We start from the raw sequence: 72,089 nt of genomic DNA, 5'->3' as shown, positions 1-72,089 counted from the left end.
CATTGGTTGTAAAAAAACATTTGGGCTACTGCTTCTTTGTAAGCAGTTGCAGAGATTATTCTCCAGTCAGGCATGTGTGAAAGGTGCACAAGTCACTTTTTTTGTTTTACATGCACCATTCAGTATTCTAGTGCATTTTTCTTCATAATGGATGGACTGGGCACATCTCAATATGTTTCCATGAGCTATACAACTACAGTCACAGTGGTTTATGTGGGTGACATTGACAATTGTCAAACCATGTTTTGGCCCCAGATGTTCTAAGCTTCATTTAGACTTGGAGAAACTGCGACTGCATGGGGAGCTTAGTGATCCTGCAGTTGGGCTCCCAACCGGTCCAATGACCAAAATCAGGTTTTCAAATACACATACTTTTGGTTGTCTCTTCATGTTTCTGGGCTGTACTGTGTACAGCTTATACCTTAAATTTGTTTTGAGTTACTGTAAGCAATGTAGAAACCACAGTTTCAAAACAACCAATACAGATGTTTAATTGGGGATGTGCATGAACACTGTACATGTATATGAGACGTCCCCTGCTTCTTCCATAAGAGGGGAGTTGGCACCTATAGGCATTGATAGAATTTGGGTTGTTGGTTGACTGGGTTATGAGTCCTGGTCAAGCAGTAACCACAATCCTAGTCAGGGTAAGAGGCAGGCAAACCCTAAATTAACTTGTGCTCACCCAATGGTAGCTTGGCACAGAGAAGTCAGGCTCAACTTAGAGGCAGTATGTAAAGTATTTGTGCAACGCTTCAAACAGTAAAATAGAGAAGCACAACATAAAATAATTCCACACCAGTTTAGAAAAATAGATCTGATTGCAATAAATAAGACAAGACCAAAAAACAAAAATCCAATTAGTCAAATTGGAGATATTGAATACCGCAAAGAAGCAAAAAGTTCTATTAGGGATATCTGGTTGCACCGGACGAGGCAAAGTCTCAAGTTCACTCTGACTGTGATGGAGTGTGGGCTAGCTCTAGGGACCCAATTAGGCCAGCTGAACAAAGTAACTTAAATCCCGGTCGCAGGGCGCTGTGTGGATCAGCTTCAAAGATGCATCACACAGTAGAGGCGATGCATCAACTCTGTCATGCGATGTGGCTGCAGTGTGAGGTCCTGCTGATGCATTGACATTGAGGATCCTGTTGACGAGGCTTGCAATGTGAAGTCCAGTGTCGAGGATGCGAGGCTCAGCAGAGGTGGTGCGTCAAATCCAATGATCAGTGAAGCTGGGATGTGGAGTTTCAGCGTCATTGTTGAGACTACAATCGTTAAGCGATGCAAGGAAATTGCACCAGGTAAAGCATCAAGCAACGACAATTCTGAAGGTGATCCGTTGGCCCCAAGATGTAGGACGCAGCAGCTATGTGAGTGTTTTGTGACGGGTCCAATCCATGCTGCAGCCAAAATGCATCGGTTCAGATTGGGGATACGCCGCTTAGCCAAGAAGAAGCATCGGTTCTGCTCAGGGATGCATTTCTCAGCAGAGAAGATATGTCAGTTATACTGGCAAGCACCTTTGGTTCACTCACCTCCAAGTGTCCAGGACAGGGTGACACCACTTGGTAGGGTAGACTCACAGATAGCAGAGTCTATGTGCAGGGTTTGGAAGCCTATGTCCCTGAGACTCCCGGTCAGGAGGCCAGCCAGCTAGCCCTTGGAGTCACTCTGGGTTCTGGGGTCAAGTGATGCAGGTCCAGTCCTCCTCGCCCAGGGCACGAGGGCAGCAGGCAGAAGATCAGCACAGTAAATCAGGAGTCCAGCAGAGAGGCAATCCTTCGGTAGCACAGCAGTCCTTCCTCCTGGCAGAGTATCCAATGGTCCAGTACTTATATCCAGTGGTGTCTTTTAAGTGAGGGTGACTTCAAGGAAATGTGTTTGAAGTGTACAGAGGTCATCCCTTCCTGCCCTGGCTCCAGATTCCCTCTGGGGGCTATGCAACCCTTTGTGTGTGCACAGGACTCAGCCCATTCTGGTGTATGTGAGGCTGTGCCCAGAAACGTCCTCCCATCCTGCCAGGATGGCCTTTCAAGCCACACCTAAGCTTCTATTGAGTATAGGTGCTGCACACATGGCCTCTTTGAAGGTATCAAAGGCTTTCTGACAGACCTCTTTCCAGATCACCAATCTAGACTTCTTCTTCGAAGTCAGCTCTGTTAAGGGGGCAACAATGGTGCTATATCCATTAACAAACCTCCTGTAGTATCCTGTGATGCCCAGGAAGGCTCTTACCTCAGTATGAGTTTTAGCTGGTTGTCAGGGCATGATAGTCTCAATATTGGCCTAAGGAGCTGCACCTTTCCCCTGCCCACCAGGTGGCCCAGATACCGCATAGAAACCTGCCCTATCTGGCATTTACTGTCCTTGATAGTCAGGCCTTTATGCTGTAGGGCCTGAAGCACCTCCTGGAGGTGGTGCGGGTGTTCCTCTTAGTTGGAGATGTAGACAGCAAAGTAATCCAGATAGGCGATACAGAAGGCTCCTTTCCAGCAAAGGACCCTGTTAACTAATCTCCAGAAGGTAGCAGGGATGTGCTTCAGCCTAAAAGATATCACCCTCTCTTTTGTCAAAGCGATCTACCAGTATCCTAATTTCAAATCAAAAGTACTGAGGAACCTGGCAGCGCCCAGCCTGTCAATGCACTCGTCAGCTCAGGGGATGGGGTGTGCGTCCACTTTCGTAAAGGAATTGAGACCTCTGTATTCCACTCAGAACCTGAGTTATGGAGTGGTGACTGGTGGGGCAGCCTTTGGTACCAACACCACAGTGCTGGACCAGGGACTGCTAGAGGTTTCAATGACCTCAATGTCAGCAACTTGGAGGCTGCCTCCTTGATACTTGCACTCACCTTATTTGGCAACCTGTAAATGTTGTTCTTCACAGGCGGACTGTCTCCAGTATCTATGTCATGGACACACAGGTGTGTGAATCCAGGGGTGAGGAAGAACAGAGAGGCAAAGTACCCCAGTAACTGGTAACAGTCTCTCTGCTGCTGTGGAATCAGGGTAGGAGAAAAGTTGACACCTTCCATTGACCCATCATGTTCCTGGAAAGATAGGAGGTCGGGGAGAGGATTCTCACTTCAGACCACTCGAAGTGGGGTTTGAGGCAATTCACATAGAGTACCTTTAAGGGATTCCTAGGGGTCTGGAGATCCACCTGGTAGGTAGTCTGCTCCGTAGAGTCCTTTACTTAATATGGGCCTGTCCAGCAATCCTGGAGAGCTCTAAAGGCTCCATGACCCCTACTTTCTGGCCAGGTTGACACTCCACCAGAGTGCCCTACTGGTCATACTAGAGTTTCAAAACCTTTTAACCGGCCTCAAGGTTACTTTTGTCTTTTTACAGAAGTGGTGCATTTGGTTGTTGAGGGCCAGCATATAGCTGACCACATCCTGGGGGGGTCCTGGGAACTTGCTCCCACCCGTCTCTCGCAAGGCTCAGAGGTCCCCTAACAGGATGGCCTAAGAGGAGTTCAAAGGGGTACTCCTTTCTGTGGCTCCTCCCTGTAGGCAAAAATAAGGCATGGAAGGATGATGTCCCACTTACACCTCATGGGCTCATGCAGGTCTATTATCATGCCTTTCAAGGTCTTGATAAATCTCTCTACAAGACCCTTGGTTTGTGGGTGATAGGGTATGTTGGACATGTAGGTTACACCACACTCATCCCACCTGGACTTAATGTATGCTGACAAGAAGTTTGTGCCTCGGTCAGACACCACCTTCCTGGGTAACCACACACAGGTTAAAATGCCCATCAGAGCTCTGGCCATCACAGGTGCAGTCACTGATTTCATAGGGATGGCCTCTGGGTAGCAGGTGGCATGGTCCACCATGACCAGGACAAATCTCTTGCCTAAGATTGTCTTGGGGCCCAATGATGTTAATGCCAACCCTTTCAAAGTGAGTGCCAATGACAGGCAATGGGGTAAGGGGAGCTTTGTGGTTTCCTCGTGATTTCCCACTGACCTGGAAGGTGGAACAGGGCTTACAGAAACGCATCTGAGGTCATCTTCATCCGGGGCCAATAAAAAAGTGCAACAAGCATGGCAAAGGCCTTGTCTTGCCCTAGATGTCATGCCAGGGGTATATAATGTGCCACACCCAGTAGAAAGATCCTATAACACTTGGGGTCCACCAAAAAATGGGCTGCGCCAGAACCAGGAGCCTTAGGCTCACCATATAGGAGGTTATTCTCCCAATAGATCAGGCGATTCCCAGCAGTGTCAACTGCTGCCTTGGCTGCAGCTTGCTGCCACAAGCCCTCTAGGGTGGGGCACTCTTTCTGCATCCTGCAGAATTGTTTCCTGGTGGGCCCACCCGCAGCTTGCCAACCAGCAGACTCATGCAGGTCACAAAAGGTGGCAATGTCCTCCCTGGTTGGCTTGAGGCACTCAGGGGCCCTGTCAACCTTGACTGAGGGAACTTCAGGGGCTGGTTTTCCACACCCCTTGCCCCTCTCTTTCTTGGCAGTTGTCTGAGCCATCATCCCAGGCTCCAGATGCCCTTGACACCCTTTACGGGCAGCCATGTACTGTGTGGTAATAAAGACCCACTCAGGCAATCCCAACATCTCCAAGTGAGGCCAGAGCTCTACCCCCTCCAGGTAGTGTGCTCCAAGTTGGTGCCTGACAGACAACCTAAAGGCATGGCAGGGCTCACAGCTACTTTCGGAAAACCTGGGACCCCCCCCCACTCAAAGGGAACCAGAGCAACTGGTAGATGGCTCTCACGATTGCCAGCGGCTATTACTTGGTGGTATGAGTCCGGGAGAACCTGCCCTGAGGACACCAGCTGACTCTTCACAGAAGTGAAACTTTGTACTGTGTCTCTCAGAGCCTCCACCCGTTACCCATTGACGGTGACCCACTGCCTGTACTTGGAAGTATTGGCAGGCATATGGTCTTTTTGCTCCATCTCTTTGTCCCCCAGGGACACTAGGGTTACCTCTGTCTGCTCACCAAAGCTAACTGGGACTAGCTGCACCCTCTTGATACATTTGTTGTCACCCTTGGAGTGCCCATGCTTGCAGCACTCAGTATATTACAATACAAGCCTCCCTGTCTGCTTATCAAAGAACCCCTTCTTCTTAGGGTTAGACCAGGACTGGTTACCACCACACCCTAGGGAATTATTTTGGGGGTCTTTACAGGAATCCTTATTTTTAAGTTTTTCTCCGCTCTCTTTTTTCTATTTGGAACCGAGCAGACCTCTGTTGGAGTGCCCCTGATACCTTTTTGGACACTCAGGTGCTAGCACAGAGGTCTGCCTCTTCAGCAAGCTTCCTGAGGCCAGTCAGCTTACTGTCAAGTAAATGGTGGTGCAACTCTGCAAAACAAATCCTGAGCATGTGCACTCTCATAATCAGAATGCACAGCCCATTGTAATCATTCACTTTGCCTCACCACACCCAACCATTTAGTGCAGTGGTTCCCAAACCCTGCACGCGGCTCCCTGGGGAGCCGTCAAACCTAGCCAGGGGAGCCGCTCACCAAGCACTTTAATGCATTTAATTTTGAAGGGTCTTTTGGCTTCAGTAAAGCTAATTAGACTTAAACGCATGATGTAGATGATTTGTAAGTGACATGCTTAAAGCCGTAAACATAGTGCCTAATTGATGGCATGTCAAGGGAGATGACCTCCATATTTCACTGGATCACCCTGTTCCAACACTCCCAAAATACACGGAAGATGGCTGATTTATTTTGTTGGACTCGTTAATAGTTTTGTTTTTTTCCAAATGCATTTTACACCAATTCAAGTTATCAAGAAAGTACAGTTGTCCCGTCTATTAAACACATTAAGCATCATTAAGTATTGAAACTTGTACTTGAACCATAGGTACTACAGGCACACATTTCTTTCAGTACACATACATATACAGACAGGACTGCTCTCTCTTTGAGCCACAGGGAAGTAAAACACCATATACAACATTATGTCAACATTTGGAAGCAAGAAAGAGTGATGTTTAAAAAAAATGATCAGAGGAATGTATTTGGAGGCAATTTTAGGGAGTAGACAGCAAAAATAAAGCTATATGTGGTTTAAAAAATCTTGAGTCACCCTGCTGAGACAGGTGTGTTGGCACGTATGACATGGGTAGAAATCGAAGTGCATGCAAATATTCTTCAAGCGCAAAAACACTTTGGCAATGGGGCCTACATGCATAAAGGTGCTATCTAGTACTGTAAGTGGGATAAAAAAAGTTTGAAAACAGTGGGGAGCCACTGTCAATGGACAATGGGTGAAGGGAGTCACAGGGCGAAAAATGTTGGGATTCACTGATTTAGTGCCTAGCTGGAGTAATCCACAAAAGCTTCTAGCTGTCCCCAAACCTTTGGCGATACTTTTTATGGATCATATCAAACTTTGCAATTAAAATAGCTTTCATTGGAGTGTACCTGGTTTGGTCCCTAACCTCTAGTGTGAATTGTGTCTTGCCCCACAGTAGGCATGTGTATCCACAGACCCGTCCCACCCAATGCTCTTCTGGGACCTTGTGAATCCTCAGGGCTACCACGTAGGCAGAAAACCATTTGTCTATTTCATCTCCCACCACATAACCGGGTACCAGATCCTTGGGTATGGAAACTCTTTTGTATCTCCCAGACACTGCAGGTATGCTCCCACCATCACTGCTGAAATCTGCCAGTCTGGCTTTGATGCACAGCTCCTTTAGACTCAGTTCATGAGCCTGTAACATTTTTTTTCTTCCAAGACCCTTTCAGCCTTCTTTACCTTTGCCTCCAACTTTTGCATGCCCATTTGCTTGAATTCCTGTGTCTCCTTCCTCTCCACCAGCTTTTCTGGAAGACAGAACATGGGAGCGGATGCTGCTCATTGCCCTGGAAGGGAGTTCCATTCTAGGGGTCAAATCCTCCCCTACTGTTGCAGGTGGTTGCTCCACCTCCTCATCCTCTCCTGTGGTCTCACCCGGAATGGAGTGATCTTCTGCCCAGGCCCTCAGCACCTTTTGCAACTCCACCTTCCCTGATAGTGCTCTTGGCAGGAAGTCCTAGCTCCTTGCAGAAGTCCCTGAGATGGGCTGCAGAGAAAAGCACCATGTAAGCCAGCTCAAATCCAATGTTTGGATGTTTAGTTTCAGATCCAACAGACCGAGACATGATTTAAAAAATTATAAATGGCAATCAGGGAGAATTTAAAATTCAAATTGGTCTTATGTATGGAATGGTAGAGTGCACCAAATCACTGCATGTCACTGCACAAACACAAGTCCCAATCTCACTGCTGATCACCAATGTTAGAATTGAATTGTTTGTTCAATGAGGTATGAGCTCTGGTCAAGTAGCAACCACAATCCGAATCAGGGTAAGAGGCAGGCAAACCCTAAATGTACCTGTGCTCACCCTGGTAGCTTGGCACAGAGCAGTCTAGCTTAATTTAGAGGCAACGTATAAAATATTTATGCAACACTTCAAACAATACAATAGTGAAAACACCAAACAAAATATTTCCATACCAGTTTAGAAATATAGACCTGAATTTTATAAATAAACAATACCAAAGCGACTAGGATCTAATAAGTAGACCTCGAGATAATGAATTTTAAAGTTTTAAGTAAAATTACACCAAGAAGCAAAAACACTATTGGGATCACTGATTGCACCGGAACAACACAAAGTCACATGTTTAGGCCGACAGTGATGGTGCGTGGGCCAGCTACAGGGACCCAGTTAGGCCCATTGAACAAAGTACCTTAAATCCTGGTTGCATAGCATAGCATGGATCTGTGTCTTAGATGAGTCATGCAGCAGAGGCAATGCATCACTTCCAAGATGCGACAAGGCTGTGGTGTGAGTTCCTGATGTGTCAAGCTTAAGTATGCGAGGTGCAGCAAAGTCGATGCATCTATTCTGATGAGCAGCGAAGCGGCGATGTGGAGTTTCAGCATTGTCATCGAGTCTGCCGTCGATGAGGGATGTGAGGAGCTTGCGCCAAGTAAAGCATTGTGCTGCAGCAGTTCTAAAGGCGATGCATCAGTCTCAAGACACAGGATGTGGCAGGGATGCAAGTCTTTTATGATGGATCTAATCCACGTAGCAGCAGCAATGCATCAGTTCTGCTCGGGAATGCGCCGCCCAGCTGAGGAGATGCATTGGTTCCGCTTGGGGATACGTCGCTCATCAGTGAAGATTCATTGGTTCCGCTGGCAAGCACCTTGGGCCCACTTCCAAGGATTCAGGACATAGGTAGTACCAATGGGCAGGGTAGATTCACAGACTCTTGGTGTATGGGTAGTGTTGGACCCGGCCTCGTAGAATGGCCCTCCGTGCCCCCGCACCACCGAAACCTGGTACCTACAGCCCCCGGCCCAGCCGAACCTCCCCACCAGGACACACGCACCGACCCGGACATCCCCGTCCCTGGCCTCTCCCCTTTCGGCCACCCCGGGCCCGCGTGCCCACTTCATGCACCAAGATGGTCGCCCGGCCCCAGCGCGACCCGGGCCTAGAGGCGCCACTCCGGCTGGAGGACATCACGCTTCCCGGGGATGAGAGAGGGAGGAGCAGTTTCTATCGCACCTCTGAACTCCCCTGGGACGATGGGTTTCGATCGGCCCTCCGGCCTCCCTGAGGGCTGGCTCCACGCCTGCTGGGTGTCTGGGACTCCTCCCGACCCGGCCCTGAAAGGATCAAAAGACTATAGCAGGAAATCCCGACAAGCGACCCCCAGGTGACAAGACCCCTGCCTGCACAGGCTCCGGACATCAAAGAGGGGTCGAACTATAACAAGGGGTGCTCTGGGGCTGTCCGGCAGATTCGACGCTGGAACAACGAGAGCCTGCTGACGTGGTCGCGGCTCCTGGAACTGGAACTCACCTGAGCCCTGCTGAGTGACTCGCGGCTCCCTGAAGATCGTAAGACCTCCGAACTTGTACCTGAGCCCTGCTGAGTGACTCGCGGCTCCCTGAAGATCGTAAGACCTCCGAACTTGTACCTGAGCCCTGCTGAGTGACTCGCGGCTCCCTGAAGATCGTAAGACCTCCGAACTTGTACCTGAGCCCTGCTGAGTGACTCGCGGCTCCCTGAAGATCGTAAGACCTCCGAACTTGTACCTGAGCCCTGCTGAGTGACTCGCGGCTCCCCCAGACTCTCACGGTCCCGCCGGACCCCAACTCCGACCACGTATCCCCCAGCTCGAGGATTGTGAGCTGTGCGCCGGGTACGTCCCTGCTTTGAACCGTTACCAGAGACAGTCCCGCTACCCCCTACCTTTCCGAGACTCGTGAGCCCGTGCTCACCGTGTACATATTTGCAGTGATACCTGTTTGATAAAGCTTGTTCTGAGAATACCCAGTGTGGTCCCTCTGTGTCGTGTGGTACCAGAAGTACGAGCCTGGTTGCGAGAGTCCTCCCCCTGGGGAATCTCCTGCCAGTGCCCGGCTACGATACTTTGAGGGTGGGTCTCAGGGTAGTCAGGACCCCTTTCCGGGCTCCTCTGAGGTCGCCGTCTAACATTGGTGGCAAGCGACGGGATTCGGGCCCATCACCTAGAGAGCGTACAGTAAACGACGGACGCACGACCAACAAAGATGGCAGAAGGAAGTGCCACGAGCTCCGCAGAAACCAACGCCAACAGAGTGTTCCAGGTGGAGCATCTGGAAGAATACACACACAAAGAGCTAAAACAATTTTGCAAAGAACTTAAAATCGCTACCACTGGCCTCAACACTAAGGAAGACTTGCAGAAAGCACTGAAAACTTGGGTGGGGACCGGGGCCTCCCGCCTGGAAGGCACGGGGGAGCGCCCCGACGAAGCCGAACCCCCCCAAAGTGAAAGCAGTAGCAATCAGGTGCGAGGCATCGTACCAGACGGGGGCCTGTCCCCGGAAGAGCTCGCGGACAGAGAGAGAAGCCGCAGTCATGAACTCGAATTAGCCAAACTCAAAATCGAGGGCGAATTGAAGTTAGCGGAGAAGAAGCTAGCAGTAGAGCAAATGCGTGTACAAGGCGAACTGGAAGAAAAGAAGCTCCAACGGGAGCACGAAGGAAGAAAGCTCCAACTGGAGCACGAACGGAGCTTAAAGGAACTCGAGCTCAAGGCCCGGAATGAGGACGGAAGGCCCTCGGGGAACCGAGAGACGGCCCCCCCAGCGGAACAGAAGGTCCACATCCCCAAGGATGTGGTCAAAGAATATTATAAAAACGATGACATTCAGCAATGGTTTCGGGCCTACGAGGTCGCCATGACCTCCCATCGGATTCCACAGAAGGACTGGGGGGCAGGGTTGTGGGGACGGTTTCTGAGCGAAGGAAGGGACACCCTGCTCGACCTACCCCTCTCCCTGCAGACCTCCTACAGCCACATGAAAGAGGCTCTCCTCACAAGATACGGCCTCACCCCAGAAATGTACCGCCAACGGTTCCGGGACTGCAGGAAGATCCCGGGCACCACCTGGGTGGAGTATGTAAACTTTTTTAGTCGGGCCTTCGATGGGTGGGTCAAGGGCAGCAAAGTCACCACCCTTGCCGAACTCACTGACCTCATGTTATGGGAACATCTGGCTGCGAACTGCTTCGTAGAGCTACGTCAACATCTGCTGGATAGCAAGCTCACAGATCCCCGGAAGCTGGCCGTGGAGGCCGACCGCTGCACCAACACCCGGGTCTCCCGGGGCATGGTAGGAGAGTACCCCCGAACCAGTCAGGGACCACCCCGCCAGAGAGGGGGAGGGAACCAGGGAGGGCCGAGGGAGTCCCAGCCTAGCCCCCCGAAGACACCACCTCCACCTTTCCCGGCGCCCCCCCCACCAGTAACAGGGCCCCCTGGGAGACGGGGACACCGGGTGACCGTCACATGTTTCCGCTGCCAGAAACCCGGGCACTACGCCAATGACCCAGAGTGCCCCATGGCCACCCAAGTCACCCCTGCGAGACAGATAGCCAACGTAGCCCTAGGGGAGGAGGTTGAGGAAGCCGAGGAGTGGGAACCCGCCGCGATGGCCCTAGTATCCCTGGGAGATAGGGAAATGATCCCTGGTAGCCTCCTACCGTCCAACACACAGAAATATGGGCAGCTCGTCAAGATCAATGGCCACCAGGTAGAGGCCCTGCGGGACACCGGGGCCAGTATCACCGGTGTCCTCAGGCACCTAGTTCCCGAGGAGCAGATCCTCCCCAATGTCTTTTGCCCCGTAATATCTGCAGACAATAGGGAAAGTATGTGTCAGGTGGCCCTGGTGCCATTTGAGTGGGGAGGGGTGATAGGTAAACTCAAGGTGGCCGTAAGAACCTCCCAGCCGGTCGACTGCCTCTTAGGGAACGACCTGGAGAGTTCTCCCTGGAAGCACGTAGAGCGCAAGGCCCACCTAGGAATGATGGGACTCCCCGAGTGGGTGTGCGCCACCACCCGATCTATGACAGCCCGACTCACTCCCCGGAGAGAAATCGAGAGCACCCCGGTCGAAGTAGCCAGCACCGTCCCCGCCGAGGGTCCTCCCGTTCCCCCATCGGAAGGGTCCGTCGCCAGCGACGAACCCGCACCATCCGACCCCGCCCCGGTCCCCGAGTTGGGGGATCTACCCGAGTTGGCCCATTGGCGCCACGAGGGCGGGCCCACCCGAGAAGAATTTTGCCAGGAGCAAGCCACCTGTCCTTCCCTGGTCGGGCTGCGGCGCCAGGCCGAGGGCCAAGCCGCAGGTGACCAGACCGGAACGCACCGAATCTATTGGGAGAATAACGTCCTGTATAGTGAGCAGAAATCAGTGGAGCTGGGATCCGGACGGGTACTGGTGGTACCTCTCCGCTTCCGGGATTTCCTCCTGGGCTTAGCCCACGATGTCCCCCTCGCCGGTCACCTGGGTCAGGACAAGACCTACAGCCGTCTCGTGACCCATTTTTATTGGCCTAAGATGAAAGCAGTGGTAGAGGCCCACTGCAAGTCCTGCCCCACGTGCCAAGCCAGTGGGAAGAGTGGGGGGAAGCGCAAGGCTCCCCTCCAACCCTTCCCGGTCATCAGTACCCCCTTCGAACGAGTCGGGATCGACATCGTGGGGCCACTGGACCCCCCCACCTCCCAAGGTCACCGTTTCATCTTGGTCCTAGTGGACCACGCCACCCGCTACCCAGAGGCTATTCCCCTACGCACCATTACGGCCCCCGTGGTGGGCCGGGCCCTGATGGGGATCTTCTCCAGGGTGGGTTTCCCCCGCGAGGTCGTGAGCGATCGCGGCACTAATTTTATATCCAGGTATATGACGTCCCTGTGGCAACAATGTGGGGTGTCCTATAAGTTCACCACCCCGTACCATCCCCAAGGGAACGGCCTAGTAGAGAGGTTTAATAGGACTTTGAAAGGGATGATCGCTGGCCTAGAAGAGCCCCTCCGGCGTAAGTGGGACGTCCTGCTCCCCTGCCTCTTGTTCGCTTACCGGGAGGTCCCCCAGAAGTCCTTAGGGTTCAGCCCGTTTGAATTACTCTATGGGCACCCCGTCCGAGGTCCCCTCAGTTTAGTTAAGGAAGGGTGGGAGGCAGCACCCCAGACCACCCCCCGAGATGTGTTCCAATATGTCCTGGCCCTCCGGAACCAGACCAGGAGGTTCCGGGAACTGGCCGAGGCCAACCTGGAGGCGAGTCAAGAAGAAATGAAGCGCTGGTACGACCAGAATGCTACTCTGGTCGAGTTCCAGCCGGGCCAGCAGGTGTGGGTCATGGCCCCCGTAAAGCCTGGCGCTCTCCAGGACCGATGGACTGGGCCCTACAAGGTGGTCGAGAAGAAGAGCCAAGTCACCTACTTGGTGGACGTCCAGTCGCCTCGGGATCCCCTCCGGGTCCTGCACGTGAACCGCCTCAAGCCTCACTTCCAGCGGACAGAACTGAGCCTCCTGCTGGCCACCGATGATGGGGCCGAAGAGGAGTCGGATCCCCTCCCGGACCTCCTGTGTATCAAGGAGCAGGATGGCTCCGTCGAAGGAGTGAACCTCTCCCCAGCCCTCACTGCCCAGCAACAAGCGGACTGCCGCCAGCTCCTAAGACAATTTTCTGACCTCTTCTCCCTGACCCCCCGGGTCACCAACTGGTGTGTTCATGATGTGGACACCGGGGACAGCCCGCCGGTGAGACACCGAGCCTACCGGGTTCCTGACCGGGTCCGGTCCTGCATTCAAGCGGAAGTCTCGAAGATGTTGACCCTGGGGGTGATCGAGCCCTCTGACAGTCCCTGGGCCAGCCCCGTGGTCCTGGTCCCGAAGGCAGCGGCCCCCGGTGTCGCCCCCGAGCTCCGATTCTGCGTGGACTACCGGGGGCTCAATGACGTTACCCGAGCCGATGCCCACCCCATTCCACGAGCCGACGAACTCATTGACCGACTAGGGGCAGCCCGGTTCCTCAGCACCTTCGACCTCACCTGCGGATACTGGCAGATTGCGCTCACCGAAGGGGCCAAAGAGCGGTCCGCTTTCTCCACCCCCGACGGGCACTACCGCTTCCGCGTAATGCCCTTCGGGATGAAAAATGCCCCGGCCACTTTCCAGCGACTGGTGAATAGAGTCCTGGCCGGGCTAGAACAGTTCAGCGCGGCATACCTGGACGACATCGCTGTCTTCAGTTCAGAGTGGAGTGAGCACCTCCAGCACCTCCGAAGGGTGCTAATCGCCCTGCGCCAGGCAGGTCTCACAGTAAAAGCCAGCAAGTGCCAGATCGGGCAAGGATCCGTGGTCTACTTGGGGCACCAGGTCGGGAGTGGCCAGGTCGCCCCGCTACAGCCAAAGATCGACGCCATCCTGGCCTGGGAACCACCCATCACCCAGACGGAGGTCCGAGCCTTTCTGGGACTCACGGGCTACTACCGAAGATTCATTCGGGGGTATGGCAGCCTTGTCGGCCCTCTCACAGAACTCACATCTAAAAAACAGCCAAAGAAAGTGCAGTGGACGGCTGCCTGCCAGGAAGCTTTCGATGCCCTAAAAAGGGCCATGTGTACTGCCCCCGTCCTCCAGGCTCCCGACTACGCCAAGGAGTTCATAGTCCAAACCGATGCCTCCGAGCATGGCATTGGGGCCGTCCTGTCCCAAGTAAATGACCAAGGCCTAGACCAGCCCGTCGCCTTCCTCAGTCGGCGGCTGTTGCCCCGAGAACAAAGATGGAGCACCATAGAGCGCGAAGCCTTTGCCGTGGTCTGGGCACTCAAAAAGCTACGACCCTACCTGTTTGGCACCCATTTCAGAGTCCAAACTGACCATCAGCCCTTACGTTGGCTCATGCAGATGCGAGGAGAAAACCCCAAGCTACTGCGGTGGTCAATCTCCCTCCAGGGGATGGATTTCACCGTGGAACACCGCCCTGGTACGGACCACGCCAATGCTGACGGCCTCTCCCGGTTCTTCCGCCTCAGCGAAGAGAACCCCCCAAGCTGATGGGCAGTTCTCTCCGGCTTTCAGCTGGGGGGGACGCGTGTTGGACCCGGCCTCGTAGAATGGCCCTCCGTGCCCCCGCACCACCGAAACCTGGTACCTACAGCCCAAGCCCCCGGCCCAGCCGAACCTCCCCACCAGGACACACGCACCGACCCGGACATCCCCGTCCCTGGCCTCTCCCCTTTCGGCCACCCCGGGCCCGCGTGCCCACTTCATGCACCAAGATGGCCGCCCGGCCCCAGCGCGACCCGGGCCTAGAGGCGCCACTCCGGCTGGAGGACATCACGCTTCCCGGGGATGAGAGAGGGAGGAGCAGTTTCTATCGCACCTCTGAACTCCCCTGGGACGATGGGTTTCGATCGGCCCTCCGGCCTCCCTGAGGTCTGGCTCCATGCCTGCTGGGTGTCTGGGACTCCTCCCGACCCGGCCCTGAAAGGATAAAAAGACTATAGCAGGAAATCCCGACAAGCGACCCCCAGGTGACAAGACCCCTGCCTGCACAGGCTCCGGACATCAAAGAGGGGTCGAACTATAACAAGGGGTGCTCTGGGGCTGTCCGGCAGATTCGACGCTGGAACAACGAGAGCCTGCTGACGTGGTCGCGGCTCCTGGAACTGGAACTCACCTGAGCCCTGCTGAGTGACTCGCGGCTCCCTGAAGATCGTAAGACCTCCGAACTTGTACCTGAGCCCTGCTGAGTGACTCGCGGCTCCCTGAAGATCGTAAGACCTCCGAACTTGTACCTGAGCCCTGCTGAGTGACTCGCGGCTCCCTGAAGATCGTAAGACCTCCGAACTTGTACCTGAGCCCTGCTGAGTGACTCGCGGCTCCCTGAAGATCGTAAGACCTCCGAACTTGTACCTGAGCCCTGCTGAGTGACTCGCGGCTCCCCCAGACTCTCACGGTCCCGCCGGACCCCAACTCCGACCACGTATCCCCCAGCTCGAGGATTGTGAGCTGTGCGCCGGGTACGTCCCTGCTTTGAACCGTTACCAGAGACAGTCCCGCTACCCCCTACCTTTCCGAGACTCGTGAGCCCGTGCTCACCGTGTACATATTTGCAGTGATACCTGTTTGATAAAGCTTGTTCTGAGAATACCCAGTGTGGTCCCTCTGTGTCGTGTGGTACCAGAAGTACGAGCCTGGTTGCGAGAGTCCTCCCCCTGGGGAATCTCCCGCCAGTGCCCGGCTACGATACTTTGAGGGTGGGTCTCAGGGTAGTCAGGACCCCTTTCCGGGCTCCTCTGAGGTCGCCGTCTAACAGGTAGATTGCCTTGTATGTCCCTGAGGCTTCATATTAAAAGGCTAGCCATCTTTGCCCTTGGAGTCACTCTGGGTTCTGGGGTCAAATGAAGCAGGTCCAGTCCTTCTCACCCAGGCAAGATGGCAACAGGAAGTATATCAGCACAGCAAACCAGAAGTCCAGCAGAGTGCAGTCCAGCAGAGTGGCAGTCCTTCAGCAGCACAGCTGTCCTTCTTCCTGGCAGAGTATTCACAGGTCAAGAAGTGTACTGAAGAGGGGATGTCTGAGGTCCAGTACTTATACTCAATGATGCCTTTGAAATGGGGGAGAATTCAAAGCATACCTTTGAAGTGAACAGAGGTCCTCCCTTCCTGCCCTGGCTACAACACTACGGGGGGTATGCATACCTTTGTGTGTGGATAGCACACACCCTATTCAATCAATCAATCAGTGACACTTATAAAGCGCGCTACATACCCGTAGGGTCTCAAGGCGCTGGGGGGGGGGGGGTGCCGCTACTGCTCGAACAGCCAGGTCTTCAGCTTCTTCCTGAAGGAGAGGTGGTCTTGGGTCAGGCGCAGGTCGGTCGGGAGGGAGTTCCAAGTCTTGGCGGCCAGGTAGGAGAAGGACCTTCCTCCTGTAGTCGCTCTTCGGATGCGGGGGACGGCGGCGAGGGCGTGGTTGGCTGATCGGAGGTGGCGTTTGGGAGCGTAGAAGTTGACTCGGCTGTTGAGGTAGCTCGGGCCTTGGTCGTGTAGGGCTTTGTGTGCGTGGGTGAGGAGGCGGAAGGTGATTCTTTTGTTGACGGGGAGCCAGTGAAGGTCTCTCAGATGTCCGGAGATGTGGCTGGTTCGTGGGATGTCGAGGATGAGTCTGGCTGAGGCGTTCTGGATCCGCTGGAGTCTCTTCTGGAGCTTGGCGGTGGTACCGGCGTAGAGGGCGTTGCCGTAGTCCAGTCGGCTGGTGACGAGGGCCTGGGTGACGGTCTTCCTGGTCTCGGTGGGGATCCACCAGAAGATCTTCCGTAGCATGCGTAGGATGTTGAAGCACGCCGAGGAGACGTTGTTGACTTGACCTATTCAGGTGTAAGAGGGGTGATGCCCAGGTCTTCCCTCCCATCCTGCCAGTGATGGCCCATCCAGTCACACATAATCTTCCATTGTGTGTGGCTGTCTAGAAGGAATACACAAAGCCTAACTGCCAACTCCATCCAGTCATGTGATCAGATACAGGCTACAGGCACCAAATGATTAAAACAAGAAAATGCCAACTTCCTAGAAGTGGCATTTTCAGAATTACAATTTGAAATCCGATTTCACCATAAGTTTGGATTTTAAATTGTGATTCCAGAGACACTTAACTATCAGAAGTTATATCTTTCCACTTGGAAGTTACTCTTATAAAATGTAATAAGGTAATACCAATGTTATCCTATAGGAGATATATGCCTTGGAGTAGTGAAAAACAACCTTGAGAGCTTTTCACTACCAGGACATGTAAAACGTAAAGGTGCATGTCCTGCCTTTTAAATACAGTGTACTCAGTCCTCTAGGTTCTCCAGGGCCTACCTTAGGATGACTTATATATAGAAAAGCAAAGGTTTGAGCTTGGAAAAAGGTTATTTTGCCAGGTCGACATGGCAGTGTGTACTGAACACACAGGCTCCTCAATGGCAGGCCTGAGACATTGTTAAAGGGCTACTAAATTGGGTGCCGCATTCAGTGCTGGAGGCCTACTAGTAGTATTTAATTTTTATTTTACAGGCTCTGAGTACATTGGGTATCCCTTTACTAGGGACTTATAAGTAAATTAAATATGCTAATTGAGGATGAACTAACATTATTATGTTTAGGAGAGAGAGCACAAGCACTTTAGCACTGGTTAGCAGTGATAAAGTGCGCAAAGTCCTAATACCAGCAACAATGAGGTCAGATAAAGTGGAGGAGGAAGGCAAAAAGTTGGGGGGAAGACCACCCTAAGGCTGTCTGTTCTCACAGGCATACCTTTCAGACTTTCAACATGTAAAACACAAAACAGGAGTGTTGGGTGCAACCCTTTTAGGAAAGACATTGATACTGATGACATCCATATGCATACAGCTCTGTGCTGTCAGTATTCTGATACCTTAACTTTCAGAAAGCAAAACATCAGTGAAGGAGTATGACATCATGGTGGTGCCAGTAACCCTGGAACTGAGGCCCTAATTAGAGTTCAGCACTAGCCACTAAACAGAAACATGCAGTGACCACTGTCCAAAGGTATAAGAGGTGGGCTACGCTCCAAAAACAGCAGTGGAAGTAGGTCCTGGTAGTCCATGGACTGTGTGGATGTTCAGAATGACATATTATATGACTTTACCACGACCCAAGGCGGCCTTAGCGGAAGCCACGATTTACTTAGCGGAAGCACCCTTTAAAGAAAAGTGCTTAGATAAAGGGTATGCGTTCATTCTTCTTTGACATCAGAAGGCACAAAAGCAGTAAAAGTGGAGCAAAATCTGATGTTTTCTGATTTCTTTTGAGAAGCAAATATTATGTTCAGGTTTAACTGAAACTCACAAAACATAACTATTGGTCTCTGGCTTTTACTTTGATGCAGGATTTTTAATGAAGGCCTTGGTAGATTTAAATTGTGGTGAGGAAAAAATATTCTTACTCAGAGGAAATGAATAGTCAGTTAGGCCAATAAGTAAATATTACGGGTCTGATTTATAAAACAAAGACACAAATGAATGTTACAAAGATTTGTACAATGCATACGGCAGGAAGTTGTTGTTACTTAGTTCTGTGCATAAGTTTTTTCTTTAAACAATACTCTTGCTGATTGACCACAATGAAGGAAAACCTCAGGTGTAATGTTAAAACACATGCACCTTTGTAAACTGTTTTGCCTCCCTTTTTAGTTTACCTAGAACACATTTCCCACATTTACATTTTCCCCATAAAGTCATGATTTTGTACACCTTGTTAACAAATGTGGGTTTTATTGATAGACTCACACACTCATTACACTTAGGCCCAGATTTACTAACACTTTGTGCTGGGTTTGTGATACATTTGTAAAGCATTGTGGCGCTATTTACTTTTCAATGCAAATAATGGTTTTCATTGGAAAGTTGCCTCAAGCAACTCAACACTTTGTGCAATTTGTGTCAAGAAAGCCTACCTTGGGTGGTACCTGGTTGTTCTCAAGCAACCACCCATTAGTTTTGATGTAAACTCCTTTCTACTAACATTTATAAGGCTCACTGACAGAATATCAGAACCAAAATATCATGTGGACAGAATATTGTGTCAAAAATATTGAAGACCAAAATTTCGAGAAGGTAGATATAGATAAATAAGTATTGATTTACTATTCTTAACTCCACATCTACGTACCTTGAATATATATATATTGTCAGGGTACATACATGTGAACTTATATGTAGTAAAACTTTACTTACCTATAGAATTTTACCTTCAAAATATTTCTATCCTCAATATTCTTAACATATTTTGTCCCACGATAATTTTGATTCTGATGTTCTGTCTAAACACCCATTTGTAAACAGGGAATGTGCACCAAAGATGTATGCCTCCTTGAGCCAGGAATAACAGTGGAGCTAATTTAAAAATACTCCACATTTTTTCAACTTTCCTGTGTCCTGGACTCTACGGCTTGCATACATAGAGGGAGGAGTATTAAAGCATAGGTTTTATACTGGAAGGGCACCCATCCAGTACAAAACCTATGCTTGACAGTATGGTGTATGGGTGTGTGTAGTGGCGCACGCAGCCCAAAGTGTGTCAGAACAGGAAAAGATAAATACAGTTCCATTCTTAGTAGATACGGAAATGGCGGTTTCCTCGCTCCCTTTCATTTTCATGCAACCCACCCCAGTAACTTTGTTTGCTGAGCTGAGTTGCATGACATATTAGTATATCTGCCCCATTGTGTAAGAAAAGAAGTGAAGTAAGTGTATGTCGATAATTGCAATTATCCATGAGGACAAAAAAACAACTTCTTGGATAGTTCATCAAATTTGCAATTCCCTCTCCTGTTTCATTCACTTTATCCAAATTGCAAAAGCAGAGAAAAATATGCCTCACAATGTTTTTCCAAAGTTAAATACAATGCTAAAAAAGTATAGCAAGCCCATCACCAAGTCTTTGTAAATGGGGGCCCGAGTCAGAGCACTGTATTAGCTATCTACAGAAGTCTCAGAACAGCTCATGTTTTTTAGCCTTGACGGACCCTTCACAGCTATGTGATTCATAAAAAAGTGCCATTTGGAGTATTGCATGCATACATGTCCAATTTGCGTAATGTTGTTTAGTGTTTCCAAACACAATTGCAGTTTGTATGTTAATGTGATTCAATCTCAACACCAAATCTAAGTGCGCTCAATGACATTGACAGTTATATTTTTAAAAGAAGGCATGTATGCAAGCAAAGTGTGTCTTACAGCAACATTAGTCCTTTGTCTTCACAGTGAATTACAGAAATATTAAGGAAATCCCATGAGTACATTTCAGTATCCAGGTTCACTCATGGGTTTTAAGACTGTCTTTGATAGTGTAACCATTAAATCAAACATTTTGCTTTATCATCACCATCATCTTCAACAAATCCATTTGGGAATATGTGCAGCAGAAATCACCATGAGGATAATTTAAACATTGTATGATAACACAATCACAGTGTGTCTCAGCACATGTCAAGTACCTATTGGGGTTTCCACTGAGGACCCTTGTGCTGATAGTATTGACATTTGGGACATGCCTTAAGACAAAATCCATAGTGAACTTACAGCCTCTAGCAGTAGCGGCTGCTACTGAACAGGGGTGGTGAGGCGGGGTGGGACAGAGGGAGGGTGGGAAATGATAAACAAAGCACTTACCTATACCGCTGACTGCCAGCCGAAGCCTTTTCTTCCTCGATCCTCCTTCCTCAGGGAGCACACAGCCTCCCAGAATCCCCTGACCAATCACAACGCTGCCTTACAGTAGCATTGTGATTGGTCTGAGCACCTTGGTTCGGCGCTCAGAAAGGGGCAAGCAGGCTGTGCATGTTCTCCATGCAGGCCTGCGTGGAGAACATGCAGAGTGTGCATGACACTGTGGCCGGCCTGAGACGGCCGGCCAAACCATCATGCGCACTTTAGGTGCTGTCAAGCCTCCTCCCCCAGTGATGTGGGGAGCCCAGACCCACACCCCTGGCTTCAGCTGCAAGCTGAAATCCGAAAACAAGATGACAATAACAAACTTTATTATCATTATATTTGTTGTATTCAGCTTGCAGTTCAAGAAGTGGAGACGATGCTCCTCTGCGCAGAGGAGCCGCAACTGGCCTGAAAGACAAAGATATTTTGCATACACAAGGGATCAGATAAATAACATTGGAGCCTTAGCAACTGAAAACTAGCTTTTGAATAGGTATGAAATCGAAACTGTGATACAATAATTCATAAACAAATCGCAAAAAAAGAGTTCCGAGAACATACCAAATCACAAAGTGGAAGAGGCAAGTTTACAGTATCCCTTCCACTTTGCAATTCCTTAATGTATGCATCAATGCTTTGCAATCGAATTGACAGTTATAAACCATTGTGGTTACAGACACCTCATGTGAGGTGTTAAGCCATTCACAATGACAAGCGGACCCCAAGAGACACCTTGCCCTTGGTGAATTATGACAGAAACAATTTCAGTAGTAGGCAGAGGTTCAATGGACCACTGCCTACTGTTAAAAAACGTTTGTGAGGCTTTTCCTTTTTTTAAACACATCCTGTTTTCTTTAACGAAAAGGGCTGCATTTTGTTTAAAAATATTTGTTCAATTTAAAAGCAACTACAGACATGGTGTTCTGCTGATCCCGTATAGGAAATTGTAGTGGGTTGCAATTTGAAAGCTACCTAAATACTATTCATGAGGTAGGTCGAAATGCGACTCACAAGATGCAGTATCTTGTGAACCGACCTATTAGTAAATAGTTTGGTTTGCAAAATACCACTGGTTTTGCTAAAAGTTGGTAAGCAAGTTTCAACCACTTTTATTTAATCCGACGTATATACGTTTGACCCCAAGAGTTAAGATGTCTCCATTAATGTTAATAGGGTGGCTCTATGAATAATCCACCTATACCTGTAGTTCCTTAGTAATGGCATTGTTGATTCAGCAACAAGATGGTTCTAGTGAAATGGCAATGTACAGGATCATACACACAACACAGATTCCAAGGAGCTGATGAGCTCTCCTGACCAAAAGCGCAAACAAGCAGAAGGAGATGTGACAGGTAAGAATGCATGCATTTTTACAAAGCCTGACAGATGAACAATCATGGACCTACTATTGACATTCTAGAACCCAAGAGGTGGACTTTTAAAATAAAAAAACACTGCTACTGTAACACCTAGTTGGAACTCACATATGATGCTGCATGCATGGGAAAAAGCATGATATCACATAACTGTGGACTAAACCTTGAATGGCCCAACATGCTAAAAATATGGCTACTTGTTTCTTTTCAATTTATGATATTGTTTTCAGCATTGGATTATAATATTTGCTGAAATCACGCCAAACTAAGAATTGTTTCCGAATAAGCAGAGGCATTACGGTACTAAAGCCCATTACTTAGTTTTTTTTATGGAAAGCCACAAAAGTGTTTCTGTATTATCAACTTCTGACGTTAGCCATTTGGTGCCTTTGGTCAGCACAAATGAGGTTTTATACACAGTCAAATTTGACAGGCTCACGCCATCTTCTTTTTAGTTAAAATGCGGCTCGGTCTTTGTAATTCTCGATCTTTTGTTGTTGCTTGTAAATTTGCATTAGATTGATTATAATAATACATAGGAATTGGGGCACTCTTTGTGGGATCATGTTAAGAATACCAAATTCGTTTTGACGGATCCAGATGGTCCCCATCAGATAAGGAATTTACGAGAATATTTTTGGGTTATATTTTTGATTTATTACAAGGTGAGATCTGCATTTAGTTTTGGAATGCCCTCGATGTTGTATTTAAATTAGAGCCCTAAATATTTCAACAAACCTGGTTGCCAATTTAGTCCTTTATATCTTTATCTAATATTTGTTACCTAATATGTTGATTAGCAAGCATTCCAAAGTAGTTTTTAAGCGTCTATGTAAAAATGATATGTGAGTCTACGATTTCAAATCCCAGCCACAATTTACATAGTAGCATTGTGATTGGTCTGAGCACCTTGGTTCGGCGCTCAGAAAGGGGCAAGCAGGCTGTGCATGTTCTCCATGCAGGCCTGCGTGGAGAACATGCAGAGTGTGCATGACACTGTGGCCGGCCTGAGACGGCCGGCCAAACCATCATGCGCACTTTAGGTGCTGTCAAGCCTCCTCCCCCAGTGATGTGGGGAGCCCAGACCCACACCCCTGGCTTCAGCTGCAAGCTGAAATCCGAAAACAAGATGACAATAACAAACTTTATTATCATTATATTTGTTGTATTCAGCTTGCAGTTCAAGAAGTGGAGACGATGCTCCTCTGCGCAGAGGAGCCGCAACTGGCCTGAAAGACAAAGATATTTTGCATACACAAGGGATCAGATAAATAACATTGGAGCCTTAGCAACTGAAAACTAGCTTTTGAATAGGTATGAAATCGAAACTGTGATACAATAATTCATAAACAAATCGCAAAAAAAGAGTTCCGAGAACATACCAAATCACAAAGTGGAAGAGGCAAGTTTACAGTATCCCTTCCACTTTGCAATTCCTTAATGTATGCATCAATGATTTGCAATCGAATTGACAGTTGTAAACCATTGTGGTTACAGACACCTCAAGCGAGGTGTTAAGCCATTCACAATGACAAGCGGAACCCAAGAGACACCTTGCCCTTGGTGAATTATGACAGAAACAATTTCAGTAGTAGGCAGAGGTTCAATGGACCACTGCCTACTGTTAAAAAACGTTTGTGAGGCTTTTCCTTTTTTTAAACACATCCTGTTTTCTTTAACGAAAAGGGCTGCATTTTGTTTAAAAATATTTGTTCAATTTAAAAGCAACTACAGACATGGTGTTCTGCTGATCCCGTATAGGAAATTGTAGTGGGTTGCAATTTGAAAGCTACCTAAATACTATTCATGAGGTAGGTCGAAATGCGACTCACAAGATGCAGTATCTTGTGAACCGACCTATTAGTAAATAGTTTGGTTTGCAAAATACCACTGGTTTTGCTAAAAGTTGGTAAGCAAGTTTCAACCACTTTTATTTAATCCGACGTATATACGTTTGACCCCAAGAGTTAAGATGTCTCCATTAATGTTAATAGGGTGGCTCTATGAATAATCCACCTATACCTGTAGTTCCTTAGTAATGGCATTGTTGATTCAGCAACAAGATGGTTCTAGTGAAATGGCAATGTACAGGATCATACACACAACACAGATTCCAAGGAGCTGATGAGCTCTCCTGACCAAAAGCGCAAACAAGCAGAAGGAGATGTGACAGGTAAGAATGCATGCATTTTTACAAAGCCTGACAGATGAACAATCATGGACCTACTATTGACATTCTAGAACCCAAGAGGTGGACTTTTAAAATAAAAAAACACTGCTACTGTAACACCTAGTTGGAACTCACATATGATGCTGCATGCATGGGAAAAAGCATGATATCACATAACTGTGGACTAAACCTTGAATGGCCCAACATGCTAAAAATATGGCTACTTGTTTCTTTTCAATTTATGATATTGTTTTCAGCATTGGATTATAATATTTGCTGAAATCACGCCAAACTAAGAATTGTTTCCGAATAAGCAGAGGCATTACGGTACTAAAGCCCATTACTTAGTTTTTTTTATGGAAAGCCACAAAAGTGTTTCTGTATTATCAACTTCTGACGTTAGCCATTTGGTGCCTTTGGTCAGCACAAATGAGGTTTTATACACAGTCAAATTTGACAGGCTCACGCCATCTTCTTTTTAGTTAAAATGCGGCTCGGTCTTTGTAATTCTCGATCTTTTGTTGTTGCTTGTAAATTTGCATTAGATTGATTATAATAATACATAGGAATTGGGGCACTCTTTGTGGGATCATGTTAAGAATACCAAATTCGTTTTGACGGATCCAGATGGTCCCCATCAGATAAGGAATTTACGAGAATATTTTTGGGTTATATTTTTGATTTATTACAAGGTGAGATCTGCATTTAGTTTTGGAATGCCCTCGATGTTGTATTTAAATTAGAGCCCTAAATATTTCAACAAACCTGGTTGCCAATTTAGTCCTTTATATCTTTATCTAATATTTGTTACCTAATATGTTGATTAGCAAGCATTCCAAAGTAGTTTTTAAGCGTCTATGTAAAAATGATATGTGAGTCTACGATTTCAAATCCCAGCCACAATTTACATATATGTAAAGCATCATATTGGCCAAATATCCCTGTTAGGAAAGATGTTCTCATGGTCAAAATGCCTACATTTAAGCATGATATCTACGAAGACCCAGACTCCTTAACAAATAAGTTTATCTACTGGATAAGGAGTGTGGGCCATTGCTATTCTTTGTCAGACCATTCTTTACTCCGATTTCAAATAAATGAAGTAAGGGTTACTCCCGCTTCCGTTAAAGCCTCATGCAGTTTGTGAAGACAGTGGCATAAAATTACGCCTGACACATTCCCAATTAATACCAATTTGTCACTAGATAATATCAAGGGGCCTGATTCACAGAAGTAACTTAAGACAAAATCCTAAACTTACTACCATTTTGGTATTCACAGAAGGCACTTACTCCTTTTGGTATTCACAGAAGTTAGGAGTCCTAACTTTAGGACTCCTAAATGCCTTCTGTGAATACCGAAAGTCTTAAAGTTAGGATTCCTAACTTTACTACTCCTAAACTGAGAAAAATCCTAACTTTAAGACTTTCAGTATTCACAGAAGGCATTTAGGAGTCCTAAAGTTAGGACTCCTAACTTCTGTGAATACCGAAATGAGTAAGTGCCTTCTGTGAATACCAAAATGAGTAAGTGCCTTCTGTCAATACCAAAATGGTAGCAAGTTTAGGATTTTGTCTTAAGTTAGTTCTGCGAATCGGGCCCACTGATTGTTTGGCCAGCTACAATATAGTAGAAACAGCTGGCCCCATTAAATTCTTACCCTACTAAGACCAGACGAATGCAGGCAACATGGTTCTCCCACGATCTACGGAAGGAAAAAAGCCTATGCCAAAAGCTGAAAAGAAGCTGGTGTGTCTCCCACGATGCAAATGAAAAAGACACTTACAAGAGTTTTCTTGCTCTATAGCATAAGAACCTAAAGAAGGTGCGCAAAATTCACATTGAGTCAGAACTTAATCAGACAGGAAAATCCTCTAAAGAACTCTACCGCATCCTCACCTCTTTCACGAATCACAAGGCCTGCCATAATGAGGTACCTCCTACACAAGAACTCTGTGATAAGTTAGCCAAACATTTTATCCAGAAAATTGAGAGTATTTATGACAATATCACCAAAAATAGGGACCCTCTGAATGACATCTCTACCCTCTATCCCTCATACTCAATCACTACACATTCTTTGGATTGCTTCTCCCAACTCACAACAGACACTGTGGAGGCTCTAATGAAAACAGTCAAATCAGGTTCTCCTCAGGATACTCTACCTGCTAAAGTGTCCTCACTACTTTATAAACAATTTGCTCCCGCTATCTGCTCTGTTCTCAATTCTTCCCTGAGCAAGGGCAAATTTTCCATCCAAATGGAAGGCTGCGGACTTACTCAGGGAACTGGGCTTCATCCCAATTTCATACGCTGATGACACCCAGCTCCTAATGTCATTTGATAAAAATTCTCCCAATACCGAGTCAACTTTCTCCAAAGGCATGATAGCCATCTCGGCTTGGATGAGGAACAATTTCCTACAGCTAAATGCTCGTAAAACAGAGATTATACTATTTGGAGAAACGCCCCTACACTGGTGGCCCACTGATCTGGGTGTTGCCCCGGTCCCGAAAGCAGTAGTAAAAAACTTAGGAGTACACTTGGACCACTGTGGGATCCTGCTTCCACGCATTAAGTCTCTTGAGAAGGGTCTTCCCTTTTCTCCCCATGACAGTCCGTAAAACAATCCTTCAGGCACTAGTAATAAGTCGCCCTGACTATTGTGATGACCAGTTGATCACAGCCAACAAATTCTCTCTTAACAGACTCCAGGTGGTGCAAAACACTGGGGCCCGCCTAGTTTCCAATGCCCCTGCCAGGACTGCCTCTTTGCCGCTACTCCTTGGACTACATTGGTTGCCTATACGGAAGCGGATCTGATTTAAGATCTGCTGCATATTGCACAAAGCAATACATGGCAATGGCCCTAGCTATCTAGCAGATAGACTCATCTGATATGAGCCCTCCAGAACTCTACGGTCGGGCTCCAAATTGCTTTTCTTGGTGCCCGTGTTAAGAAATCCCACATAGGTGGGAACGTTTTTTACCATCTGGCCCCCTCCCATTGGAATCAACTTTCCAGCCACCTTCGGAAATGCACCGACAATCTACGAATCCGTAAGCTCCTTAAAACTGAGCTTTTCTGAATTCATTTTCTTGTCCTACTGTAGCACTCCCGCAGCGCGGCAGTACCCTTCTGGGGGGTGATTTGGCTGCTTTACAAAACAAATAAATAAATAACTACTCTATTATTTGTAGAGATATAGTAGGTGTAAAGCTCTATCCTCATCCAAGCGACACTTTGTACTACATCAAAGTCACCTTATCTGATGCAACCTTAGCAAGGGTACTTGTATCACTAAAGACCGCATCGTAATATGCCAGTCGGATTCCTTTCCAACTGACCCATTATGATGGAGTTTGTCGGAAAGGAATGCGAGCGGTCATTTCGACTGGCTGTCAACAGGATCGGAGAGCCCGTCCACTAGTCCGAATGCAGTCAGTAATTGCAAGGACGGCTTTTTTCCGCCCAAGGGATTATGATGTGGGGTTCACACAGCCTTTCCGACACAGAAAGGGTGTCGGAACTCGACTATGGGGCCCCAAGCAAGCCCCCCTTTGGTGTGCGGCCTCCAGTTGGAAGCCGAGAGGGCACCTATGGTGCCCCTTGTTGATCGCTGCACCTTGAGGTGCCTGTCACGGGGTGCAGGCATGAACTGCACTTTGCATTTTACTATGGGAGAATGCATTCCGGCTGGAATGCATGCTCCCATTGTAAAGTACAGGAGTGTGACTATAAAGTGTTCGCTCGCATCCTAATTAGTCAGTCGGGACCGCTGATCAGATGCTGGTCGGTCCCTTGTCTGATACGATGTCGGGCAGAGGAAAGCTTGCCCGACATCGTAATGAGACCAGAAGTCTTAAATCTGATCTACAATTGGGCTCAGAAAATCAAATCAAACCTGTGACTTCCGTAGATCCCACTCAAGAAGGCTTAATGGGCAGCTACACCTCAAACCAGAAAGGCCAGTTAAAAATCCAAACATTGAATCTATCCATCTGCCACTCAGACCTCAATTACTTTTGACAAGGGGAGCAATGCCGCTGATTATTGAAAGCCTTAATATTTGAATGTAACCTTTGTTTCTACTTCCCCCCTTACAAATACGTCCCCAATTCCCACTACTTACGGCACCTTTATTTCACCCTATCATCATAGTGGCCAAGCAGACTCATCGCTGATTTATTAGCCCAGGACATGAGTGCCAGAAGCTACTCTTAAATGCTTTTTGGCAGTTTCTTGGAACATTGCAGGCAAACTCTCAAACAATGATTTTGGCTTATTTATCAAAGTTTTTGATGTTGCCTTTCTGCAAGACACTTGGGGGACCCTTGTGTTTTCAGGCCTGGCTTTAGAAGTTTTCAGATTGCTACAAGAACATCTTCTACTAGATTGGCTGTGGGGGATAAGGTGGCAGGGGAAAGAGTCGGCGTGGGCGATGGAAAGGGGCGAATTAGGAGCCAAGGGTATGGCAAATGGGTTGTATACCTCTAAACGTGGGAAAGGGGAAGGAGGATGGGTGCGCAGCAGTCATTAAGTTCATAAGGGGCATAGAAAAGCTTTGGGTTTGCTGGTAGCTATTATCCGCTGGATAGATGTGTCAGCTAGGGTCCAGTAATCATGGAATGGGAGTGGGGGTTCTAGGGCCTCCTAACAAGCAGATACAAATGGGTTTGTCCATGTTGCCCTGTGAATGGTTCAGGGGTCTGGTCGGGGTATAGTGTAGGGGTTTGTGGGGTCATGCAGTCTCCAGAGTGCACAAGGGGAGTTTGGATCAGTCCAGTCGGAGGTTACTCAGGGAAGTGCATTAGGAAGGAACCCCAGACCCTCAAGCAGGTTATTGCCTGTGACTGAGGATGCATATTTTCAGTACCACTAATGCTGCGGTTATACATCAGTGTGTATGTGTGTCTCGATCCAGGGCATTCATGGTGTTGTGGAGGATTGCCAGGTAGGCTGAGGGTACCACAGTATGGGGGTAAAGTTGTTGTATATGTGCACATATGGCTATTCAAAATTGTTTGCATATCTTTGCAGGCCCATAGGATAAGCTATAAGTCACACTCCTCTTCTGAGCACCTCAAATAAGAACTGTGTAGCAGTAGTGTCGCCTGATATTGCCTTCTTTGGTTCCAATACCAGCCATGAAGGATCTCGAAATATAGGAATTTAAGGCGGGATTCCCTATGGACTCTGTTGTGGCTCTGGAGGAGTGCCATCCAATCTTTCATTGTACCTTTGCGCAGGGTGTCTGCCATGAGATGCCGGGTGAAGGGTATGTCCCGAATGCACATTCTTGATATGAACACCATAGAGGCCCGAGATACCTCCCTTATAACTGCCCCACAGTCATAGGTATTTTATTAGTGGCGAGGTCAGTAGTTCCACTGGGAGGCGCCCTAATGCTGAGCCAAGGCAGTGTGTCATTTTGCGGTGTCCCCAATTGTCAGTCAGAGGAGAGGAGACCCTTTTCGTTCCATGTCATCCAATGGAATGGTTTGCCGTCTATGCAGTGGGCTGTGTTATGCCACACTGGTGTCGAGCCGTGAAGGTGAGGGTTTATCCTCAAATGTTTTTGGGTCATCCCCATGCCCTGTGCGAAGACTAGTACAGGCTTGTCCCTCCATGGGGTGCAGAGTGGAGATGAGTAGCATGGGAACAACAGGTGCTATATGACCGTTAGTGTCTCCATGATAGGACGTAGATCGGGAGCAAGTTTGGAGAGGTGGAAAGGCAGATTGGAGGAGGCCAGGTAGGGTTGCCAGAGACCTCCAGATTCTGTAGTTGACCAAAGTAGTGCAGCTCCCAGGCACAGGCGGTGCCCACTCCAAATAAGTGAACTGACACCCACCTCTATCCAAGTGGAAGCGCACAGGGTTTCTTAAGGGCAGCATGGTGAAGATGTAGTTATATCTGAGTGCCCCATAATCTTCACCATCTGGACTTTGCCCCAGAGGTAGAGGTTTAAGTGTCACAATTAGAGAAAGTGTAGGTTGGATTGCTCTAGAAGTGGGAGGAGGTGTGCTGCTGTCCACACGAACACTTAGGTATCAGAGCCCTTTCGACACCCATTGCATGTCTCGGCCATGGAGGCGTGCTTTGGTGGTTCCTTTGGACAGTGGGAGGGCCTTGCATTTCACTCAGAAGATACCTGAGAAGCAGTCTATCAAGGAAATTCCCACTGTTAGAGAGGAGTCAGGGTGGGAGATGAGGTGTAAGATATTGTCAGCATACAGCAGCGCTTTAACCGTTGTGTCTCTAATTGTTATCCTCAACACCTCCAGCGCTTGGCGGATTGGCAGGGACAATAGTCAAAAGCTAGCGGGAACAAGACAGGGGAGAGAGGGCAGCCCTGCCGAGTGCATTTGTTGATTCTAAACATGCTCAGGAGGAAGCCCCCACTCTGGACCTCCACTAGAGGCATATAATTGAGGAGTCAGACCTTGGATATGAAGTCATCTCCCATGCTCATGTTGGCCACTTCTTTGCAGAGATAGTTTCATTCCACCCAGTCAAACACTTTTTCCATGTCTTGGGAGAGTGCCAGCTTCTCGTCCAAATCGTCCTTAACATGTCACAGGACGTGAGCAAGAGTGCGCAGGTGGTCATGTGACTTGCGGAGCGAGATGAAGCCAGCTTAAGATCTGTGAATTAGCTGGAGTGGGAATCTCCAAGTCTCTTTGCCTGGATTTTGATAAAGATCTAGAGATCTACATTTATTGGCAAAATTGAACGGTAACTGGTGCTTTCCATCTGGTCCTTACGGATGACCATTATGGTGGCTCTATTGAATATCGGTCCTAGGGTACCCTGTGCTATGGTCTGATTGAAAGCTTAGGTGAGGGATGAAGTCAATTTGGATTGACTCTTTTTTCAGTACTTGCAAGGGGAACCCATCTACACCTGGGGATTTACAGGTTGGCAGCGCCGCGATGGTCTTGAATATTTAGTCCTCTATGATAGCGTCCTTCAGGTATGTGCACCCCTCTGCTGTAAAAAAGCATAGCTGGAGCAGTTCCAGGAGGGCATTGATCTGTGAATGGAGGTGCGGGGTTTTAGAGCAGTGCAGTACTGAATATAATTGTGCAAATTGTTCCACTATGTTGTGAGGGTTAGTCAGCAGGCAGCCCACAGCATCCTGAATATTTGGGAACGTTCTCAGAGTCTCATGTTGCAGTAGCTGCACAGTTAGTAGCCAACCAGCTTTTCACTCTGATCGTATTTACACCATTGCAGTTTGACCGGTGCTCTTTCAACTGCTGCAGTGAAAAAGTCATTAAGGCGTGATTTGACTATCTCCAGGTCTCTGCGGTAAGTGTCCATCAGCTTTGCTGTGTACCAAAGATGAAGGGGCTTCACCTTGTCCTCTGCTACCCTATGGGCTGCCTGAGTCTGATGATTGGCCACTCCTGAGTCTTGCATCAGGGTGCCTGTCAGAGTTGCCTTTCCAGTGGCCCAGTGGGTCCTATGGGATGTTACTGATCCCTCGTTATCTTTAAGGTAGGTGCAAACATGGCTGCCAAGCACCTCTTGTCATTCGGGTAGGGTGTAGGCAAAGGCCCACATCTTCCAATGAGCTGGCAGAGGGGCACTCGGTCCCAGGTCCATATCCAGTTGAGCCATTCCATGGTCTGTTACAGCAGCCTCCCAGATGGAGCAACTCAATACCGAGGGGAGGAGTGGATGTTGAGAAAAGAAGTAGTCTATTCATGATTGGGTGCTAAGGAGTCATGAAAAGAAAGTGTATTCCCATTCGGCAGAGTGCAGGAGTCACCATATGTCTTCTAGGACATAGTCTGAGACTGAGGAGGTCACTCAGTACAGCTCTGTCTGGGTCTCCTTGAGTGTCTGGTCTTCCTGTGTGGTCTAATATTGGGTCTGGGGGCCAGGTTCCAGTCACTGATTAAGAGAAAAGGGGTACAGCGGAAGGCCGAAAACAGTTGTAATATGCTAGCAAAAAATCTGGGGTTGTCTGTGTTGGAATCATAAATGGACCCAAGCACTAAGGACATGTCCAGGAAACACAATTTTGCAAAATCTCACCGGCTATCTGTATCAGTCCGGGTCAAAAGTACTCTACATGGGAGGGTGCGCTGTATGAGTATGGCCACCCCATACTTCTTAAAACCACTTCGGCATAGGGGGAAAAATCCCCTGGACTTTGACAGGTGACTGGTACTAATTATGGTGCCCACCCAGTCCAGTTTAAGTTTCAGTGATTCCTCAGGGGTCAGGTGCATTTCCTGGAGTAAAGCAAGGTCCATGTGGTCCATTTGTAGACAGTGTAGGACCTACTTACATTTGATATGGGGCGACATCCTGTTAATGTTTAACGTGACTATTTTAAATGGAGTTGGCATAGTCCATCAGTAGCTGCAGTTGGCGAGGTGGGAGGGGGTGGGCCATGGCTGGGACTCCTGGGAGGATGCTATGGATGGTCTCAGGGTTGATAGGGTGCATTATGTCAAAGGAGAGGTTGGAGAGGTCCATCGTACCCCTGTGTATGGGGGTGGGGGAGAGAAAGGGAGTTTGTCTGTAGTGTCACAAGCTAAAGCCTGTGCCTAGGAGCACCGAACCCCCACTGGGCGCTCCCTGTCTATGGGGGTGACCATTGCCCACGGAGAAACTCAGAGATTGAGGGGGAAAGGGGAAGTCACCTGGGCTTTTGCATTGGCATACTTTGGGGAGCACATGTGGTAGTCAGGGGCGTGGGCTAGCGGTCTGGCCTGGTACCATAGGACAAGAAGCAGAGAGGGGTCGGAAACTGGCAGATATAGCGGGTAATGCATAGCGGTATGTGGGTAGCTCAACATGAGAGAGGGAGGGAGTAACAGTGGAAAGGTCAGTAGTCCTCGGTGGGCGTAACTCCAGCATCCCAATAACAGTTTAGGGAGAAAGAATGAACATTTTTCAGTAACAGCTGATCATAATAAGCCAATGATATTCAATAGCATTAATCAACATTACATTCTCTTCACCAGGGACAGTTCCTCCTTTGGCCTAGATCCCAAGTCCATCCAGTCCCAGGGGTCAATATCTTTGATGTTGGTATTTTCACGCTGGTAGGAGTTCGGGGCAGGTCATAGGGGACAGATGTCTGGTTCCCTAGATGGGGGTTTGTGGGCTATGAAGTGGGGGACACGGAAAGTGAAGCATGTATAAATCTTTACTTCATCCATCCTGGGGCAGAGACCTGCTTAAGGGATTAGCAGGACTTGTCTTTTTTTCTGTTCAGGGACTACACCACCAGATGAAGGGCTGCTTGATCCGATTCCTGACGTCTTGAAGCTGGGGTAGTTTGATCTCTGATCTTGTCAGCATGGTCTGGGTTGGGACCGGATCGATCCACTTGTGAATCGGATAGTGTGGTTGGCCGGTGAGGCTTCTGTGCCATATAAACAGATTGAAGATTGTTAAGGAAGGAGTCCAGTTCATCAGGGCTGTTGAAGTCTTTGTTCCGCCATTGAAGATGATCTGCATCTCAGCAAGGTCCAGAAGTCCATACTTGAGGTCCAGTTTGCGCATTCTGGAATGGAGGGTGAGAAACTTCTTATGCTTCACGTTGATAGCTAGGGAGTAGTCCGCAGAGATGGAGATATGATGACCTTCGAAAAGTAGCAGTGCGGGTAAAAGATTTGCCACCTGCATGACTGCCCTGGCCTGTTGGTGGAAAGAAAGACAAGTGATAGCCAGGTGGGGTGGTTAGTCAGAGGCTGTGGAGTGGGATTGGGTCCTGTGGGCACACTGGAATTCCAGGGGATAAGGGAAATAGAGTGAGAGCAGCTGAGGTAGGAAGGTTACAAGAATGTGTATCAAGTCCTTTCACTCTGACCCCTCCGGCACTCCAAAGATATGGATGTTGTACCATCATGCCCTATTCTCCAGTTCTGTGACCTTTTGCATAAGGACGTTTATGTCTCTTCCACAGTCTGGAGTGTGTTGTACTGTGCCTCCACTAGTTTCACTGGTTGGTTTAGGGTTTCTAAGCAGGTATGAAAGGTGGCCACCTCTTGGTGTAGGGATTTTACATCCGTCATGAGTTCCACAATTTTGCCACCCGTGTTAGATAGTGATGAGCCAATGTCCGATATGTCCTTCACAAAGTCCTCTATCTCCAATGCTGAAGTCTGCTGTAGCTCAGTGGGTGGTGCAGCTGAGGAATACTGACAAGACACTGGCTCAGAGAAGAGCAGTTGACAGGATGCAAGCTTGTGTTTCAACATTAAGGGGTTGCTGTGCGTGGCTGGTCGTAGTGTGAGGATGGGTGAGCACAATGTCCACAGTGGGTGGAAATAGCACCAAACAGGACCTCTGGCAGGAAGTGAGCAAACTCGAGTGATATATGGGAGAATTGGTGTGAGAGGGAGCTTATCTGAGCTCTGGTAGTTGGCCCATGAGGACTCTAAGAAGTGATGAGCCCTTAAATGGAAGGAGCATAGCCCCAGGTTTGCTTGGGGGCAGTTGCTGGGCTGGAAAGGAAGGCTCTCCCTGTCTCCTTGTAGCAGGTAGCAGGCACCTGAGGTAGCAGTCATGGGTAGCATAAAGGTCTGGGTTTGTGCCAGAGCCTGCGGAAAGAGGGCATATTTCTGTTCTACCGGGGCACAGTGGGCCTAGTCAACCAGTCCCTAAGCACAATTCCCTGTATGATGTGGAGGTCATTCTGGCTTTTGGCCCTGGACAACAGTCCTCCCGAGGCTTCGCTGGCTATCCATGCTGCTGACATCATACACTCGCAGGGGGGTGGCAGTCCATCTGATTCTGGGAAGTGCCACTCAATAGTTTGTGCTCCCCTACACTCCCGGTGTAGGCTCCAAGTCTTCAGCAGGATGCCATGTAATGCTGGTCCCCATTCAGGAGAAAGGGGAGTGGCTTGTTTCCGGTGTTTGTGAGGTTCAGTTGCCCACTCCAGAGGCTGTGACTTGATCACCCTGGGACACAGGTGTGGTCCTGGTCCCTGGCAGTAGGAGGGAGACAACTAAGGGCCTCACCGGTCTTCAGTCCACCCAGTACAGCAGCCTCCAGCAGCCCCCGCAAAAGCCTGCACTTTGTTGCGAGCTCCCCTGAGTGATATGTGGTCAGGACGGATCCTCAGGGGCTCCTGCTGTGCAGAAAGGTCTCGTATGGTCTTTTGGGTAACCTCCAGGCCCCTTATCTGTAATAGGGGTCATGTGGAGGCAGCACTACACAGAGCTTTAACAGGGAGCAGACATCTTGGTCGACACCTAGCTCACCTCCGGTCGCTCAGACTCTGATAGCAAGTTCGCCCCCACTTAGAAAAGATAACCCTAGAGGAGCTATCTAGATCATTTATTCTTCATCCTAAGAATGTAGAGTAAGATGGTTGATTTTCGCGTAGCCCCATGGGAAGGTAGCAAATCTGATTCCATTATTCTCCACATAAGGCCCACTAAAGAACAATTTATTGGTAGGTCTAACTCCAAGGGGCAATGACTTAATCGTTATGAACAACATGAAACATACAAATAGGCAACTATAGGGACCAGCGAGGTAGTACTAAATCAATTTAGGCAAGCATTATTACAGCACTCTTCCACTTTAAAGTGCACAAGAGCTGCCAAAATAGCTTCCTTAGAAATCCATGATGCATTGTTTAAAGAGCCTAGTAGGTTCTTTGTGAAATCTACTGCAGGGTGAGACGGCAGATAATCCATGAATGGTACAATTCCAACTGGTGTCTTGAAAAATCAAATCTTGTTAATAGAATTAAGTATGGTGAAAGAGGCACAATAAGGCCATCTAGGTATTCCTTTGAGAAAGCTATAAGGATGGCCAAATATGCCTTGGAAAATGCAACTATGGAAAAGTTTCTAGAAGCGGTCAAAAATAAAGGCTCAAAGCAGTTTTGATATCTAGAGCCATATTCACAAGGAGCTATCGCCGAATTAACTGCACTTTATCGCAGCCAAAGTTGTGATAAATGTACCTCCCTATTCACAAGCTGGTTCTAACAGCCCACAGCACCAGTTTACCCGCGATAGCAGCCACAAAAAACATCGCCACAGAGGACCCCCGTAACTATCGCTAATGAGATGCAGAGTGGACGTTCCCGTGCCAAAAGCCACGACCACACCACACCTCACCATTCTTAACGACCAGACAGATCGGCGATAAAAACACAAAACAGGCGAGAAGACACAGTAGCACCAGGAAATCTACACCTGCTCTAACCTGGTATTAAATTGGATGGCAGCCAGTACCACAAAAAGGAGCACAGCCCAGGGCCACATCGGAAGTGCAACAGATGTCAAGGAGCCACTCATCATGCGTCCTGGACACCAAAGAGGGCCACAACACCCACTGACACCACCCCAGGGCCCCACCCCACACCCGAAACCCCCCTTCCCGGACAACCACAGAGGCAGCGCAGGCAAAGACAGTGGACCCCCAGGAAATGCACCATCCTCACAGACCCAACATCTGATAATTTCACCGGCCACTACAGGCTGAAAGGGACAACCAACCTACGCATCCTGACCATCATCGCCTAACAGGCCTACGGCACCAACATAGCAGACAACCAACATCCCACCCCACACCAAGCTGCTGGATTGGCTGCACCTGTTGGCCCCTGGCACCCCCCAAACAACACCCGCCAGAGTCAGAGGAGTCTCACAGCCAGCCACATCCAAGTCCCCCACACCTGTCCTGGACATCACCATCACCCTGGTACCCCAGTCCCCATATATCCAACACAATACGCAGGATCAGCTGGAGACCAAGCAAGGACCATATGCCATAGCAGGATGAATGCACGTGTTGGGGGCAATCCACAGCACACATGTCCCACCATGTCCCACCTGTGTCCCCTGGTGACACAGCACACAATCACCGAAACAGGAAGCACACGTCATCAATGTGCAGGCAACATCAGAACACCGTGGAACCTCCAACAATGTTGCCTCCAAAAACACAGCCAGTGTGCATGATTCCTTCGCCCTCCAACAGTCCATCATCAACGAGCCTACCCAGGATGGCAACAATGGAAATGCAGAGCCCCATGGGAAGTTTCAAATGGACACCCTACTCACCTCAACTCCACAACCATGAAACTCACAACTCTGGCAATCACACATCACAAAATCACTACCAACTTGCACAACAACATGACCGCCCACCAGAACAACTCACAATGGTTACCTGGCCAAGCCATGAACATGAGCCATTAACAGCATGGCACCTCAGCCACACAACATCCGAATGTGGGGAGAGGTGGCAACCACGCATGTGTGAAGGATACAGGAGAACCATGATTGGGAAAGTACATAATGCCAAGAGTGGCGGAGATGTGCTGGACAGACCGCAGTATGCAGAACACACCCATATCCATGGCGACACACACCTCTGGTGTATGGAGTCTAGTGGACAGTGGACATAACCATTTAACCCCAGCCAGTGTGGGAAGTTGCGGAAATGTTGCCTGTTACGCCCCCCAAGCATGACCAGAGGGGGAGTGCCCGGCGTATGCCACGCCAGCGTAGGGGTGTGAATAAAAAGCACGTAGCCCTGGGTGTGGTCCTCTTCCGGAAAGCACAACGTCTCTGCCAGGGCGGCGCCTCTCACCCCACCACAAGGCCAAGGCCATCCTCGTGAGTGCCTGCGATGCCGTGCGCCTGCTGGACCCCAGCACGCTGCACCATGAACATGTCAGGCCCGCCCCTGCATAGCCAGGCCACCCTGATCACCTACCGACACCGGCGTGTGTCAAGGAGGGCCCACCACTTGCTGGCGCAAGCTCCAAGCCCAAGGGCCGCAACCTTGGCAGCCTCCTCAGTTCATGACAGCCTCCACGACACAGGCCCGCTTTAGTCCTTTCTTGTTGACGTACTCTATTGCCGCCTTTGGACTACTCTTCGGCCCAGTTGGTCACATGTGCGAAAATGTGTCCAGATTCATGAATGGCAGCGACCCAAATTCGGGGCCAGCGGCCACAGCACCAGACCCACCCCGATCAGTGAGGCATAGTTCCATATAGGCTATTTGCGACACGTGGTGCCACTAACCCTGTTCAACGCCAACCTGTGACATGTGGTGCCACTAACCCTGTTCAACACCAGCCTCCGACACGTGGTGCCACTAACCCTGTTCAACACCAGCCTGCAACACGTGGATGAGGGACCAGGACTACCCTGCGGACAAGTAGGTCCCACATCCAGCATCTTGGCACAAATCATGAATGGCAGAGTCCACACCAGTGGTCGCACACAGAGGAGTAAGAGGAAGATGCGGCTCAGTCCGGACAAAAGCTGGGTCACAGGTACGGAGGTGAGCAAACATGTGGTGTCACTGAACCTGAACTACGCAGGCCGGTGGGGCCATCCAACCTATGCCTGCAACACTCAGTGAATGGCCTGTGCTGACCGCTGCCTCCGGCCTACACTGTGGTCCAGTAAGTCACAAACTATATATTTTGCATTGGCTGAGTTCATATCAGCGTACCGGCATCATCGCAGACTGCATCCCCTCTCAGCCCCTGTGCCACTAAGTCTGTTCCCCGACAATCATTGACACTCTCTGGTCTAACTTTGGTGGCGTCTGAGTCTATGGACCAGGGGGCAGTTTTCATCCTCATGTAGCTGATACGGAATTGGTGGTGGCAACGAGGCTGTCGCATTCCACTCTTCCATTTGCTGCTCCCGGATAAAATCAAACCTTTCGGCGTCATGCCCTGGAGGACACCTTCCACTGTCCCCCGATACCCTCCAAACATACACCTCGGACATTGATGGTGACCCGCTCAGGTCGCATGGCCCATCTGACTGCACCGCAAGTCACTGTCCTGTGGCTGGGTGCCTGTGCCGGCCGCTGTGCATCCGGGGCCAATAACTCTGTACTAGTCAGGTCCGGGACCCCTTCTTCTGAGAAATCGGATGGCCCTGAAGTGTTGGTCTTGGGTTCATCAAAGCCATTTCTCTGTGGCCCTGCGCTGTACACAGCCTCCAGGCCCAAGAGTGTCCCAGCAGGGCTCACACACCAAATCGAGTCCTGACCGGTCCGGACATGGCATCACCACAGGAGGTGCAAGCCACCTCCGCAAGGACCACCTCCAACAGCCATCTGCCACAGTCGACACGGTGGTCCTGACAGACTTGTGGAGTTTCTCAGACCTGTCGTGGATGCCATCATCTGCCTGATACCCTGCTCAGCACTCCAGGTGCCAGTGACTCAGTGCACCGCAAGCCATTGTCCGTTACTGATTGACATTTGTGCTGTGGAGATGTTGCGCAGCAATGTCACCTCATGCAGTGGGGAAGAGCTGGGACTATGATGAGGAAGATGTGTCAAGTGTGCGGACGGGAGATGGCACAGACAATAGGAGGGCAGGAGGCAACATCTCCAAGGCAGAAATGCAGGCTGGAGGTGGTAGTCGAGCCACACACCCGGAACCATTACTGGGTATTGGGCTGTGGACTGCGCATGCAACTGTCACCTCAGACAGTGTGGGAGACCTGGGACATTGATGAGGAAGTTGATGCAGGTGTAACACACCCCACTGCATCTCCATCAGGTCTAACACGAAGGGACACAATCCTAGCATTACCTTCACATGAGCACGTTCATCTCTAGTGCACTGCAACTCACTGAACCTCCTGACTGAATTTTTGGTGAACTCTGTCATTTCTCCGGCTTCCTCCATGTTGCTGTGCAGTTGACTCTGTTATGCATGTGTTTTCTGTTTCCGTTGCACTGGTGTCCAATGTTCAAGTTCTTGCCAGCACCAAGCATTCCGTGTGGGCTGGCTTACACTCACTCCACACACATCCGGCACAGGCATCACTGTACATATGGCCCTGCCAATAAAGGGACTGGGCGCATGTGCCCGTAGCCAGTTCAACATGATATCGGAGTGTGTCCCTGTGGTCTTGTTGTATGCATGAGGGCCCTGAGCCCTACGACATTACATTGTGCTTTGTACATCGGATACAGAAGTGTCGCCGCAGGCACCGGGTTGTAGCTTGGACATGTAGCTTTGTCGTCACCCACTCAATTCGTAAGGGGAGTGTCCAGTGCCATCATACGCAGAGCCAAAATGAGTGTGTGACTTCTATTTGAGCGCCCCTGCTTGTGGTTCTGTACTGTGAATGTGCATCTGCATGTGTCTCTATGGCAGTGTGGGTCTCCTTGGTGGGGTGTTGGTTGCCTCTGAAGGGTGATGGACACCTACATATGTGTCCTGGTTTGCATTCCATGGGTTCGGCCCCCACCCACACCTGTTGGGCCACCTCCTTTTGGCATGCAGGAACATGGCATTGGGGTGCGATGTGTGGGTGGGTGAAGTGTTGTGAGCCAGCTGTGCTTGCAGGTGCTTTCTTCTGTGTGGTCTGTTGCAGGCTCGGTGTTCTCCTCTGAGTAGCTTGACTGTCTGGGTCCTGGTGGGGGGTTGCATGGGATATCCATGTGCTGTTTTAGGGCGTCGGTGTGGACGGTTTGGTGGTCCTCTCCGTCATCACTGATGTGTTGTATTCTGTGCTCTGCTGAATGTGTTGTGTGCACCTCTGCGATGTGAAGGGGAGGTCTGTATTGACTTTGTGTTGACATATGTTGGCACATTGTGCAGGTTTGCATGCAGACTGTATGGCAATGTACATTGTGACTGTTTGGGGGTGCAGGATTCTTCTGCAGGACAGTGTACATTTGGTCTACATGACAGATGTGAGGTCGTACACGTACATTTCCATTTCACAGTTTCCGGCTCCGTCAGATGTAGTAGGCATGTTTCTGTGCATGTGCAGAGCCATTTGTGTCCTCTGTTCTGCAGTGTCGGCTATGCGCGTTGTTCCTCGTTGTCATCAATGTGGGTGTGCTGTTTGTGCTATGTGTGTGTGCTGCAGTGTGCTAAGGGGATCTGGGCCATGGACCTGGGTGATTGTGGGTGTGCAGTGTGGTACATCTCGTTGTGCATGTATGCCATTGTGCCCACGCCCCCCCTTCCCCCCAGTCCCTGTTCGTTGCACTCCCTGTTGATGTTGTGTCAGGTCCTCTCGAGCTGTGTCTGTACTCCCTACTCCTTGCACCGTCTTCACACTGATGACTGTGGCCTGGGTTTCCTTCAGCTCCTCTGCTGGGGCTGGACTGCCACCTCCTGTCGCCATTGCTGCCTTCCTGTTGGTAGCGGGTTTGTGCCTGGTTTAGGTAGTCACATAATGCCGGCGCCTTTTGGCCTCCTGGATTGGCCTCCTCGGCACTCCGCCTTCAATCCAGGTGGTCTGCTTGTGGGTCAGTTGCTGGTAGTGTTCTGTCACCTCCGGGACGTTGATAATATTTTTCTGCGGTCTGCACCCAGTCTTCCTCTCTCTCTTCTCCTTGGCCTTCCCCTGCCCAGTTGTTCCTTGCTGGTAGTCTGTGGGGGTTCTGGGGTTTGGGTTGGCCCCTGCGCTGTTTCAGGGTGCATCCATGTTGCTACGCACTTTGGATTGTTTTTGGTGTATTTTTTCTGTGGTTTTTATAGTGCATTGTTCCGCCAGACGCGTGGGATTTGCAGGCCTGTGGCTGGTTTTCGCTACTTTTTGTACCGCGGTTGGCCTCATCACATGTTTTTTTACATTCGTGTATCCCATTTATACGGCGTGGCGTTGATTTTGACATGGACATTTGGCGCGTTATCTGGTGACTACGCATGCTACCTCCTTGTTGTGAATCCCAAGTTATCACTGGGTTATTTTCCAGTGATAGACTGCGATATTGAAAGTTGCTTTACGGTACTCTTGCGGTAGTTATCACACGTTCTTGTGAATATAACCCCTAGTGTCCCATGGGAGCCAGAGACAACATAATACACTAGAGGCACACATGTTAGCTAGTGAGAGGGTAGCACATTTTGAAGCCCTTTACTCTGCAAATGTCGGTCATGTCCCCTCTGCTTTTACTACACATCCTTTCTCATCCCAAAATGCTCATAGCACTAATTTTCTTTTTACCTTTTACATGGCTGACACAGCAGCGGCACTCAAAGCACAGAATCCAGGCAAGGATCCAGGTCTATATACGATTCCAATTGATGTTTTTTGCTCTGATCCTGATACATGGGCGCAACACATAAATGCTCTATCCAAAGCAGTCTTGGCAGGACCTCCAGTGCCTGACTTGTTGAAGGATGCAGAGATAGTATCCCTATTTTAAAACGGTTCTTGTAACAAACTGCATAATTACCAGCCGATCAGCCAGATTGACAATAGTCAAAAGATATTCTGTAAGCAGATACAACATAAACGTACTGCCTGGTTGACCGAAACCATGTTCAAAGCAAATTCAAGGCAGGTTTTAGACCTAAAATAAGTCAGATTGTTCAGGTCTTTTTATTCTTGCTGATCAGGTGGAAGATTGTGAACATGAGTGGAGGTAGCATATCAGTAGCTTTTGTTGATCCTTGAGCAGTGTTTGACATGGTCCCAAGACACAACCTATTGCAAGTCCTTTTCAGTTGAATATTCCTCCTGACTTTTTAGCTATTATCATGCATCCATATTCTAATACCTTTGCAAAGATTCACTGAGGCTCAACAGCAAACTCTTGGAAACATATTATATTAGAAAAGGAGTCCATCAGGGCTGCATTTTAGCTCCAACAATATTTCTTCTATTTATAAATGACTGTATAGAATATTTGTCTTCCTGTGAGAATGACTTACCCACACTAGCAGGCAAAGGAGTGCCTGCATTGCTCTTTGCCGATGATACTCTATGGATCTCCAAAATGCAAAAAGATCTCCAGATTTTGATGTACTCAAGGTGCCTGCCACAACGTGCAGGGATCAAAAAGGGGGCACCATAGGTGTCACACAGCCTCCAACCGCAAGCCAAAAACAGAAGGGGACCCTGCTCGGGGCCTCAAAGCATGCTTTCTGACAGGCCTTCCATATCGGAAAGGCCAGCATGGAAAGCCTGCCGGAAACCATGCATTGTATTCCGGATGGCGTAAAACATCATCCAATGTGGATGACGGTCCCTTTCTGACTAGCTGACGGGCTTCTTGAGCCCGTTAGAAGCCAGCGGGAATGACTGGCCAACTTCAATTCCGACAGGCTGTATTGCAATCATAAACCTAAGGTCGGAGGCTTTACCAAGCGAGATCGTAATAGGCCCCTCAATGTTTCTTTATTTCAGTCTTGCAAGTTCATTTCTCAACCCTGCTTTCTCCCTTTTCTCAATATTCTTCTAGCTTTCTCTTATTCTTATGTTCTACCATTTTAGCCTTTATTCTCTAACAAAGTCTAATTTTGGAAAATATGTCAGGTCCCCAAAAATGAGTATTGGTGCACACCACCTTCAACCACCTCCACAAATCAATCACTAGCTTCCTCAATATGAGTGACCTGGAGAAAGTCTTAGATTCTCACCACCCTCGGAGTTACCTGGGTTACCGGTACCAGGATTATCAGTAACTCTTGGGGTTCAGCTAATACCACACAAACAATTTATTTTGTCTATAATGGCCTTGTAACAACGCCTGTTGTTCTCCAAAGGATCAATTTGTAAATTCTAGACACATGCTGGACATGTTCTGCACAACATGCTGATCTTAAACATTTACTCTTTGCTTATCCTTATGTTTCGAGGTCGAGGATTTAGAAAATCGCAATAGGAGGAGCAATGTACGCATTTATGGTCTGGCGGAGGGAATGGAAGGTGCGGACCCTATTAACTTCTTCAAATCCTTCCTTCCTAAGTTACTTCATTTACCAGAGGATACACTATTGAACATACAAAGAGCTCATAGACTTGGCCGGATTCCTGTCAGTACAGCCCCTTCACAACGTCCTAGAGGTGTTATTCTCTACTTTCTCGAATACACGGATCTACTGAAGGTATTGGCAGCTTCCAAAGCCATTAAGCAGATTTCTTGGTCAGGTTCTACACTGTTCTTCGCTCAGGATTACTCAAAAGCTACAGCAGCTAGACGCAAGGCCTTCCTAAATATGAGACCTGACTTGCGCTCCATGGGAGCCAGATACGGTTTATATCACCCGTGCTTATTTAAAGTCACTTATAACAACAAAACAACATCATACGAAGATCTTTTACGTCTACAAAGCTTCATTAATTCTCACAGCACATCGCTCATGGACTCCTCAAGACCCTCTCCCTCCCCTATTCCTTGACTTGTTTCTGGCATGAACCTGAAGATTTTTTGCTTCTGCAATCACTAGTTTGATGATGTTATTCTTAGTTGTGGGTTGTTAGCTTCCCTTTACTGATTTTAAGTTGTTTATGATTTACATTATCTTGACTCAGTTATCATATCCTTCCAGTATTGTTTCTCTGTCCAATGTATAATTTGTTGGTTAATCTGTTTTATTTATTATTATTGTTTTTTCTTTTTTTTTCTCTCTTCTCTTCGCTTTTTGCAGTTATAATTAAGTATAACGTGATGTCCCCCCAATGCGGTTCAGCTTCCCTTGGACGTCTCGTCTGCTCCATGTGGTCCTCCCTACCCCCACATATTTGTTCCGTTTTCGTAGGTATGTCTTTTGTATTGTCTTTTGCTCTGTTTTTGCAGCTCTTGAATATCATTCTTCCATCTTGCTGCTCTCTCCTTGTAGGATTATTTTATGTTCTGTCTTATGTTGTGTGTACTGTATTATGTTCTACTACTTTATTTACCTTTTATCTATTCTTTTTACTTGCCTTTTCTCTTATGATCATTCTCTTCTCCTATCTCTATATTCACTTAATTACACTATATATCTCTCTACACTATCTACTCATTCTCCTCTTTCTTTTCCTTCTTACTTCTTTAAGCAAGAAGCAATCCTTTCGTATTGAACTTCATTTCAATATCTTGACTTCAGACTTTTTCTTTCCTAACTCTCTCATCTTTTTTTGCTGCTGCTTAGTTATTCTTTATGTTCCTCAATTTCTTGAATTCGCTTTACCATTTCTATTTTCATCTATCCTTCCCATTGTCCTATTACATCTTTGTAACGAATTGGACTTCTGCATTATAGAATTAGATTGTTCTTTTGGTAGACTTCTTATATTATCAATTTGGATTGTTATTATGTGCTGTTGTTATTACTCTATTTTAATATCTCATGTCACTTAGGTTAGTTTCATGGAACATTAGGGGCCTAAACTCCCATCAAAAGACAAAGAATTTTATCGCACTTAGCTAAGTTAAATGCTGACATTGTTTTCTTACAGGAAACCCACCTTTCTGATACTGAATCCTTGAAATTGAAAAGGGGATGGGTGGGTGAGGCTTACTTTTTCCCGGGAGATGGTAAACGAAATGGTGTGGTGATATTATGTCGTAAATCCCTAACACATACACTGTTATTACAAGATTCAGACGATAAAGGGAGGTGGCTCTTTGTTAAGCTCTCATTAAATGGGGTTTCAGTCTCTCTTCTTAACATTTATGCACCTACAGGCGGAGATACTTCTTTTTGGGCCGCCATGGCCAAGCAAATCTCTCACTGCATTGAAGACAATTTTAATATGGCTGGAGACTGTAATCAAGTGTTTGATCCTTTTCTAGGTAGAAATTCCAAAGTGTCCTTTGTGCCCAGCAAGTCGCATAAATCCTTTACTCATACTATCCACCAACATAAATTGCTCGATGCATGGCGCCTTTGTAACCCAACTGCCAGAGAATACTCCTTCTATTCTTCAACCCATCATACCCAATCAAGAATTGATTATGTTTTTGTATCCCATGACATCTCACAGACCCTTACACATGCAGAAATAGGTCCCATTCTTTTATCAGACCATTGGTTTTGATATACTCCCTAGAAATAATGCTCCCAGAAGATGGCGTTTTAATAATGCACTCCTTTTAGATTCCAAATTTACCACAGCTTTTACTTCCTTCTCCACCGAATTTTTTGAAAGAAATAACACAGACTTTATCTCCCGCAACCATCTGGGATGCCTTTAAGGCATCTGCACGAGATTTCATATTACAATATGTTTCAAAGAAACGGAAAGCTGCGCGTAGAGTCACTAATGGCCTCCTTCAAGATATTAAGACACTAGAACATTTATATCACTCGTCCCATTCAGAAGGTTGTTTAAAGGCTCTCATCAATGCCAAACTGAATTTAATAAGAAATCAACAGAAGATGCCTCCCTCTATTTATTGAAATCTAGTGCAAAGTTCTACGGTGGTAAAAATAAAGCTGGAAAGATTTTAGCCAATTACTTAAAGATTAGTCAAAACAAACTAAATATCGAATCCATCTTTGACGAACACTCGGTTTTAAAATTCAAGGATGTTGAAATTCTAAATGAATTTTCTCTTTTTTATAAACATCTATTCTCATCAGAAACTCACCCCACAGACCACCTATTGTCACAATTCTTCTCGAACATTCAAAAACCCCAACACGCTCCCTTGGATTTATCACTCTTGGAATCGGACCTCTCCCAACTAGAACTCCTGAAGGCTCTCTAAATTCTTAAAAAAGATAAAGCTCCTGGCCCAGATGGCTTCACTGTCAAATTCTACGTCCACTTTTCCAAACTTTTAATACCCAGATTACATTCACTCATCAATTTTTTTTGTGTCTCAAAAAATTCTTCTGGCTCCTTCTCCGAGGCCCATATTTGTCTCATTCCTAAGGAAGGTAAAGATTCTAAACACTGTAAAAATTACAGACCCATCTCTTTGGTCAACATTGATTATAAAATATTTTCCAAAGCCTTAGCCATTCGCCTTGACTCTTATCTACCTAACTTACTAGGAAGGGAACAATCTGGCTTTGTTAAAGGAAGAGTCATTACAGATAATACGCGGCTCTTTTTCGATACCCTTTCCAAATCTTCCCATCTTGATTACCCTTTGGCAGCAATTGCGCTGGATGCCGAAAAGGCTTTTGATAGAGTTGAGTGGAAATATTTGTTTTATACCCTTGATTGGTGTGGATTCGGCCCCAAATTTATAAATTTAATATCTCTTCTCTACTCAAATCCCCGCGTTGCAGTCTGCGCCAATGGTTTAATCTCCTCATTTTTTAAGTTAGGAAGAGGGGTGCACCAAGGCTGCCTTCTTTCTCCTTTCCTTTTCAACTTGGACCTGGAGCCATTCCTATCTAAATTGCGTCAGAACCCAAGCATATATGGATTCCAAACACCGAATATTCACATCAAACTTGCAGCATATGCTGAAGATATTCTGCTTTTTTTGTCTAACCCAGAAGAATCAATCCCGGCTTTTTTGGCGGAGGTGAAATCTTTTTCATTTATTTCCGGATAGAAATTAAATAGTGATAAATGCGAAATCCTACCGCTGACAAAACACACTTTTAGTTCACATTTTCTTGCTTCTCACTTTAAATGGAGTCCGAAACATAATAAATATTTAGGTCTGCACTTTACACCCTCAATTTCAGAAACGATCACGTTATACATGAATAAATGTATCCAAAAAGTCTCGGAGTTGACTTCTAAATGGCATTCCCTTTATTTATCTTGGTGGGGTCGTTTGGACACCATAAAGATGATGTTATCACCCATAGTTTTGTACACTATTTCGACCATCCCAGTCCCCATTGCCTCCCGCTAACTGGCATGGCAATAAGAAAAGTAGCGCTAACCGCGCTTATCGCTACTTTTCTTATGCCTGCTTTTAATCTGACTTGGCCATTATATCCATTGGAAGGTGGATATAATGGTTAAGTCTGCCCTCCCCTATCACCAACGTTTCGCCAATCGTTGTACGATTATCGCTGAATTTCCAGCGATAATCGCACAATATGTAGCTATCGCTGGTATTTCTATCACTTTTGAGATAAGCATCGATGATAGCGCGCTATCTCAGCGATAGAAACCAGCGATAGCCGGCGATAATTATCCTAGAGCTAAGTGCGCTTAGCGATAATTATCACTGGTTGTTGGTGAGATGCCCCCCAGTTTGGTCCGTTCTGTCTGTTGGTTAAACACTTCAGCCAATCACATATATTATGACTTTTTTTGATGTCGCTTAGATGCATGCATTAACTGTTAAAGCCCTATATATTTGGCTATAAATTAGATTGTACTTGGGCTTGGAGTGACTCTTTCTCACCAGCTCAGTGACAAGCTCTCACTCTCCTTGTAGAGGGATAGATACATTTGACAACATACTACAGTACCTCTTCAATGACTCTAGAACCACTCTATATTCATTGGCTAACCCCCAGCATGCAGTGCGAATACATCTTTCCGAAAAATGAACCGCAGCCATACATGTTTGTCTGTGACTCGGCAAACCTTGCTCCTTCACGTCTCTCCCCAGATCAACTGAGAGCCCGATTCACAAAGGTGAATTTACACTTTTGTGTAAGTTTACTCTTTTTTCGGTATTCACAAACAACAATGTAATATTAACTTTACAATTACGGAGACTCCATATTCTCGGTGGAGAACCCTGCCTAAAGGCCTGTCCCATCTTTTTCTGTGTAGTGTTCTCCGCCCTGACTGTGGAGTCTCTGGAGTCGTAAAGTTACTATTAAATCTTTTTTTGTTAATACCGAAAAGGTCTAAACTTACACAAAAGTGTATGTTTACCTGTGTGAATTGGGCCTTGAGTTTTCTTCTGTCAGGCACTGTCCTTACACTCAATGCCCCTTATATCACTTGGAATGCTCAGGAGAGAAGGGAAACAGGGACACATAGTCAGATCTTTCAACTCCTAAACTATTACCAGTGATGGAACAAAGCATTACATATCCAAAGTCTAATAATTTATCAGCTTAAGCTATACTATGAAAAATAAATTCACATATTTCTTTGTTCAGCAAAACTAATTGATTATTAAAATGTATTGTATAACATTTAAATTATTGCTTAGCGAAATTACATTGTAGAAATCTTTTACCTTCCCCCACAGTCTACTCTAGCCAAAGGCTGTCTTATTCCCCCTGCTTGTTTAAATAATCATGATTAATTCACAATATTCAAGAATGCAAAGTCTAGGTGTGCAGTGCACTGGATTTGCAGATGAGGGGTTTTTAGATAAAGGATATAAAAAATGTGTCTTGTCCCCTCTCATGACTTGATTAGAGTCACCTCTGAAATAAATCAAGGTCTGCATCAGAACAGAACCCGATGGGAGGGAGAACTTCTGCATGAGTTATACCTGTAGAAAAGTATAGAAAAATATCTGTGAAACAAACGCATTCTATATATATTCCTGAGCAGCTGCAACAATTGCCTTGGACTCATCCCAGATCTCCATACTTACCTGTGAATACGCTAAGAAGCGCCTATGCTGCCAGTAGTATTTGATATCCACATTTCCTCTTTGCTGTACCAAATCAACAACAAAGGACTGGACTGTCACTTCTCTGCACATGGCCACCATATTTACTTAGCCATTTACTTGCACTCTGCCTCTATTTGAGTGAGAATGTGATGTGGAAGTGCAATAAAACAACATTAAATCAAGGCAAATATAATTTGGTCCTCAAGATAAGGATACTCCTGTCGGTATTTGTGCCCTCCCCGCTGTATGCTGATGATGCAGTACTACTGTCCTGAACGGCCAATGGTTTTACAATGCTTGTTGACCTTTTTGTTAGCTTTAAGGATGAGCTGCAGCTAGATACCAACATTAATCAATCATATTATATGGTATGAGGGAGGAAATCTAAAAAACTAGACCCATTGCCATGAGAGGAGGATGGTTTCTAGGGTGCCTATATTTACCTATCTGCGGGTTACATTTTACCAGCAGAACAACTTGCTTACTTGCCTATCTTACCGTTGCACACACTTTAGCCAAGCTTCTAGTGCTCTGGTTAGGTTTTCAAACCTCGATAGGGCGCAAACCAATTTAGCCCTTACTGTAAATATACAAAATGAAATGCCTTCCTGTACTGCTGTTTGGTGCTGCTATTTTGGGTTGCTGCTATTTTGGGTTACCACAACTGTAAAGCCATCCAGCAAGAAGAGAACCATTTTTGTAGGAAACTTCTGGGTTTGGGTCTAAACTGTCCATCGCTATTTTTCTAAGAAGAGTCTCGCTTATGTGGAGGACCATTTGAAACTGGCCCTATCGTTATTGTGGAATTCAGTGTGTTGTGGTGAGCACACAGCATTCAACAGGGCTGTGATTGAAGACTTCCTGGGGTGTGTACATTGCCATAAAATGCCATCGTTAAACTACATGAAGTTGTGCCCAATCCCTAGGCCTCAGACTTGTTTAATAGACCACACCTCCTTAAAAAGGAGGACAGGAGATTAGTCAGAGAACTACTTTTAAATCACCTAAATGAAAACAGAGCATCCAAGGTACTGAAGAATTCAACCACTAGCTCTCTCCTGCTTCTGAAAACCTTTGCTGGCCCTGAACCATACCTTTCCTTTGTGAGACACCCTTGGGAAAGATCACTTTTAGCCGGATGTATGACGTAACAACGCGAGTTTTTACAACACGTGCAGTTACATCGCGGTTTTTACAACGAACGCGATGTAACCACGTGATGCCATTAAAACGCAAGTCTTTACATCGGCTTGCGCAAGATGGCGTGCTAACATTAGAAAAGCGTAATTTACTATTCCAACTCCAGTCCACTTAACAGTAGGGAACGTGTTGGGATAGTAAACTACACTATTTTTATAATGTTAGCACGCCATCTAGCGCAAGTCGATGTAAAGACTTGCGTTGTAATGGCATCGCGGGGTTACATCGCGTTCGTTGTAACGGTAGTGCGTTGTAAAAGTTTTGTTGTAAAGGTTGTTTACCCTTTTAGACAAATTTTGTTTGGGCTTAATACGTTCACTTATTTGCTTTTCTCCCGGCCAGTTTGACCACAAATCAATTCTGGTATGCCCTTGTGATTGCTGCTCCCTTCAGACCTTGGAGTGCCTGGTATTTATTCTGTAGTCATTTGGGATTTTTACATCAAAGGTATCTGTCTCCACTTCTAAAGTCTCGAGGATTTCCCCAGTTTCTGCCGGCTTTTTCACATTTACAGCTGTTATCTGATCATACTGTGATGTTGACTGTTTCTTCATTTCTGAGAGGTGCCTTACACTGGAACAAAATCATGAATTTGTAAACAGCTTTACTTCCCTTTGATATAAGACCGGCTGATCCTATTTTAGGATGTATTGTTTTTAATTGTTTTTTTCGAGTAATAGTAGTAATTTTTATAATTGGTGTTTTTTCTTTGTATTTTAATTAACATGTGTGGTTTTATATGTTTTTGTCTTTTGTGATTATGCTTTATAATCAGAAAAAGATTCAGTGAAACAAAGGAAGTTATTTCCAGCTTATTTGGAAGACTTTACCTGTAAATGGTGCTTCTAAGAAAATTGGACTGCACCCAGAGAAAATGTTTTCAACATTTGTGTCAAATCATTTTTTTAACCGAAAGTAACATTTAATGTAACATATTTAATTCAAATAATCATTTGAAAATAATCGTAAAATAAAATCCCAATAACAATTATGAAACTAGATTAGGGGGTTCCAATTGAGAAAATTGTTAAAATAAGAGTGATGATAAGCTTTAGGGTGGTGTCAATGAAAGAATAATTTTACTTAGTGATGAGAGAGAAATCAAGGTTAGTGTAAAAGTTATTGTTAGACTAGGGTCTCAGTAAGGGTTAGGGTCATATTTCCACTAAAAGCCTAGGACAAATGAGGGGCAGCAAAAGGATTTGATTATGGTTCGGGTTAGTATTAAAGGTAGGTTCAAGGGTCCAAATGTACAATATATTTGGAGCTGAAAACACAGTGATTCACTACTTTATGAGTTTGCAACTTCTAAAAAGAATTGTACTGTGTTCAAAACCCATTTTATGAGTCAGTAAAGATTTACTTACCCCGAAAAATGTATTTAGAAATGGATTACGAATTGCAACTTGGAAGGGGTTGTGGACATCTCGTCCAAATTGTGACTCCTATTTATATATATATATAAAAATATATATGTCGGTAGTACAACTCTTCCAGTACATAAAATAATTCTTCAGCATAGAAGAGCAATAGTGAACAAAGATCGAAGCTACCCTTAGCAAGACACTTCGAGAAAGAACACTCCAGTAATCCATCAACACTGCAATATAGCTGCATAACACATGTGCCTAAGAGGAGGAGGCACATGTGTTATGTTATGTTATGTTATAGAGTTTGTAAAGCGCATCTGTTACCCGTAGGTGTCCTGGCGCTATGGTAGAAGTCCTCCTTCAGTTGAGTAGGTTATCATTGATACCAATTAATCCGCAAAAAGCCAGGTTTTTAGTGCCTTCCTGAAGCTGAGGTGGTTAGAAATGCCTCTAAGGTCTCATGGTAGCGCGTTCCAGGCCTTAGTAGCCCTGACCAAAAACCTCCGACCACCCCAATTCGTTTTTTTCGCCAGTGCGATTGTGGCCAATTTGGCCTCAGCGGAGCGTAATGCTCTTCTGGGTATATACCAACGAATGTGCTTGGTCAGATATGAGGGTCCCTTACCCTGGAGTGACCTGTGCACTATGCACATGGCTTTAAACAAAATGCGTTTATTTACTGGAAGCCAGTGTGTTTTTTTGGTTTCGGGTGAGATGGCAGCGTACTTTGGAATACCTGAGATCAGTCGAGCGGCTGCATTTTGAAGTAACTGGAGTTTATTCAATAGCCCTTCCCGAATATTTAGGTAAAGGCTATTGCAATAGTCCAGTTTTGAAAGGGCAAGGGCTGATACCACTGTTCTTAAACTCTCTTTGGGAAGTAGGGGCAGAATTTTTTTGCAGGACTTTAAAGTAAATGAGGTGGCCGACACCACCGCATTAACTTGATCTTTGTAGGATGGCTGGTTATCTAGCATTATCCCTAGATTTTTAACTTTCCCGCTAGGTGGCGGAAGTGGTCCCAATGAATCTGGCCACCATTCTGGAGTCCAGAAATTTGGATCATTCCCAAAAAGAATCACCTTGGTTTTGCTGGAATTCAACTTGAGGCAATTTTGAGCCATCCACTTACCAACCTCTGTCATACAGCCATTAAACCCAGAAGTAATGTTCTGCTGCCCTCCCGGGAGCAGAGACACCACAATCTGGGTATCATCGACATAGGAGGTGAGATGGAACCCGAAGGATCCTACCAGAGGGGCTAGCTGCTTTACATAAACATTAAAAAGTGTTGGACTGATGGAAGAGCCCTGCGGGACCCCACAGGGGAAGGAGAAGGATTTGGCAGAGAAGTCTCCCAGAGTAACCGTTTGTACTCTATCTTCCAGCAAGGAATTAATCAGGTTCCAGGCCATGCCTCGAACTCCAATTTCCTCTAATCGGTCCATCAGCAGCCCATGAGGGACCGTATCAAAGGTTGCTGATAGATCCAACATAATCAGTGCCGCTTTTCCTCCTTGGTCAAGGGTGGCTCTGATCTCTTCCGTAGATTTAAGGAGTGCTGTTTCCATGCTGTGTCCCGCTCGAAAGCCGTATTGAGTCGGATCCAGCACCCGACCTGCCTCCAGATAATTGCTAAGTTGGGTGTTCATACTTTTTTCCGCGATTTTGGCGGGAAACGGAAGCCTAGGTATGGGCCTAAAGTTATTAGGATCATTATTATCCAGTTGAGGTTTTTTTAGAAGTGGGAGGATGGATGCTGCTTTCCAGTCTAAAGGGAAGTGGCCTTTTGTAAACATGGCATTATTTATGGATACTAAAAATGTTGTAACTGGTTCGGGTGTAAGTTTCAACACTGATGCGGGACATGGGTCCAACGGAGATCCTGATCTGATTTTAGTCAACACATTCCCTACTTCTGGAGCTGTGATAGGGGCAAAATGGAGTAACTGATCCGATGAGAAATTCGGATTATTCTGATCTGGCGCGCTCAGTTGGGAATTTTTAGATAGTTGTGAGAAGGTGGAAAATATCACATTAACCTTGTCAAAAAGGTGGTTGGCTATCCTGTCGCACATCTCTTGAGAAAGGTTTAAAGGAGGGGGAACAGGATGAGGCAGCAGTATTACTGTTTTAAATAATTCTTTAGACAAATTTTTTGCCTCATTGATTTTAAGAGCAAAAAATTCTTGTTTCGTTTTGAACACCAGATTTTTATATTCCTTAAGACACTCTTTATATAATGTTTTCTCTACTTCATCGTAATTCCTTCTCCAATTTCTTTCATGCATTTTGCAACAGAGATTTTTTTCTCTAAGTTCCGGCGAATACCATGGGGACGTTGGTCATTTCCTAGTGTTCCTGCATTTTTTTAGGGGGGCCAGTTTGTTCCTGGCGGCTTCCACCCAATTATAATAACATCTGGCGGCCTCGTCTAAATTAGTAGGAAGGGTAGGAAGGGTATCATCTAGCAAGTTATTTAAGTCCTGTCCCCTTACCTTACTCCAGGGACGGTATAGCCGATATATAGTCTTACCTTGTATTGGGTCGGGAGAGAGGACAGAGAATATCACTGCGTTATGGTCTGACCAAATAACAGGATGGGTATCAATGAAGTTAAGTTGTTCATTGTTGGAAAAGATTCCATCTAGGGTGTGCCCTGCTTTGTGTGTGGGCCCCGAGACCAACTGTTTCAGATCAATTGAACTAATTAGATCAATTAGTGTACTAGTGTCTGGGTCTCCCTCTTTTTCTAGATGAAAATTTAAATCCCCTAAGATCGTATAAGATCTTGATCAAAGTTCATTTTCGACCCAGCTACTAGCTTGAGTGAAGAACTGAGATTTAGGGCCAGGAGGCCGATAGACCAGTGTCCCTTTGAATGTGTGACGATGGGAGAGATAGAAACAGAAATCCAGTGTTTCACATTCTGGCGTTAGTGAACCCTTAAACATAGTATTCAAAGATTCATGAACGATTACTGCCAGCCCCCCTCCTTTCTTGTTCACCCTATTGAGTGAGTGGCAGCTATACCCAGGCAGTGTGGCATTAACCAAATCTGTACCTGAAGCCTCGTTCATCCAGGGCTCAGTAAAAAAAGCTATCTTAATCTCTTCATTTTCCAGGAGCTGCGCGCATTCCAGACTGTGTTTAGCTAATGATCTGGTGTTTAACAGGAGGCATTTGAACGTCTTGTTTTCATACTCCCCCCTTATTGTTTTGGGCCGGAACTGTGTATTCACTGACGCATGGTAGTGATATAGTAGTATTCTAGCACTACAGTTAGGGCAGGTTATCTGGTCTGTTCCAGGAAGAGTATTCGGGAATAGACCAATACAACCAGAGTTATGTAGCTTACTATTTAGTTCATGCAGCTGAGGGCTTGAGTATGTCCGCCGTGTCTCCACATTGCCTGTAGGGCCGACAATCGGACTGGCGCTGGTCGCGGATCGGGTGTGGACGGGCACAGACGGGCTTGCCTTTGGCGTGCCGGCGGCGCGCCCGCTGCGCGCGTTCACTCCAGCTTCCGGCTAAAATAGCCTGAAGGAGCGAACCACTAAACCATTAACCCGCCTCTCTCCGGAAATGGCGGTCAACAACCCGGTGAACGAACCCCCGAGGGGCAAGGTCACAGAGTATACAGTATACACACAATAAGTATACACACAATGCGAGGTTTAAAATGGTTAAAATAGAATAAAATGAAGGTTAAAAATGCCTGATATTGCGCTTGGTAAATGTCAGCCCGGCTCAAGCCTCAGGTGCCGACCAGTCGCGTTCGCTCCAGCTTCCGGCTAAAATAGCCTGAAGGAGCGAACCACTAGACCGTTAACCCGCCTCCCTCTGGAAATGGCGGTCAACAACCCGGTGTACGGACCCCCGAGCGGCAAGGTCACACAGTATACAGTATACACACAATAAGTATACACACAATGCGAGGTTTAAAATGGTTAAAATAGAATAAAATGAAGGTTAAAAATGCCTGATATTGCGCTTGGTAAATGTCAGCCCGGCTCAAGCCTCAGGTGACGACCAGTTGCGTTCGCTCCAGCTTCCGGCTAAAATAGCCTGAAGGAGTGAACCACTAGACCGTGAACCCGCCTCCCTCCGGAAATGGCGGTCAGCAACCTGGTGTATGGTGTAACATACCTCACGGTGTAACATACCTCATCCTAGAGTTGGATAGCAAAGAACCAAGTGGTTTTAACATGGCTAAAGAGTTGTCAACCTGTCTTTATTGAGCCTCTAGCATCCCTTTCAGAGCATTCATCAGACAAGCAAGACAAAAATAAAATCAATAATTGTTAAGATAAGGTGAGGACAGCAGAGCACATTTAGAGCACTTTTTAGCAAAGGAAATTATGTGGTTTTTTTCATGTTTTAGTATGGATCTTAGGTTAACGTTTACTCTATGAAGGGTATGAGGGCATGTAGATAGAAACACTATCAAAAAAGTAATCTGTGTCTAACTTCCACATTGAAGGAGATCCAAATATACTGTAGAGTAGTAAGAGAATACCGTCTGGGATTTATGAGGCAATTTAAAAGAAATTCATTTGCACTTTATATCACCACAAAGTCACTTTTTGCACTATAGCACTTTAGAAAGACCTCTAAAGTAGGGAAATTACTAACAAACACTTAGGATTTTTCCTAGTGTGAAAGGAATTGGATAGAAATTCATAGTTGTGAAGATAGAGGCAATTGCCGAATATTGTATTTAATTAGCATTCTAGCACCAGTCACTTTAGAATAACAATAAAGTGTACAATGTGAATTTGGGGCATAATGCATAAATGATTGTTAGCATGCTACTTTATAAAGATGTCTCTAGGACCATGAGGACGTCAGAAGAAATTTGGCACTTGCCCTAAAATGTGAATGTAAATATAAATATGATATGTTGGAACTCCCACAACCTTCAAGCGGCGAAGAAGGAGAGACGGACCACAAGACTCTTCAGGCAAGGTGTTTATTCGACCATTTCTCTCAGCATAACATGACACGTTTTGGGCTCGAGAGCCCTTGTTCACATATGGAGTAAAGTTACACTGACTGTTTTTAAAGTGCTGCATGGTGTACATCCACATCCTGATCACGTGATAATAGACCAGGAAAACAGACTTCGTTAGTATAATGAAAAACATCTATATCATATTGCACGATGGTTTATAAAAACCGAAAGCAAATATATAATACATAATAACGGGTTTTTCAATATATAGTATAATACGAAAATATATTATTGTTGACATAGTGCAAAAGGAAACCAAACTCATTGTATAAATACATTGGTATAACAGGATAAATCCTCAATGATAAACCAGACAACAAGAAAGGTAACACAATGCCTTGCAGATGAATTTCCTATATACTTTCAATAAATATGGAGACGAAAGACCTGTACAAGTGCAAAAAGGTGCAAAGCGGCATTTTCAATAATTGTGCAAAACCGTGCAGATGTGCAAAATATTGGGGAATATGTACAAATATTGCACAACAGTAAGATTAAAAGAAGAATGAATAAATATATATACATGAAACATGAGTAAATTGAATTGAAGAGCGTAAAGGTTTTTTGTGAGCATACTCTCAATTCAATGGACATAATGTGATAAAAACATGTCTGAAGATGGCGCCCATTGTTTACAAACAGAATAAGTGTAATTCATTGAAGCTGTCCACTTTTTATGTTTGTAAAGAAAGAGTACATATATGAAAAAAGTTCAAAGCTCACCATCGTAAACAAGGCTGCGTCTGGCAGCCGGAACCCGTAGATGTTGAAATCGCCTCGAAGTTCAATAAACTGCAGTGATTGAGCCATTAGAGTGCCGATGCAATCTTTGTTACTGACTGCCAAGTTGGTATCGGGTACCTAAGTGAAGGGGTCCCTTGGTGAATTTAGGTGAAAGTTTGTGGGGGGGAGCGAGAAGGCAGTGGTTTAGGGGACTGATGGCAATTCTCACTGAAACCTTTTCAAAGCAACCTGATTTTCTTTAGGGAAATCGGGCTTTTTAAAAAAACAAAAGATTTCATTTTGCGAAAGCGCTCACATGGATGGTGGTCAGCTGATCCTTGCAGGCCACCATCCCTAGCATTGAGGATAATTGAGGCAATTAAATATTTTCGACCCGCGTAATTAATATTTTCCTCCAGTTTGTGTACGTGGAAGTAATTGCGGAAAAAATTGAGTTCCTATGCAAAATGCTATTGTTGAACGCAAACCGAAACACTGCAAACCGTATTGGTGAGTACATGCCCTTTAAATCCCCGTGATAAGGGTCTTTCTGAGATACATCTTGCAGAAATACTTAACTTTTTCTAAAAGAGGAACCGTGCCAGAAATTACTTTGTTGTCAAAATATATCAAAATAAATTCTAGGAGTAATAGGTCCAGCTTTTAGCCACCTGTTTTAATGATTTAATGGCTGTCATTTCATTTAACCTCAACACCACCAGTTATCACCCAACTAACATCCCTATTTACGAGTAATATTTTGATTAATTACACACAATCTTTTAGCTAGCTCATAAGCCACATATACAAATCTAAATTCATACAAACCAAATTCACACTAGGGCAGTCGCACATTAACTACAAGAGCAATACTCTTTCTTCATCTACTACAGAATAAAAACATTTAAATCAAACGAACAACTAAAGAAATATTGTATTACATGTAGGAGCAAATTAATTGCTCACCCCATCGGGTACCCAGAATCAGCACAGCATCTGCACCTCCCATAAAGAACACAAACATTCGGCATGGGGTGAGCATTGTTAACCCCTTCAGTGCCCATGACGAGATAGTTTTGTCATGGAGCACAGTTGCGCTGTGCCCATGACGAGACTATCTCGTCATGAACCCCGCCCGCTAATGTAACGCCCGGCACAGGGCGGGGCACTGAAGGGGTTAAGGGGAAGAAAAGCTGCTTCTATTCTAAAGAGCAAAACATACACACGGATGAGCTGAGGATCACAATATTAATAATAAATGCATGAAGTCGGAGGTGGAGCTCACACAGAAGTATCTACTTATGTGTCTTAGACTTATCTGGCACATATTTAAGACTGACCAGTAGCAGCTGCCACCGAAAAGTACCGGTGGAGTGGGGAGTAAAAAAATCAATAAAATGATTTACCTGGCTGCCAGCCTTTGCCTCTTGTCAGAAGCAGGAAGGACACATAGACTCCCCTAAGCCTATCATGACGCCGCTGTCACCATGACAGCAGCGTCGTGATTGGTCTGAGGGCCTTGGTTCGGCACTATGAGCCTGTGCATGTTCTACACTCAGGCTGTAAAATACAGCTGGTGGAAAACATGCAAAATACGCAAGACCTCTTGGCCGGCCCAAGACGGCCGACCAAACCGTCATATGAACTTAAGTGCCTTAACCACTCCTCCCTTGCTGGCTGTGACGACTGCCCAGCCCTGCCCACGCCATAAACCTCTGTCAGTACGGAAAGATAAATGATAATAATGTTGCGTTATTATCATTTGATTTTTCTTTTTTCCATTGTTTAAAGAGCAGTGGGGTGGCCCTCATCCACCGAGGAGCTGCTGCTGAGAGTGACTAAAAAAGATTTAGGAACTGTACTTCCATATAGAAAGCAATGCCAGGGAATATAAATATTTATTGCATGTTTCAGTAATTAGATCTAATACTAGGAAATGAAGACAAATATATTAGCCTACCGCTAAAAATCAAACATGCTAGGAATAGCTAGGCAGCAGAGTCCCCCCAAAAAACATAAAGAATACTAAAAGGGGGCAGGGTAGGAATATCCTGACTCCCCTAAAATTAGTCATGGGGTCCCAAAGGGTTCTGGCATGGCAAAAAAAGCATTTGTTTGTAAAAGCATTTGCCCGTAAATTCACAAAATTCCCAAATTTGCTGCAATAAAACCAAGCATTTGTCGTTGGTCGATGAAGTCCCCATGGATGCTGAGGGTCATTGGGGGCCAAGAAGCCCTCCTGTTACCACCAGTAAGTCCTACACAGTGGGATTGCTGAGACCTCATTGGAGGCCCTGCCCCCTTTATCAACAACCCAGCAAACACGCCTCCTGGTGCACTGCTGGTTGGGGGATGAAGTGCCCTGGCTTCTGAGGGTCATTGGAGGCCAACAACCTCACCTGTTTCTACCAGTAAGTCCCACACAATGGAATTGCTGAGACTTCATCGGAGACCCCACCCCTTTTCTCAACCACACTGCAAAAAAGCACCTGCTGGCGTTACTGGTTATTAAGATCCCTTGGTGCTTGGGGAGTGGAGTTTACCACCCACCCCTAAAATAAAGGTGAGAAACGAGCAGAAAGAGCCAAACTAAAGGAGAGAAATGAGCAGAAAGAGGCAAAATAGAGGTCAGAATCCAGCAGCAAGAAGCAAAATAAAGGTGAGAAACTAGCAGAAACATTCAAAATAAAGGTGAGAAACGAGCAGCAAGAGGCAAAATAAAAATGAGAAAAAAGCGTAAAGAGGCAAAATAACACACAGAATGAGCTGAAAGAGGCAAAATAGAGGTCAGAAGCAAGCAGCAAGAGGCAAGGTAAGGACTGAGCAGAAAGAGGAAAAATAACAGACAGAATGAGCACAAAGAGGCAAAATAGAGGGCAGGAGTGAGCAGAGTGGTGGAATGGGTCTGTAAGAGGGTGCTTGAGAGGTTGTATGGGTGTGTGACTGGGTGTGTGAGTAGTTGTATGGATCTGTGAGTGGGCATGTGAATGGTTATATGGGTGTGTGAGTGGGTGTGTAAGTGGTTGTGTGTGAGTGGTTCTGTAGATGATGTCATCAGTGATGTCATTTGAGATGTCATCAGTGATGTCATTTGAGATGTCATCAGTGATGTCATCGACCATGCCAAGAGTGATGTAATATGTGAGGGCATAAGCAGTGCATTGTGGGGGCATGAGTTATAGTTAGCTAATGTAACTATAACTCCTGAATTTTGTATGGTTTTGTGGGTGTAATATCTGAGCCTAACTATAACATACCTGTAACCCTTGTTTTTGTAGTGAAAACATACATATATGTTTATATAAATATATTTTGGGGGGGTTGTCTCCAAACCCCACTTTTTATCGTGTTTTAAAAAAAAGAATTGAGAAGTAACCATGTTAGATTTCGGGGTCTCTAGTTGGCAATGGTTGGCACCGTTGTCCAAATAGGGATCCTTGCGTCAAGTCAGGGTAAGGGGCTACACTCCTAAAATAACCCCTGCTCACCCCCTTGGTAGCTTGGCACGAGCAGGCAGGCTTATCTCAGAGGCAGTGTGTAAAGCATTTGTGAACACATACAGTAATACAGTGAAAACACTACAAATGGTCACCACACCAGTTTAGAAATATAAGTAATCTTTACTAGAATTAACACAATACCAACGACAAAAATACTTTAATCAAAATAAGTCTTTAAAATGGTAGAAATAGCTTAGTTCATTTTAGATTGTTAATGCAACACTTTACTCTCAAAGTACCTTAGATGCGTAACGCAATACAAACAAAAGGGTCGCAGAGAAAGTGATGAGCCATTTCTTTACACTCAGGGAAGTGGATGCGTTGGTTCCTTACTGCTGCGCAGGGGAGTTGAGGCTCGCTTCCTTACTGTGTGGGGAGTTGATGCGCCGGTTTCTTACTGCGATCCGATGACGCTCCGGTGTGATGTGACAAAATGGCATCTTGGTTATGGTGCGACAACGTAGATGCGATGCGTGCACGCCCGATGGCCGCGGGGTGACTCTGGGAAATTCTGAGCTGCGACAGGCCTTGAAACACGCTTCTCCCTTGATGTGACGGCTTCCTCTACGGTGGCCGCATGCTTCTCTGGTGATGCAACGTGCTTCGGCGATGCAATGGTGACAGCGGCAGCGGCGGCACGCTTACTCGACGATGCGACAGCAACTGCTGCATCAGCAACACGCTTCTTCGTTGAGTTGCGCTTCCAGTTCCCAGCAGCACGCAGTCTCTTAGAAGGCACAGCGCAACAGCAGGCACTTCAATTCCCAGCAAGGGAATTCAGGGGAAGCCGGGGGTGAAGTCTTGTATCCCTGAGACTTCAGGCAGGAGGGAAGCACAGTTCAAGCCCTTGGAGATTCTTCTTCAAGATGATGAAAGCACACCTAGTCCTTTTTCTCCTTTTTTTGGCAATGAAGCAACCACTGCAGGCCAACCCCCAAACAGAACTCAGCACAGGGGTAGTCTCCTCCTTCAGTTTCCTGGTTCTTCTGCTCAGCAAAGGTTTGTCTTGATTTCCAGAAGTGATCTAAAGTTCTGGGGTCTGAGTCCCCCTTTTTATACACACAAATCCTTTGTCTCTGAAGGCAGAGAGTGTCTGTACCTAGCCCAACCCAGTTCTGAGTGCATGCTGCCAGTGCACAACTTCTTCCTTTGTCAGTGTGGGCCAGGGTCATCAGACGCACCACAGGAGGTGGAGCCAGCATTGTGGAAGGCAGGCACAGCCCTATTCAGGCCCAGGTGCTACTCTTCCCACCACTCCCAATGCAGATAGGTCTATTCAGCCTCGTGCTGACTCACCCTGCCTCCTGGAGCCACCCCAGCCCCTGTCACTCACAAACAAGACATGGAATATACAAACCTAGCAGAGGCAGGCTGAATGGTTAGGCAAGAAAATACCTACTTTCTAAATGTGGTATTTCCAAACACAGAATGTTAAAACCAACTTCACTAAAAGATGTATTTTATCATTCTGAGTTCAGACATACTAAATTCGTTTTTCTACCATGTTCCCTGGGTCAGTTAGGATTATAAGATGTTATAATCAAACTGCACATTCTGGCCGATGGGGACAGGTAGCCTTGCAATAGTGAAAAACGACAATGGCTGTAATTTACTATCAGGACATGTCACACACATCAGGGAATGTCCTACCTTTCACATACAATGCACCCTGACCTTGGGTCTACCTTATGGGTGGCTAACATGTAGAAAAGGGAAGGTTTAGGGACTGGTAAGTGATTGCACTTATCAAGTCAACATGGCAGTACTGGACTGCACACAGGCTCTGCGATGGCAGGCCTGAGACACACTTTACAAGCTGCTTCTATTGGTGGCACAACCAGTGCTGCAAGCCCACTAGCAGTATTTGATTTACAGGCCCTGGGCACACATGGTGCCCTGGACTAGGGTCTGACAAGTAAGCCAAATAAGCCAATCATGGAGTCACTAATCCATTACATCAATTTAACATAGGGAGCACTTGCACTGTGGCACTGAGTAGCAGTGGCACAGTGTCCAAAGCATCTAGACCAGCAAAACATATAGCAAAAATACAGGAGGCAACAGCAAAAAATAGAAGGGAGACCCACGCCAATGGGGCCAGGTCTAACAAACAATCAATCATCTTTTTTCTTTAAAAAAGAAACAACCCTTGTCTCCGTTTACCTCTCTCCAACCCTGAATTCTAACAAACCCTTCCCACTTTACCTTAAACCACCCCTTGACCCGAAATGACCCTTTACTTCTAACCACCCCTTAACCCCAAAATCAGCCTTAATGTTCTTGACCTCTACCCACCGCTTAGCCCTAAAATCACTTGTATCCCCTTTACCTCTACCCACCCCTAAACTCTAAAATCACGTATCCACTTTTCCTCTACCCAGCCCCTAAACAGTAAATTCACCCTTACCTCACTTTACCTGTATTCCCCCCTTTACCCTAAAATCACTCTTACCCTCCTTACCTCTATCCACCCCTAAACCAAAAATAACCTTCTCCCCTTTGCCTCTACCCACCTCTAAACCCCAGAAATTACCCGTACCCCCTTTGCCTCCACCCAGCTCTTAATCCTAAAAAACAACATACGTGCGAAGTAAAAGCATGTCGATTAAAGGCATGTGAGGTAAAGGCAACTATACCTTATCTAGTATTTCTTTTCTTGTCAAATAATGATATTAGCCATTCTTTATGGTACTGTGCAAGCCTATCATCCAGTTAAGTAACCACTTAAGCATCAAGGCTTTTGTTTTTAGCTTTAATATTGTGGTTTATGATATGCAAAAACTTAAGCATTTCAAATAATGAAGATTTCGGTTCCACTTAGAGTATGAGAAAATTGAATTGAGTATCACAGTGTTATCTATGGTATTGCATTCTGGGTTGTATCGCCTGAAAACGGTGCTGATGAGATCGCATCAGTGAACATACTACAGCACCAATTCCTCTAGTCATGTATGAGTGTATTTTTCAAGACTATATGCTACTGTGTAGGAGTGTCAGAGTAAACAGGAGGCAGGCAGGATGCCACCTTCTCCATTCAGAAGTGTCACTGCCATTCAGAGAATCATGCAGTACTGTGTTGGCAAACAGTTCACCAAGAAACACATGGGGGCATATTTATGAGAGGCTTGCGTCATGTTGGCACCAAGCAAAGTGGTAGATGCGTGATGCAAGCCTCTAGGTCAGATTTGTGAAGCAACGCAAAGTCACTGTGCGTGGCTTTGAACGAGTCCATAATTCTGGAGAAAGGCAATGCAGCATAAATCACTGTATTGCCATACTCTGCGTAAAGGAGGCATTCCTTGGGTGTTGCAGTGAGTGTTCCCACGCAACACCCATGGTTTTTGATGCATTCCCAGATTTACAAGGATTTGTAATCCAGGAAATGCATCAAAATCTTACTCCTCTCCAGGTGAGTCATAATGAGGAAAAATATCTTTATTACTCCTAGTTTTTCCTCTTTCTCGTTTTTCCTCTTTTGGCATGTGCTGTATTCTGCAGCACACATAGAAAGAGGAAAAACCATATCAGGATTGTTTTGTGCAGGAAGGTGCTCCTTCCTGCACAAAAACAACCCTGCAAGCAATGGAAACACCCTTATGCCATGGTGTTAAGGTACTTGCGTTGAAGCTAGGCTGTCAAAACAGGCTGCAGGGGGAACGGACAGGAATGCACCATATTATTATTATTATTATTTATATTTATATGGCGCACAAATCATTCCCAAAGGGATCTCTCGGCGCCTTTGGAGGCAGGCTTCAGAGACCCAAGCAACTCAGTTAAATAACCAGGTCTTTAGGTGCTTCTTGAAGATGGTTAGATTCGGGCACAAGCGCAGATCTATAGGCAACAGATTCCAGTGTTTGGGTGCCAGATAGGAAAAGGCACCCCCTCCCATCTTCACTTTTCTGATTCTCGGAATTTGGAGAAGCTTTTGGCCGCTAGATCTTAAACGACGAGCCGGAGAGTACCATACCAGCTTATTTGTAAGATATGCAGGACCCTGTCCGATACGTGCCTTGAAAGCTAGGCACAAAAGTTTAAAGAGAGCCCTCTTTCTTATCGGCAGCCAATGCAGGTCTCTCAATAGCGGTAAGGATGGAGTGAGTGGAGGTTTATTCAAGGCAAGGCGAGCCGCCGTGTTTTGCACGACTTGTAACCTCGACAACAAATCCTCCCTCACCCCCACTAGGAGGGCATTCCCATAATCCACTCTACTGACTAGCAGTGACTGGATCAAAACCCTTCTAGCAGAGAGAGGAACCCACGGGAAGACCTTCTTCAAGGTACGCATCAGGCTAAAACATTTGCCTGATAAGATTTTAACATGTTGTTCCATGGATAAATTATTGTCTATTGCAATGCCCAGATTATTTACCCATTTTTTAGGGAAAGGGGGTGATCCAAGTTCTTCCAGCCACCATTCATCCGTCCACAGTTCCTCTGCTTTACCAAACAGTAGGATCTCCGTCTTGTTGAAATTAAGTTGGAGGAAGTTGTTTTTCATCCATATGGAGATTTTAATCATACAGCTCTTAAATCTGTCTCTGGTCACCAATTGGTCCTTTTCTATGGGGGTTAACACCTGAGTGTCGTCCGCATAGGAGATGGTTTGGAAACCACAGGATTTTACAATGGTAGCCAGGGATGCCACATAGATGTTAAACAATGTGGGGCTTAAGATGGAACCCTGAGACACCCCCTTATCCACCACTGTAGTCTGAGAGGCAAAAGGGTCTAACTGCACACATTGTGATCTGTCCGATAGAAAACTCCGCAGCCACTCCCATGCCCCTCCAATGACACCTATCTCTCGCAGTCTATTCAACAGAATTCTGTGTGAGATGGTGTCAAAGGCAGCTTACAGATCAAGTAGGACCAGCACAGCCGGAGTCCCTTCATCCAGTAGGAGCCTGATGGTATCTGTTACCTCCACCAGTGCGGACTCGGTGCTGTAATCAGCACGGAAACCCGACTGCGAGGGATCTAAAAGGCCGTGCTGATCCAAATGATCTGAAAGTTGGCGATTGATCAATGTTTCCATAACTTTCGAGCAGCCTGGGAGGAGCGATATAGGTCTGTAATTCTGCAGATCGGCACGGTCTAACCACGGTTTCTTAGGCAGGGGTTTAATGAAGGCCTTTTTCCAGCTAGCCGGAAACGAAGATGTAGCTAAGGACAGATTAAAGACTTCCGTTATAGGGTTTACTAGCTCCATTGCTAAGTTCGACTGCACATAGGGGGGAGCTATATCGGACGGGGAGCCTGACTTAATGCCTTTCAGTAATGGTAACACCTGTTCCCTGGTGATGGTTGCGAAAGTCTCAAGTCTCACCGACAAAGAGGTATCAGTGTATTGACTTTCTTCCCAGTTATCTGGTAATGGCTTAAGGGAGTCATATATGATGTCAATTTTGTTTTTAAAATGTGCTGTGCGCTTATCGCAGAATTCCTGTGTGGGAGGACAGGAAGAGTTGGTTACGCTAGGGGCCATGAATTCCTTAAGAATCCTAAAGAGTTCTTTAGAGGAACCCTTTGCCCCCTCTATGCTAGTGGCCAGGAATGTTCTTCTTGCACTATTGCAATTGTTAAGATACGTCCTATGAACAATGTTATAGGCAAATCTATCAGACTCCGCTTTTGTTTTCCTCCATTTTCGTTCCTTGACCCTACAGGCAGCCTTCTGCGTCTTTAAACTGTCCGAATACCAAGGGGCTGGGCAATTTTTATCATAAATTGTAGCAGAGTTGCTCAGGGCGATCTTGTCAAAAGTCCTTATGACCTCTGACTCTAATTTGCCTAAGGCTATATTGATGTCCTGATACTCATTGAGCAGGGGAGGAGAAAACATTGTACTAAACCTTTTAGGTGTAACCTTCCTCCATTGTCTATGCAAAACTTTCCGCCCTTGCGGCTTTTCCAAACCTTTAGGAGCCGAAAAAGAAAAACTCAGGGCTATGTGGTCCGACCAGCTCACTACTAGAGGAGGTTCAGTGTTCCAGCTAGGGATATTGGTGAAAATATTATCTAGCGTATGGCCTGCTAGATGGGTTGGGCCGGCTACTCTGGGCGACAGCTCTAATGATTCCATGGCTGCCAGCAGATCAACCGCATCCATGTTAAAATTCATATCAAAATTAAAATATCCTACAAGGAAAAAATCCTTCGTTTGCAGGACATATGGGGCCAGAATTTCTAATAAAGAGGCACAAAAGACCTTCATGTTTTCCCCCGGAGGGTGATACAAAACCGCTCCTGTCGCTTTATGGCCAAATGCCAGTTCAATGGATACAATCACCAGCTCCATCATGGGAGACGATATTGTGTCCAACACTTTTACATTTGAGACAGACTGGAACGCAATGGCCACTCCCCCACCTATTTTTCCTATTCTGTCCAACCTTAATACCTTATAGTCCAAAGGAAAGGCAATGGCTAGAGACGGAGCGGAATGTGTGTGTAACCACGTCTCAGTAAAGAAACATATGTCTGGTTTACAATCTTCCAAAAGATCCCAAATTTCTATGGCGTGCTTGGGTATAGATCCAGCATTAATGTATAGCCCTTTGAAGGAGCCCTCTGTCCCCGTGGCTTTATTTATGTCTTCTGTCAGGGTCATATTCATAGTTGCTTGCCGCCCTAAGGGCCCATTCTTATTCCAAAGACCCCCTGCCCTCAGGGGTTGACTAGCTAGCCATTGGCAACAGGGGCGACAGGTTTTGAAGACACTAGTGTCCAAACAGAACCTACCATCACATTCCCAGCAGCGGCTAGTTGTCCCTAGTTCTACCAACTTCTCCCTGGAGTAGATTAGAGGTGACATTGATGAAGATTAAGGGTATTATCGAGAGTTGCTGGCTGCTGCGGCGTTCAGGCGTGGACAGGCGCAGGCGGGCTTGCCTTAGGCGCCCCAATGGCGCACCAGCTGCATGCGTCCGCTGCGTGCCCGCGATTAACGTGGCTTTGAATGACTCAGCGGTGGATCACTAGTGCGCTAACTTCCCAAGATGGTGCATGCTTAGTGACCGTCTCGTTATGGGTTACCTCTCTCCACTAAATCGGTCATGGAAGGGACCGTGGTGGACCGGAGAGACCGAGTATGCAACTATTGGACAAATACAGTGCATTCCTGCCCTTTACCAGTAACGCATCTCAGCGCCCTTAGGTGACTTGCTGCTCTGCCCTGTGCCACTAATCTCATAAATATGCCCCACAGTGCGGAGGTTCTCAATGGCAACTCTATAAAGTTCAAATACTCTTAAAGTATAGAAAATAAAACCTTTAATTTCAAATTGTATGCTTTTCAACGGTGGCATCTCATCATATATAGTACTTGTAATTCAATCCCAGTAATAGAAATGAATCCAAAGGACTTGCTTTGTACAGGTTGCTTATTTGTGATGATTGGTTAGTGTTGGAACTGGAAAGTACCTCATATGTTAATTAGCGTGAACCGCTGCTACGAAAGCTGCGGTGATATCTGGTTCCTTAGTAACAATTTTAGGTCATAGGCGAACACAGAACATGCATGTATGCCATGACCCAGGTCTGTCTCATGGATTGTGGTCTTCCTAAGACTAGGAAGGGACAACCACTAAAAAAAGGGGAACCCCTGGAACAATAAAGGTAGAGAAGAAGGGAAAATTCAACAAATACCAGACAAGTAACAATCTGCTGTACCTATATGTTTAAACTAAATGCAATTAAGTCAAGTCAGGGTTTACATACCTGTGTGGGAGCAAGTCATCAGATGGAGTGACTGCTCTCTTAATATCATCGTATCAGCCTAACGGACCTTGTGGCCAATTGCCGTCGGTGCCGATCTTGCGGAGCCCGTTTTTCGCCGCTGTTGATTGCGAATGTTTATCAGCTGACATCGACCTTATGAACAGACTACCAGCTTATTATCTTTTCATCAATTTTTTCATGTAAGAAGGACTTGTTATTCTGGGAACAGAGAACTCGTTTCCCAGACCTACAACTTCCTCTTGTGGACAAGTTTTGCTTCATTAATATGCTTGCTGTAGACGACTGTAACAACTCTTTGATTAGCTCCATCGATCTTCATGTTTTGAGGTCCCATGGACGCTGAATATGAATAAGCCCTCACGCCCTAAAGAAGGTGGTACCCCGTGACAGGGGGTTCAGCACCGAAACGAGCGTCGGCGTCTTGATCTTATCTGTCCCTTAGCTTTATTTTTTCACTGATTAAGTTGTACAGATATACTAAGGTTCATGTCATTTGTTCACTTAGACCAAAGTTTCTTTTTTCTCTTTGGACTTTATTAGCTATAAAGTTTGAACTGTACATTAACAATTTGACTCTATTCACGAGGAAAACGAGATGTGACATTTGCTTAGGGACTACAAACTATAATCTTCAATCTTTTGGGGTGAATGTTCAGTATTTGTCTGCGGTTTGAATGGATACATATGAGAGTGAGAATGTATTAATGATTTGTGTGAAAGACTGTCCATGGGAATCACTGTCGTTTTGGATTTCAGTGAATTATTTAAATTGATTATTACACAAACACTTGATTTATACATTTAGTTTCTGTTTTGAATAATTTGAAAATAAAAATAAACATTGATTCTGCAGTTTGATTCATGTAAATATATTTGAGCGTATGGTCTAGCAAGAGTGGCCTTTTCTATTAATTGACTTAATTGCATTTAGTTTAAACATATAGGTACAGCAGATTGATACTTGTCTGGTTAGACTTGGAAGGGTGCACAATGTGCTATCTTCATCAGGGCGAAGGAGTATTGCCCTTACCCAGAGCTAAGTGCATGAGCACGGTGATGACAGCATACTGTTAAGTAATAAATAGTCAGTAACATGACCAGGTCTTGTTTCATGTGACATGGGAGTAGGGGATGCTGGCCCACTCATGTAAAGTTCTGCTGCTGTGTTCCCAGCCCCACAACTTGGCCTGCAATAGGTTGAATAAAGCTCAGCATAGTGTGTGCAAGTCTGCGTGTGCACACTGTGATGTATGTGCCTCTGTGAGTGGTGCCATATATGGAAGTCAGTGAACGTTTCTGCGTGTGCACTCTGGGATGTAGGTGGGAATGTGAAAGGCAACATTAATGAAAGTCAACGCATGTGTCTGCATCTGCATGCTGTGAGGTAGGTGTGTTGTGAAGGCTGATGTACATGGAAGTCAGCACACATGTCTGTGAGTATGCTTTATGTAGGGGTGCCTACATGGAATTCAGCACACATGTCTGTGATTATGCTTTATGTAGGGGTGCCTGTGAGTGAGCGTGTATATGGAAGTCAGAACATTTGTCTGTATGTGCGTGTTGGAATGTATGTGTACTTGTGAAGTGGTGCAATAATGAGTTCCTGTGTATGTGTGGTGCGCTTGTGCACAGGGATGTTTGTGTACTTGTGAAGGGTACAATACACGAAAGTCTCTGGGTTCCAGTTTGGGAGATCCAGGGCTTGCTGGACCATGTTGAAGTAGAGGAGCACCCCAGACAAAGTTGTGGATTGCTAAATTTCTGAGAGCTGGGTGGGACACACACTTCAGGAACGAAGAGCCAGGCCCTTCAGTACACTTCAAAAGGGTTGTTTGTTTCTGAAGGAGGTCACTGGCAAAAGGGGCCTGGACACATCCCAAAAAGGAGATGGGCTGATAGTGGAATCATAAAGAGTAAGGCTGGGGGTCTTTCCGACCTTTTGATAAGCATATTTCAGGTAAGTTGACATCCAGGTGTAATCTTTGAGTCACTCCGCTGGCCTGTGTTTGGAGCAATCTGGTTTGGACATACGCCTGATGTGAAAGACCACTCTCTGGAGGAAAAGCCAAACAATGGAGAGGGCATTTCAAAGTCGTAACCCCCAAAACATGAACCTTAAAAACAGAGACACTATATCACATTTGTGTTCAGAAATGGATTATACAGTGGGGAGCTTGGACTCCCAAATTGTCAAACTGAAGAGGTACATCAGCATGGAGAAGCTCTGTACAGTTTTGCCTGTTGTAACCAATACTGGGGACTGAGGATCTGCTAGCCTCCGTGATGGGCGATGGGATATCACCCAGGAGAATACTGAACACTCACCATGGAGTATGGAGCACCAGCTTCTGCCTGACCCAAGATCAGTGAACACTGTGAAGAGAAGGAAATTGTCTGGAGAAAGCGAGGTCCTGTGGGGATCCTGGAGAATGGATTCTGTGAATCAGATTGTGAGTTTCTGGTCCATCGAAATCAGCACATCAACGGGTTTACTACCCGTGGTTGCTGTTGAAATACCCCTATGCCAGATGGGGGCTTTGGTTGAGAATAATGTCTACGACTCTGATGCCATGCTGTGACAAGTGAATAGCCATCACCTGATGCCTCGAAAAGGGCAGTTACCTTATTAGTTTTGCTTGCGACCCCCGTATAACAGGTGGGGGTTGCAATGAATATTGAGGGCCATTGCCCTGGTGCATAGCTGTATAGAGAAGTGGGCCATCGCTCTGGGCAGTGCTGTGACCTGAAGAGACTGTGACACTGTGTGCACTGTTACAGTCCCCGTATGTCAGGAGGGGGTCATGGTGAAGTGAGAGGGAATTCACTCAGGGACAGCATGCAGCAGTGTAGATGGAGAGGGTTGTGACTCACAGCAGAAGAGCAACAGTTTTCATACCTAAATCCAGGAGCACCAAAGACATGCCTTCTGACTCATAGATATACTTATCACCTCACCAGGGAAGCAATGTGGATGTCTGCTGCTTTAATAGCAGCATTCAGATATCTGCTCACCACCAGGCTGCTGACACAGGCCTGGGGATGCTGAAACACCAATCCTGCCACAGTGATAACTCTGAATACCATCCCTTTGGGGGAACTTGCTCTATATGATGCTTTATGCAGCAGGGACACTTTGAATTTTGAAAAGCCACCGAGAAACTTTTAAGACTTGAACTCACTAGCAGGGCCAAGTTTGGATGTCACCTAAATGAAATGGGGAATAACAAATGTC

This window comes from Triturus cristatus, chromosome 6 (assembly GCF_964204655.1).
Source record: "Triturus cristatus chromosome 6, aTriCri1.1, whole genome shotgun sequence".
NCBI lineage: Eukaryota > Metazoa > Chordata > Amphibia > Caudata > Salamandridae > Triturus > Triturus cristatus.
Note: the sequence above shows the minus strand (reverse complement) of the source record.